Below are 72089 nucleotides of genomic sequence, written 5' to 3' on the forward strand. Positions count from 1 at the left end.
CAGAGGAGCAAACAAGGACACCGGGAGATTAGCATTCAGCTGGGCTTTTGGACTCCAAACCACAGATGCCTGCGTTTTCACATCTGCAGTCTCAATACACAGTCAGTCCAGAAACCAAGGGAGTACAAACTGAGCTCCCTCAAACTCACACCAGATACATAAGAGACTTTCCCAAATGCTTCCTAGTGACAGTCACCGTCTCCCACATTTACCTGGCACTCTTCCACATGTCATCATCCTGCTTTATCTTCCCAACAGCTTCTCAAGGAAGGTGAGATTTTTCCCCCCATTTTACGTTAGAGAAAACTGAGGTTTGGAGAGGCTGAATGACTTGTCCAAGATCATACAGCTGGAATGCAGGCACCTTAACACTCAAAGCCAAGTCCCTTGAAAATCCTATCTCCTTCCTCTTCATCATACTGCTGCTCATGGACTTACTGTGACTTTAAGCCAGGGCTCTTCAAGAGTGGTACTATTGACATTTGGGGCCTCATAATTCCTTGTTGTGGGCACATTGTAGGATGTTTAGCAGCATCCCTGGCTTCAACCCAGCAGATACCAGTAGCATCTCCTCCCCTAGCTGTGACACAAAAATGTCTCCAGACATTGCCAGATGTCCCCAGGGTGGCAATATCACCTCTAGTTGAGAATTGCTGCTTTGTGCCTTTCCATTCTATGGCACTCTTTAAATATTGTCTACCTGAGGCAAGGGGCTGTTTTCTGTGCACGGGCCAGAGATTCCTCACTATATGAGGAGAAGTCAAGGAATATAGTAAGGTCAGACACCTCTGGAAGACTGTGCTTGGCAATGATAATGAAGAATGAGAAGGGCGCATATCCAAGAGACATATATTGGGAGGCATTAAATTGGAAAGTTGGTCCAACCCTCCATCTTTTCTTCTGTCCATCAGTCTCCCCTTCTTCCCATCCATCGTCTCTCTACCCATTCTGCAACTGTTCCCTGTTATAAGGCCTGTGCAAGTCACCATGTGGGAGAAAAAAGTCACCCGTGGATCCTTCCCACGGTGCTTTGGAGGTTGTCGGAGTCTCAGCCCTGACACTAATAGTCCAAGAATCTTGAACAGATCTCTGAGCCTTAGTTTCCTAAAACTAAGGATAATAATACATTCCTGGTAAAATCACAGTGACGACATAACAAGCTAATGTATGTAAGAAGTGCTTTATATGCTATATGAATGTTAGCTGTCACTACGGGGAATGCTGGACAAATACAAAAAGAACTGTAATATCAGGCACTAGGTGTTAAAGGATACAATAAAAAAATGGGCAAAGGATTTGAACAAGGAATTCACAGAAAAAGAAATGCAAATGGCCCAGAAATACAAAAAGATGCTCAAACCCACTAGTATTTAGGGAAATGCAAGTTAAAACCATAAAATGCCATTTGTCACCCAGAAGATAGGCACAAATGTAGAATATTTACATTTAACATCTAAAAGCTGGTGAAGATGTGAGGACCAGGCTCTCCCATACTTCTCTGACAGGCCATAGCACTCCCTCCTAGCTGGTAGTAACTCCAAGAATTAAGCATGTCATACTCTTAGACCCGGAAATCACACCTTTGTGACCTTTTCCCACAGAAACAAAAGCATCAGTATAAAAAGATATGTGTACAAAGATTGCAAAACAAAAAACAACAAAGGTTGAATAAATATATGGGACATTATGAAGCCGTGAAAATGAATTACATCTATGTGAATTGCATGAAGGAATGTCCATAATATATTATTAAGTTTTTTTAAAAAGGTAATTGAATATATATAGTGTAAGCCCATTTAAAAATGAGAAGAAAACCCTTTGTGGTTGTGAATATGTGAATGAATATGCTAGTGTGAGCATTGGAAGATGCAAATAAAACATTGGTTACCCAAGAGGATGCAGGGGGGAGGGTGAAACAGGAAAGGACGGATGGAGAAAATATTAACTTTTTCCATGTTTCGTAAAAGTGAGCATTTTTATTTTGTAATGTGAAAGAAAAGATTAATGGTCATAATGAAGGAACAGGAGAAGGGATGTGCGAGTTCAGAGCACGAGATTTCTTCCTCTGTGGAGAAGGTGGCTGGGCTGGACTTGAAAGGATGAGTTGACCTAGGACCTTCTGAAATTGAGGGTGGGGAGAATCAGGCCTGAGCCACTGAATGAGCCCCAACCTTTGGGCCATGGATAAGCTTGTACAAGTACAAGGGAGCAGGGAGTACTGTCAGCCCCAGGCAGGCTGGGCTTAATTGCAGATGGAAAATGAATGGCTGCCCAACAACCAGCGCCGGGGGCTGCAGAGACAAGGCTAAGCTGTAGTCATCCCGAGCTTGATGGAGGCCACACAGGGAACGGCCAGCTGATTTCTCCACCCAACAGCCTTTCAGAGGGAGCTTTTTCTGCAGCTCCCACTGATGCTGGAGGAGAGGAGAGAAGAAAATTGCAAAGCCAGTTGGAAAACCTTCCTCCTTTGTCTTTAGTATTAAAAAAAATGCAAAGGTGATGAATTAGGCAAATTGGTTGATGTCAAGTTGTATCCATCAGAATGATTCAGAGCCTGGGATGAGTAATAGTAATGGGGAATAGCTGTTACTAAGAGTAACCAAATTAGCATTATCGAAAAAGACAAAGGAAAAGTGGGTGGCCAGGAGGCACCCCATCCCCGAGCCTGCCCCTCAGCCTGCACATCCCGGCTTCTGCACTGAGGCCCACCCTGAACTGGGGGGCTCCCACCTACAGGATTCCATAGGAGGTTGGGGCTTCAGTAAGATAAAGGAACGTTCACACCCATTTTCTTATTTGATGGCATTCTAAGCAGGTCAGTGGCATTGACTCCGTTTCACAGGAGGGATATTGAAGCACAGGGAAGTAGAAGGTCTGCCCAGCCACGGTCATGTAGCTGGTAAGTACCGGAATCTAGTTTCAACTCAGGACTCGGGAATCTGAATCCAGGACCCAAGTCTCTGTATTTTCCACAAAAACCTCGTGAAAAAAAATTATCTACTTTTCTCTCCAGCCATTAGCAGTGAAAAGTAGGAACCACATTGATGGATGGAAAGGGAAAAGGGAAGACTGAAAGAAGACCTCCAGGGGTGGTCACAGCTCCATAGAAACCCCCCTTTCAGCCCTGCCCGAGTTCAGAAGGGCTCTGTAGCCGGGTACTTGGGCACACAGGACATATTTAGGAGATTTGACCTCTCCTGCCGTTTCCACCTAAGGAGTTCTGCTCTCTTCCATGTGACCCCAACACATCCAGTTACAGCTGACTGGCCCAGGGTAGCCCCTGAACCCATCAAGGACTGCTGGTCCACAGGATAGCCACAAAAGATGACCACGCCAGGTTCCTTTTGTACTAGGAACTTGGGCAGGAAACGAAGAAAGAGGGTGCCTGTGGCCAGCAGGGCCATCGTGTGTAGCTGGGTGTATTCTTATCCAAGGGCCGCTGTAACAAAGCACCACATATTAGGTGGCTTAAAACAGCAGAAACTAATTCTCTCAGAGTTCTGGAGGCTAGAAGTCCAAAATCAAGATGCCAGCAGGGCCGTGCCCCCTCGGAAAGCTTGAGGGAAGAATCCTTCCACGCTCCTAGCTTCTGGTGATTGCTGGCAGGCCTCAGTATTCCTTGGCTTTTGGCTGCATCACTCAATTTCTGCCTCTATCTTCACATGGCTATCTTCCCTGTCTCTGTGACTCTTCTTTGAAGGACAACAGCAATTGCATTTAGGGGCCACCCAAATCCAGTGTGACCTCATTTTACCTTGATTACATCAGCAAAGACTATTTCCAAATAAGGGCACATTTACAGGTGCCAGGGGTTAGGACATCAACATATCTTTTGGGGGACAAGATTCAACCCACAACACTGGGCCACAATAGTGTAGACAAGGCCCATGGACAGTTGCCTCCAAGTCCCCCAGACACCACTTCAACTTACAACTCCTTCCAGCTCCAGCCGCGGGAGGCTGAGCCGTCAGCAGTGGGTCCCTGCCGGAACCCGGCTTTTGAGTCCGTATAGCCCACTGCCAGTTTCCTCCCAACACCCCCACCTGTGTTTCTGATGGCTTGAGAACGGTGTTTCCTTGCAATCGAAATGAGCCACAGATAAAACTGAGTTGAATGTTTATTTTTCTCCCATAAATTTGCTTAATTTTATAATTAAAACTCTAAAGAACGAAGATGCTTCAGAGATTCCTTTTGTTGGAAAGTAGAACATCTCTCCCATGTGCTGGCCCAGCCTGGTCACTGTGATAACTTTTTTTGCTGAAACAGCCACCTCCTGTCACCGGGATAAACCGAGTATGCCCAAGATGCCCGGAGGAAACCTGAATTAGAATCACTGGTGCATTCCTAAGAGGACTTAGGTTAGACCCTAAAGAAATCAGACCAGGAAACACAGCATTCTTTTAGCAAGCCGTGAAAAAGCTGCCTCCAGTGGGGCCGGCTGCCTGAGTCATTGCTGTGTGGGAAGGGCTGGAGCCAGCTGTCCCACTGGCCGGGGTTTGAATTTCTCTGCCAAGTTGCACTTCATGCAAGTCAAACAGACGTGAAGAAATGGCTGGGGTCAGAGTGGCAGCTCTGTTCTTCCTCCCTTCCCTCTCCTCCCCAGGCAGAGAGCTCTCATGGGCCAGCTCACACACTCCTCCGTGCTGAAAATTCTCCCAAGCAGCAGAGGCTCTTGGGGATGGTGCGAGGAGGAGGGACGGGAGGTTCTTGCACTCTGAAATGATCGGTTGCCACGACTGTGCTAATTATATAAATTCCATAGCTTGATGTGTGTCTGTTGAGAAGACTGAGGTAGGGCAGGGGAGGAGGGTGTCGGAATTACACAGCTTCAAGGCTCACAAAAACCCTCCATCTGGTCCCTCCCCAACTTCACGAGGCCCTCCCAGCCCAGCTGAGCACTCCAGAGTACCTTAACCTCCTGGAAAAATTCCAGATCCAATGCTTGCAGTGACCCCTGTATGAGCTCTGTGCTCCTGTGGACAAATACGTACAAATTATAGTGCTCACTCCTCTACACGTGAAGTACAAGCAAGGAACGGAGCAATAGGGAAATCTGAGAAGTAAATTGGGGGGGCTGGCCAGCTCCGCGCCTCCCGGGTGTTCCCATGGCCCTACTAATCCTCGCTTGTACCCTCAGCATCCCTGCCTCCCCTTAAGAGGACTAATCCTGAGCTCAGGCAGCAGGAACTTAAGAAACTCTAGCCAGTGCTTGGGACTTAGGCCAGCAGTGTTGTGTGGGTCAGACTTTGACCTCGTTGCCCAGTTGTCAGCTGGGCTTATGCCTTGCTCCCTGAGCCTGAGCTACTTATATAGTCCTGTCTACTACCACAAAACCTCTTGGACTGGGGTCCAGCTTGCCTTTTTTTTTTCCTTGCTGAGGAAGATTAGCCCTGAGCTAACAACTGTGCCAAACTTCCTCTACTTTGTATACGGGTCACAGCCACAACATGGCTTGACGAGTGGTGTGGGTCTGTGCCTGGGATCTGAACCCGTGAACCCAGGCTGCTGAAGCCGAGTGCGCTGAACTTAACCACTATGTCATGGGGCCGGCCCCCAGGTCCAGCTTGCTTTTAGTCTCTCTCCCAGGGACTGTGGTCCTAGTGAGACTCAGATCAGAGGCTGGGACGCTGCCGCCTGACAACAAACCTCCCTCCTGCCTGTAGAGTGGGTCAGGAGGGCTGGGGAGGAGGAGGCTACTCAAATTCTCAGTTCCAGCCCTCCTCGATCTGCCAGTCCCGCTGCAGTGTATGCCCTGCCGTACCCCAAGGCAAAACAGATTTCACAATATATGGCCAGCACAGAGGTGAACTGTTCCTGTGGTCCATTTCGGGCCTTTCCCTCAGAGGAATCCAGCGCTGAACACTCAACAGCTGGTTTGTCAGAACGTTTCACAGGGTGGAAATAAACAAAACCCCCATGCTGTTCCTCCAAGTTTTCTCAACCTAGAAGAGCCCTTAAAATCATTCAGCCCAACAAACCATTTTACAGATGAGAAAACTGAGGCCCCCAACTCTGAACTGGGCAGGGAAGTAAGATCAGAGGCAGAAACATAGTCAGCAAGTGCATATGCTGAGAGCTGGTCTAGACTAAGCATTGGAGATACAGCCTCTGCTCTTGGGGAGCACGATGTCTAGAGGTGAACAGACCAGACGCAAAAATGCAATCCCGCAGAGGAAGGGCCAGGATGGTGGACGGCACGTGAGGGACTGTGGGAGTGAGAACAGAGGCCTCTAACTCTGAGGAGCTGGGGAAGGTTGACTGGGCGCCCAGAAAATATGATTCGCACCTTTGAGAGAGTATTTGCCCAGCTTAAGGTGTGGATCCAGTGCGTTTCACCTTTCCATTGTCAATACTAAACCAAACTAAATATGGTTAGAGACTGAACCAGAGAATTAGTTATGAAAACTGCATATTAAACAGTCTGAAATTGATGGCATATAAATAGAATATGGCTTTATTTTTCTCCAACCACTGCCTTCCAACATGCTCTGTCTGATTTCTCCTCCTTGTCCACTGATGCCATCTCAGGCAGAACTCAGAGCTGTCCTCTCCCTTGCAGTCATGAGAACATTCTCTGTTTGGTAGTTAAGACTTATTCTCAGGTATTAAAAAGTGGTGGTTACCAGGGGCAAAGAGTTTGGGTGTGGGCACAAGGGATGAAGGGAGGCATTTATATGGTGACTGACAAACAATAATGTACAAGCAAAATTTCACAATGTTATAAACTATTAAGACATCAATTAAAAAAAGAAAAAAAAGTTGGGGCTGGCCCCATGGCATAGTGGTTAAGTGCGCACGCTCCGCTGCTGGCAGCCTGGTTTCGGATCCCAGGCACACACGGACGCACTGCTTGTCAGGCCATGCTGTGGTGGCATCCCACATAAAGTGGAGGAAGATTGGCACGGATGTTAGCTCAGGGCCAGTTTTCCTCAGCAAAAAGAGGAGGATTGGCATGGATGTTAGCTCAGGGCTGATCTTCGTCACACACACACACAAAAAAGTCCAAAGCTATCCAAATAAAAACCACCAAAATCGAAACTTCAATCTTGAATGTAACTCAAAGCCACTTCCCTTTGCCCAGCTAAGGACTCACTCCTGGGTCTGAGAAGGCGGTGTGGGCTACTGGCCATGGAGAAGGAGTATGGTCTACTGGCCCTAGAAAAGGGATGTGGTCTACTGGCCTTGGAGAAGGGGTGTGGTCTACTCTTTCACTGTTTGCTCTTCACATCTCATCTCATCTCATTCTCATCTCGCTGCTCTTGGCTACTCTAGATTCAGGGCAGAAGGAGTGAAGTTAGAAGGAAACAGCAGAAGTCTTATCTTTAACTTAGCTGGTCCTAGAATTCTCTCTTGACCAGTGCTGTTTGGCATTGATGCCCTTGTTGTGACAGGCCTTCAAATACTGACTCTTTCCTTGGGAGGTTCCTTTTGGGATCTCCATCCTGAACAGTCTCCTGACATGAGCAATGGGCCTTCCGGCTGACCTCTTGTAATCCTCCTCCTACCCCAAGACCTCTACTGAGTCCCCCCGCCTGGAAGGCAGAGTGTCTTCACCACCTAAGACTGCCTAAGCCCAGCTATGCTCTGCAGCATCCACATCTCTCATGAGATACCCATGTGTCCCTGCCACGTTCAACAGTGATATGCAGGCTGACCATCCGTTGTCCTACCTTTGGCCTCACAGATGACTCCAACCACCACTTGCCTTCAGAATTCTCCAGGCACCAGTTTCTATATTCGTATACATTCCAGGGGAAAGATGCCAAGCTCTCCAAGAGCTCTCCCACCATGCTCCACTCCCGGGCATCACCGGGTAGGCTTGGAAGTTTCTGTAGCTCTGCAGTTATCCAGCTGGAGAGTGAAATGCTCATTTGCACTTTTGTAGCACGTCAGACTCTGAGTAACTCTGTTGGAATTGCTGTCACTTGGCTTTGGGTATGGAACACCCTCTCCCGTTATCTTCACCATGGGGCAGAGAGGGGAGTGGCACAGCTCTTCTCACTAAGCCAACAGCTCCCTGCTCTTACACATCCCCTCCTTCAGTGAGCTCTACTTCTTCTGTCTGTAGGGGCTGAAGACGGATGACAGGGAACAAACTGGGCACCAGGTCAGCCCTCTTTCCGAAAGCCCTCAACAGGGTATCTGGCAGCTACTGTTTCCATCTTTGGTGCTTTTGTCAACATTTCAAGACAGTAGGAAGGTAAATTCAGCATCCTATTTCACTTACATTATTGCTTTCATAGACGAGGGTAATCAATTTAATCCCTAGATTTCGGAAATCATCTAGCCCATCTCCCTTATGTTGCAGGTGAGATCCTGAGGTCCAGAAAGGGGAAGAACTTGGCCAAGCTTGGGTCAAGGCAGACGGGGACTATCCCCAGAGGCCCTGACCTGTGATCTGTGCTCCATCCCTGCTTTTTCCTGGCTCATCTCCACCAGACCAGTGAATCACCTCCCTGTGGAAAGAGTGTCCAGCATGATCCTCTGTTTACTGAAATTCAAGACTTCTGGAAAAGCCCAAGGCCTGGAACTGTAGTGCTAGCTGGGGGCTGGAGCAGGGAGTGGATCTCTGGCTCCAGGAAAGAGAGCAAAAAGCTAATGCCAGGCAGGTCAAGAGCCCTGAAGGGGAAATGTGACAGTAATTAAGGAGGAAGCTGGCCTTCTCATCCTGGGTCATGACCATTCCCTATAGTCTCTGTTGAGGTCACTTGGAGCAGAAGGCTGTATCCGGCCAGATACTGGAGGCACAAGCCCAGTAAAGTGTTCAGGACAGTTTTATTTAATTCCCTGTCCATATGGAAATGCCCTCCGCTGAACGGGTTGGAAGCCACAATTGCATTAGCCGTCTGGAGCTCCCATAAGCTCAATCAAGCCATAATCAAGGATCTTCTGTGATTGTCCATTATCTGCCTCTCAGCCAGAGAGGCACGTTCTTGGGGGAAAGTGATCAGAGAGCTGCCGTTCCTAGCACTAATTACATGCTAGCCTGCATCTGTGTCCCTCCCCCAGCTGTCAGGAGTCATTGTGGATGGCCCCAGGACATCTCACCCGCTTTTGCACAGGTGACCCTGAGCAGGCTCGGAGCCCAGAATAGAGTCCACGCAGCTCCATCTGAATATGGCCTCCCAGGCAGACAAGGTCTCGCTGGTTTAAATGTGGCTGAATGTTTTACATTTGAAAGCACCCCGGGTGCTTGGGAAGGGGCTACTGCTGGGTCAGCAGATAATTCACGGTAGGAGCCCAGAGAACATCTGGAGATGCAGCAAAAACAGCCAGATGGACACCTCGGGAGAACGGCCAGGATGGAGAGGAGGCAAGCACCAGAGGCACCAGGCGGCCCCCACCAAACAAAAGGCCATCCTTTGCGGTGGGGAGTGGGGGGAATGGAGAGTAAGCCCCGCCACCATCTGACTTCAGCTGATTTCTAGCAACATTCTCTCTCACTCTGCACATCCTGTGTCCTGAGCTCCAACCAAATGGGCTCCTCTGGTCCTGCACTTTCCCACCTCTCTGCCTGTTTGCTCACTCACCCTCAACATTGCGTGTCCAAACTTTATTTGACCTCATTTCCAGGTCCAGCTTCTAATGCCACAGCTCCTACAAAGCCTTCCATGTTCACCCAAGCATGATGTTGCCTCTCCCTCTACTTAAGTCCCACAGTACTGTCTCAGCCTGTCTTCTACCACTTAGTCGGAGCTGCAGCCATGTGTCCAGTGGACTGAGAACTCCTTGAGAATGGGGGCTGTCTCCAGCTTTATTTTTCCTTTAAGAAATGTGAAAAATCACACAAAAGGACAGGGAATAATAAGACCATCACCTGTGTACCCCTCACCAGAACAAATGATTGTTACATTTTTATCATATTTGCTTCACTTTTTTAAGACAGAAAACGTTACAGATAAGGTTGATGTCACCTTAGCATTGCTATTAAGGGAATGTGAGGCTAATCAGTGGCTCTGAAGCCAGACTCTCTGGGTTCAAATCCCAGTTCTGTCACTTATTAGCGATTAGCTGAGTGACCATGAACAAATTGCTTAACCCTTCTGTGCCTCAGTTTTCACATCTGTAAAATGGATGTGGAATGTTGCCATGAAAATTCAATAAGTTAATATAAATAAAGGACTTAGAACAGTGCCCGCCTGGCACATAGTAAGTGGTCAGTGAATGCCAGCTGTTATTTCTCTTCTATCCCTGGACCTATTTTTCAATGCTCCTCCCCACTCTCCAACAGAGTCAACCATATCATGAATTGAGTACACATGCTTTCAGTCTCTGCTTTGTACTTGTACTTCCATATGTATATATCTATAAAAAATGTATAGTATTTTTTGTATGTGCTCTTTAATTTATGTAAATAGTCTATTGGTTAACATCCTTTGAGTTGCAAATACAGAAAGCCCAACTGACTTGAACTTTAAGGAGGATTTACTAGCTTCCATAACTGAAAAGTGTAGCGGCAAGGAGGATTTCAAGGTTGATTTGATTTATCAGCTCAACGATGTCATCAAGGACCCAACTTCTTTTGTCTCCTGGTTTTTCTTTTCATGGCTTTATCCTCTGATGAGGGTGGCTCCTTCTTGTGGTTGTAAGATGGCTACCGACCACTCTAGGATCGCATGGCTCCTTGTCCACATCCAGGGAGACAGGGAGTCAGTCGTGACATGCTGTAAGAAGAGAGAGGAAGCTTCTTCCCCAGAAGCCCCAACAAATTTATCCTCAGTTCTCATGGCCTAAAATGGTTCATGCAGCCATCCCTGAGCCAGACATTATGGCCATCGGGTGGGCTTATACTGGTCAGCCTTGGCCTGGGGTACAAGCCCCAAAGTAAGAGAGGAGAATCGGCCTCTTCCAAAGCACACAGGCTGCACTGGTTGCTGTGGATATCTGCACAAAATTATATCAAGAGAAGGGAATAGATGCTGTAGAGGCAACAAGGTCACCCACAATTGGTATCCGCCACTTACTAGCCAAGCATATATTGTTCTGCATCTTGCTTTGCTCACTCAGTGTTTTGTTTTTAAGATCTATCCATTTGGTAATAGAGATCGAGTTTATTCCTTTTAAGTGAGGAATACTATTCTATCATATGATAAACCACATTTACTTGGCCGTTTCCCTATTGATGGATTTTTAATTGTTCCCATTGCAAACAAGGCTGCAATGAACATCTGTGCACATGTCTTCTTATGGACCGTTTCAATCATCTTTATGTTTGCCTCTGGCTTCTTCTCCAGTGGTCAAGTCCATGAGAGAGCTCAGCAAGTACATATGGAATGAATGAATGAGTGAATGAGGGTGAGTGAATAAGTGAATGTTCGTTTTTTTTTTTTTCTAGCTATTAGGTATTTAAATGGTCATTACAGGATGCTGGTCATGGAACCCTACAATGCTAGAGTTCAAATGAGGCCTTTAATTTCACAGAGGAGCAAATGAAAGCTCAGAGAGAGAAATGCTATCTTGAAGACACTGTATACTATCTGGGGCAGAACTGGGACTTGAACTCAAGATCACTGACTCCAGACAGGGGTCTTCATTTCACTCCATTGTATCACCTACTGCTCTAGGCCCCTGAGTCATTCCTTTATTCAACTTCTTTTGCTCCTGTGATCTGTTCCACAAATTCACCTGTGAGTTACCTGCAGCCTTGCATGTGCTCGTCTCCATGACAAGTGTGTGAGCTTCCATGGGCAAGACTCAGGTCTGATCCTTCTATATTAGCCAAGAGCAAGGCAGAGTCCAAATATGCCCCAGGCTCTCCTCGACACAGCCCCTCCTGAAGGGACATGTCCCAGAGTCACAGAACCTCTGGCTGGAGGAGTTGCCAAAGATCTTCTAGCCCAATTCCCTGGCAAGTATCTCTGCACACACTCTCCAGCTCCTTCTTGGCCTCTCCAGCGGTAAGGCACTTACAACCTCTCTTGGTAGCCCCTAAGTTTTTGGACAGGTCTGTTCGAAAGCTCCACCTGCCTCTAACACCTACCGCTATCTCTCTGCTTCTGGAGCCACTGAGAATAAAGGCAAATCCATTTTCTATGTGTCAGTTTTTCAAATACCTGAGGGAGCCTGAGTCTGCTCTTCCTCAGGGGAAATAATCCCCAGTTCCCAAATCCAACTTGCATAGAATGGTTTCTACACACACACACACACACACACACACACACACACACACATCCTGGCTGCCTCCCCTCCCCACTTTGGTTTGACTGTGTTCCTGACAGAATGCAGGCACCAAGACAGGACCCCCTCCCAATGGCCTGAGTAGCTTGCCCTTATCCTTGGGTATCAGCCTAACCACCAATTCCTTTGGGAAGTCTTCCTTGAACCCCCACATCTGGGTTAGCTTCTCTTCTAGGTGCTCCCCCCAGCACCCTGCAGTTCCCTACCCCAGCAATCATCACTCTAGATTGCACAGCCTGTATTCATGAGTGTACCCCACAACACTGGGAGCTCCACGAGGGTGAGGATAATGTCTATTGTTTCCATTACTTTATCCCCAGAACCCAGCGCACTGCCTGGCATCTTGAAGGCACTCAATGCACATTTATTAGACAAATTAATGAATGAGATAATTTTAAAATGGAAGAGAATGTGAAAGAATGAAAAAACAAACAGGGAAATAATTTTTAAAGGCAGATGGGGAAAAAGAAGAAAGAAAAAAGAAAAGAAAAAAGTTTGGTTTGGTTTGTGGAAAAAAAAAAAAGGAATCTTCCCTTCCCTGCCTCCAGCCTCAGTTTGCCTATCCATGAAGCCTGAAATGCCCTTGGCTTCACGGCATTTCACAGTCTCTCATACTGTTAGCTGCTGCCGGACTTGCGGGCATCTCCCATCCAGGGGCCTTTCCCTGGGACAGCTGGTCTCTTCATCTGCTGTTGGGAAAGCAAAAACAAGGGCAAGACAAAGAGCAGGGTGAGTGGTGTGACAGTATACCAGGTGAACAGGAGGCCATAGGATGAAAGGGAGCGTGGACCCGAAGCATCAATTTCACTTGAAGATTTGGTGGCGAGTAAGGGGACCACATACAACATCTTTTAGTATTAAAATAAAACTGGATACATTATAGATTAGAATGCAAAATCTGGATTCCTTTTGAAGATAAAAGAAAGCCTCAAGGAAATTTCATTATCGTATAAGATGAAACCACAATTCATTCGTTCGTTCATTCATTCATTTGTTCGTTCATTGCCTCTTTCAGCAAAATTCCTCTATGCCAGGCACTGAAGGTACAACAGTGAACAAAACAAGTTAAAATCATTGCCTTCATGGAGCTTCCATTTTAGCAAAGGGAGATAGACAATGAATGAAATAAATAAGAAAATATATGGTATGTTAGATGGCGATAAGTGGTATGAATACAGATAAACCAGGGAAGGAAAGGGACCAGGAATGTTGGCAGGAACGTGTGAATGAATGTGCATGAGAAGATGACATTTAGGAAAGGCCCAAGGAAGGGTGGGAAGCACAGAAGGCATGGGAGTGGGCTACAAGGGAGAAGTAGGTATAGGTAGGAGTGAAGAGGAGGTCAGCTTAAACCTGTTAAGTTTGACAGGCTTGGGGGAAATGTAAGGGGGATCCAGAAAAAGTGGGAAAATATGGAGCTCAGGAAACAAGTCTAGGTTGAGTTTGAGGTAGAAATGTGTAGTTGTCAGCAGAGAGAAGCTAGTTTGACCACAAGAGTGAGTGAACCTTCTAAAAGAATCCAGGGCATGGGTTGAAAACTGTCAAACCGTGGACTGGGTCTGGCATGTGCATATGTCTTGTTAGGTCTAATAATTGGCTGAAACATAGAGGTGAAGAGCTTAGGTTTTAGAATCAGACTACCCGGATTCCAGATCCTGCTCAACATTTACTAACTATGTGCTTTTGAGCAAGTTACTTAACTCCTCTGTGCCTCAATTTATCTATCTATAATAATAGTACATGTCACATAGGGTAGTTGTAAAGATTTAATTAGTAAATTCATATAGAGTGATTAGGAAAGTGCCTAGCTCTACAAATGTGAGCTGCTGCTGTTGTGATTATGATTGTGATTGTGATTATTAGGTAGGTACATTGGAGCAAATGCTTTCCAGGTTACCCAGTCCCTGTGGGACTATTTTGTTTATTTAGATGACTCGCCTGGTCCTTGTCAGCATCTGAGTTTGTGACCACTGGTGTGGAAAGAGGACAAGGACAGAAATTGAGGGTTGACTATAATTTATGGGGCCAAATATGGAAGCCTATTTTTGACATTTAGGTCTTTACTGCATTTAGAAACATATTGGTATATGGTATGAGGCAGGGATCCAACTTAATGTTGTTCCCAAAGAGCAAGCCAGTTATCCTAATATCATGTATTGAACTATCCATGTTTCTCCACTGTTTTTAAATGTCACTTTTATAATATCTGCATATTTTTCATATACTTGAGCCTGTAGCTGGATTTTCTATTCAGTTCCATTGATCTGTTTGTGGGCTCCTGCAACAGTAGTACAACTCCATGAGGAAAAGGTTGTTATTTTATACCATCACTGTATTCATGGTGTTAGAACTGTACCTAGCATATAGCAAGTATTCACTGAAATAGTGAAGAAATAAATAAGTTATTGTACTTTTGTCATTTTAAAAAATATCTGGTTGGGAAATTTTTTTACACTACTTTTTACAAAACACTCAGGTCTAGACTCATGACTTTATTCCCCACAAAGGAACCCAGAGTGGGGAGAGGGCATCCCCCACTGGAGGCTGGAGAGGCAGCAGGGGACAAGCCATGAAGGGTCTTATAGCCAAGCCAAGGAGATTGGATTCCACTCTGTAAGCCATTGAAGGGTTGTAGGCTGGAGAGAAATGGTCAGATAGAGGATTTCAATAGATATCCCTCTGTGGGCCCTGGGGTTGGTAAATTTAAGGAGACAAGACTGAAGATGTAGACTAGAAAGTAGTTGCCATGAGAAAGAAATGGACTTGAGAGCTACTTAGCAGGTAGAATCAACAGGTTATGGAACCTAATCTGATTTGAGTGGTAGAGGGAAGGTTGAAAGAGATGAGGCTGATTTCCTGGCTTGAGTGACTGGGGAAAGAGTGGTGCCCTTTATGCAATAGGGACTAGAAAAGAAGGATTGGTTTGGAGGAAATGTGCAGTTCTGTTGTGGACTTGGTAAGTTTCAGGCATCCATGGGTCCTGTTTATAACGCAGTTGGGTCTGGAACACAGACGAGAGAACAACAGATGAAGATTTTCGGGCCATTAGAGGCTGAAATCCTAGATGACGTGAGGCAGCCAGATAATGTGTTGTCTGAAGATAGACTGTATAGAGACTATTTAAAAATGTTTGTTCAGTGCTTACTAGGATCAGGGCATTGAGCTAAGCACTTTATATTCCTTATCCCACTTAATTCTCACAGTAGATATTGTTACCCCTATTTTAGTGACGAAGAAACTGAAGTTGAGTGTACATAACTTTCCAAGAGTTGCACAGCTAATAGGAGGTAGGTCTATTTCAACATCAAGTTCGTGCTCTTCACCACTCACTAAGGCTATTCTTTCGCTGAAGACAGTCTCCCCAAAGACCTACTCTTATCCCACTCCTGGCCTCCAGCCGCTCTCTGACTCTATCGCAGCATTGGATTTATTTCATAGGTTCAGAGATAAACTCCCAGCCCAGGGTGGAGCTACTCTGCACTCTTCCCTTTTTAAAACAGTCAGAGACTTTAAGTCCTGAAGTCTCCCACAAGTTCCTGTATGATACAAACCGGGTCACCGGGCTCTGGGTACAAAGGGATTTCCTTACCGCTAGCTCTGCCTCATCACCCTTGAGCAGGGTGGGCCTCTGTGGGCTCTGTGGGCACAAAGTTGGTGAGAAGGGGGCAGACACCTCCCTTCTCTCCCAGTGACCCATAGCCGCCTGCCTCACAAATGTTGGAAAACCACCCCTGAGCATCCACCCTACTCGCTCTTGCATTTACTTAATAGATGCAAATGCATGATTAATATTTTCCTTCACTGATTCTGATTTCATTCTGCTAGTGATTATACTGATGGCAACAGTTGAGGGGATTAAAAATCCCATTTAATTCATGTTAGTTTTTTTTTTTTTTAACTTTGCTGATAAATTTTAAATGTCAAGTGCTTTGGCGTCTTCCACAAGACGCAGAGGCCAAACGAGGAGGCCGATGGTAGTAGCGGAGAGCTCGGAAACGGATCAGAGGGAGTAGGAACTCAACAGGATGACCCATATCCACAGAGTCCATGAAAACAGAGCACCGGGCTTGACCTAGGATGAGTGCTCGGAAACTGGTGGCTCCCGAAGTCCTAATATTCACTGTATATTTTCCACTTAATGACTCACAGTAATGAAGGCACTAGGGGACCTTGCGATTTAATGAAACTCCTTGGGGAACCCTTTTGTAAGGCAATAATTACCCTTTGGCTGATCTCTTTGTAAGTTCAGTATTTCTTTTAAAACTGAGTAAAGCAGTGCAGAGAGATAAAACCCATAATTTTCTCAATTATGAGAAGAACCCAGATCCTCTATGCACTCCCCAACTCCCCAGATCTGCGAGCTGTATTATTGAGGGTCAGTATAGCAAATGAATAACTGAGAAATGAGTTTGGGGTTTGTTTTTGTTTTTTAGCTTGCCTGTAAATCCAGAGCACTGCTCCTATTTTGTTGTGCTGATGACCGATCTGCCCAGAGAAAAGATGACTTAGCCGGAACACGTGCTCACTGATTCAGACTTGGTACGGGCGGGAGCCAGAAAGAGCGAGTCTGAATGAATGAAGTCCCACCACAAAGCTTCCCCTGCCTCTGCTCTTGGCCTCCTCCTTCAGCCTCTGGGATACCCCTGCTTGTTTCTTGAGGATTTCTCCTGCTCATTCTCTGTATCCACGGCTTTCGGGGGCTGAGGGCAGCCGGTCACTCACGACACAGCCAGTTGATGGGGTGAAGTGATTCTAATGATTGCCATTAACAAAGCTCTGGGGCTAAAATCCCTCGTCAGTATCAAGGATCTCCCCCTCCCCTGAACACCAGGAGCCGCTTGTCGAAAGCTCTCCTCCCACCAGCACCAGCCCTGGTTTCTTTATATTCAGTATCACAATTAAGTGTGTGCAGCATCTGGTCTCTTAGGGCAAAGGAGTGTGTGCTTCTCCCTTCCCTACTTTCTATACAACACGCCACCCATCATCACCTTTTGCTCTTTGGGACATTTTTCAGTGCACAACATAATCAACTGTGTTGATTAAACAAACAAATGAACAAATTAATATGATCAAACTTCACCCTAGACCACCTGGTGAGACTGGGCACTGTTCTTACAGACAGCTCCCCAGGTGATTCTGATGTAATCTCCAGGTTAAGAACCTCTGCCCTAGGGCACGTTGGGATCAGAAAGAGGGAGAGGAGGGAGACAGAGAGAAAGAAGATGCATCAAATAACTAGATTGGAATTGCTCTTAATCTCCTCGTACTCGCGACTTTATTTCATGTAGCTGTCCTTGATCAGGCACAAGATCTGCTGGTCTCTTGCCCCTCAACCACTCCCTCTCTACAAAGCTCTGAGAATATCTTTTTAAGACACAAATTGGAGCATGTCATTGCCCTGCTTAAACCCACTCAACGGTTTCCAATGCCTTTAGAATGAAATATTCCTTACCACAGCCTGACAACTCAGCTGGCCCCTGCCCACGTCTTCAACTTCACCAGGCACAGCTCTCCCCCTTTCTTACTATGCTCCAGCCATGTCAGTCTTGCTGGTACTTGAACCTGCTGTTCCCTGTGATGTGCTTTGCTCTTCCTTATGCCACCCTAGAGCATTTGCCCCTAGTTATTCACACCATTGGTTCCTTCTCGTATTTCCAGTGTGAGCTCAAATGTCACCTTCTCAAATAGACCCTCCTTGACCTACTAAAGTAGCAAGCCCCCAACTCACACTGTCACGTGACCCTGTTTTACTGCCTCTATAACATATCTCCCTATCGGAAATTATTTCATTCGTTGAGCTGCTATTTGTCTGTAACTGTCTGTCTCCCATATTCACTGAGACGTAAGCTGTAGGAGAGCAGGGATCTTATCTGTCATGTCCATTGTTATATTCCATTTGGTGTCTTGCACAATGCCTGGCACATGGTAGGTGCTCCATCAAATGTTGGATGAATGATTTACATCGTTCTTATTGGTAGATATTATCTACTTTACAATAATTCATTCAATAATACTTCCAGGAACTTGGAGCAAAAAATGGAAATTTTTCATATTTAAATTGCAAAGGAAAAGAAATGTAATTTTGCTAATTTCTAGTACATACTCTATTAACCAATATTTCTAAGTAGAAGTTCTAACAATGTTATTTTAATTAGTAGACAAACTTATATATAATCAGTATATCAATTATATGCAAATTAAACTGCCAATATCCTTGAATACATTTTGTCCCCTTAAGCAGTTGAAACATCCTGCCCCCATCATGTAATTTTGTTTATGGGACTATTTTGTTTGGCAGTTTCTTAATTTATAAACAGTATAAAAATAAATATCAGTCTTACACCAGCTGAATTATCACACATCCCAAATTACTGAAAACCCAGTTATTAAGTGGTGGAATCATCTCTGAATAAATGACAAGCGTGCAATAGATTAGTCACAAGTCTTAATCACTCTTGGGAAACATAAAGCTGTTTTGAGGTCATTATTTTATTCTTGAAAACGTCTAGCACCTTCTTCAGATACTGGTGGTAGGACTGAGAATGACTTCTTAAAGAATGACATTATAAACAAGCAATCATCAGGAAGGAGATAACCTTCTGACATTGAAGTTAAAGATCAGCTCTCACCAACTGGAACAGGGCTCTCAGCTCTTGAGGGCCAAGGATTAACTAAAGATAATCCTTAGAGTTTGCAGACTTCCAGAGGAAGTGAGGTGTGAGCGGTAGGCAAATGGAGAAATGTGATTTCCCAAAGAGGGTCCAAATCAGGGGGGCATCATAATATAACTTTATGTTGAAGAGATATTTGCACATCCATGTTTATAGCGGCATTATTCACTATAGTCTAGGGGTGGAAGCGACCCAAATATCCATTGATGGATGAATAGATAAACAAAATGCAGTATATATATAACAGAATATTATTCAGCTTTAAAAAGGTAGGAGATTCTGTCACATGCTACAACATGGATGAAGCTTGAGGACATTATGCTAAGTGAAATAAACCAGTCAAAAAATACTGTATGATTCCACTTATATGAGGTATCTAAAGTGGTCAAATTCATAGAAACGGAAAGTAGAATGACAGCTGACAGAGCTTATGGGATGGGGAAATGAGGAGCCATTGTTTGATGGGGACAGAGTTTCAGTTTTGCAAGATGAAAAAGTTCTGGAGATTAGTTGCACAAGAGCGTGAATGCACTTAACACCAGTGAACTGTACACTTAAAAATGGTATAGATAGTAAATTTTGTATTACATATTTTTACCACAATTAAAAATTAAAAATAACTCTATATAAGGAATAACTTCAAGTATAAGGAAAACCAACTGTAATCAAGAATCCATAGGATCAGTATCACTGTGCGCTATCATAAAACTATTTAGACTTTTCAACCTCCAGAAGAAATGTTTGCGTATTTGATTTGTACAATATTCTAGTTATGACAATTTTTCTCAGCCTAACGGTTTGGTCACATAATTGTCAGGGACTGTTCCCATTAGGAGTCCCAAAATCCTATTGGTTAAGCCTAGAGATGTTGTGTTTGCATTTATTCTTTTGTCTCCAAGAAAATTCTTAATTAAAAAGCCCAATATTTAAAAAAAATAAAAATAAAATGTAATAACATTAAAACTATGAAAAGAAAATCTTACCCTTCATCTCTCCCCCTACATAACAACTATTCTCCATTTACATACTTACCCTTCCAGTACTTATCAAAATGCAAGCATATTTTTATGCCATTGTAGTCATGGCGTACATATCATTTTGCACGTATTTTTTTTTTGCTGAGAAAGATTCGCCCTGCGCTAACATCTATGCCAATCTTCCTCTATTTTGTACTTGGGTTGCCGCCACAGAATGGCCACCAATGAGTGGTATAGGTCCACGCCTGAGAACTGAACCCGGGCTGCCAAAGCGGAGCTTGCCAAACTTAACCACTAGGCCACAGGGCCAGCCCACATGTGTTTCTTTTTTCATTTGCTATTATGCTGTAAACATTTTTCCAAGTTTTACATTTTTGTTAAAATTATCATTTTTGTTGCTGTAAAATATCCCTTTGAATGGAAGACCATAATGAGCTTAGCCATTGCTCTATTTTTGAACAGTTGTTTCTGTTCTGCTAATATGGATAAAACAGCTTCGGATACTTAAACCACTTTTGATGTACTCAGTGTTTTACATGATTACTATTAGACACACAAACTATCACACACAGAGCTAGAAGGGCCAAGGGGCAACCAGCCCTGTCCCTCGTGGAGGAAGACTGAACCTATACACTGAGCACCACTCACCACCCCTGTCAGATCTTCCTGATAGCAAGTTCATGACCCCACATAATGCTAAGTAGGCTGTGGAGCTACAGACAGTTTTGACTAAACTTTTCTGTGGCATTCATCCAAATGGTAGCAACAACATCTTTTCTGTTTAAATTACACATATAACAAAATTTGAGTGCTTCAGTTAGTGAATTCCTCAACTTTCCCGGGTTCTGGGTAACTTTTGCAACCAGAGGATCCATTTGTAGGACTACGCTTACTTGGCTATTGATTTCTTTTGATACTGAGAGCAGATTTTGTTCATCTGTTATGAGGTTTTCGCACATGATGTTCCCCTCTGCCTGGAAAGCTTTCCTCCAGCGTTCTTCATCGGGTCTACTCCTACTCAGCTTTCACATCTCAGCACAAAATGTCACTCCCTTAGGAAAGCCTTCTCTGACACTCCCTCCCCAACCAGGCCTTTTCCCCCAGTATATGTTCTTATCATTTCCTGAACTTTCCCTTCATTTTGGCGATCAGCTTGTAACTACGTATACTCATGTAAGTATTTGCCATCTCTCTCCCCTTCTAGACGTAAGTTTCATGAGGCCAGGGGCTGGGTCTGTTTTTCTTGCTGTATCCCAGTGTCCAGCACATAGCAGGTATTCAATGATATGTGTTGAAGAAATTAAATGTCATCAGGGACAGCCATGAGCCATTAGGTTAAGAAAGAAGGAGAAAGGAGGAGCCAAGAGCCAAGGCTTGGCTATCTTAGCATGGTCCACTTCTCCACATTCAGGAAAAACATTGTGATGATTTTAACAACCAAGAAATCAAAGATTTCACCACAACTTTTCTTTCTAAAAGTAGTCTGGGGCATTCTCCTTCAGTTTTTCCTCCCTTCTCTGCTCTTTCATAATACATACATGCTTAGGGCACCTGTCCACTTCTGTTTCGTATTTATTTGTTACATCTTACCTTTTTTACAAGACTGTACTCTCTTAGAGGACAAGGTTTACTTCTTCCCTATCTTCTATTCACGTTACCAACAATGTTTAAGAGATAATACATACTCAATAAATATTAGTTCCTTTATCCTAAAATTCATATGGACTCTCAAAGGACCCCAAATAACCAAAATAATCTTGAAAAAGAAGAACAAAGCTGGAGGATACACACTTCCTGCTTTCAAAACTTACTACCAACCCACAGTAACCGAACCAGTCTGGTATTGGCATAAAGACAGATACAGATCAATGGAATAGAATAGAGACCCCAGAAGTAAACCCTCAACATATGCGGTCAAATGATTTTCTACGAGGGTGTCAAGACTATTCAATGGAGAAAGGACAGTCTTTTCAATAAACAGTGTTGAGAAGTTTGGATACCCACATGCAAAAGATGAAGTTGGGTCCTTACCTTATACCATTTTACACAAAAATTAACTCAAAATGGATCAAAGACCTATACATTAGTTAAAACTATAAAACTCAGAAGAAAACATAGAAGAAAAGCTTCATGACATTGGATTTGGCAATGATTTCTTGAATATGACACCAAAAGCATAGGCAAGAAAAGAAAAAATAAATAAATTAGACTTCACCAAAATTAAAAACTCCTGTACATCAAAGGGTACAACAAACAGAGGGAAAAGGCAACCCAAGGAATAGGAAAAAATATTTACAAATCATATATCTGATAAGGGGTTAATATCCATAATAGATAAAGAACTCCTATAACTCAACAACAACAACAAAATAAGCAACCTGATTTTAAAATGGGCAAAGGACTTGAATAGACATTTTTCCAAAAAAGATATACAAATGGCCAATAAGCACATGAAAAGATGCTCAATATAATTAATAATTAGGTAAATGCAAATCAAAACCACAACAAAATACCACCTTAAACCCATCAGGATGACTATTATTAAAAAAAAAAGAGAAAATAACAAGTGTTGGAAACGATGTGGAGAAATTGGAACCCTTGTGCACTGTTGGTGGGAATGTAAAATGGTGCAGCCGCTATGGAAAACAATATGGCGGTTCCTCAAAACTTTAAACATACAGTTACTATATGATCTATCAATTCCACTTCTGGATATATACCTAAAAGAATTGAAAGCAGGGGCTCAAACAGATGTTTGTACACCCATGTTCAGAGCAACATTATTCACAATAACCAAAAGGTGGAAGCAACACAAGTGTCCAGCAACAGGTGAATGGATAAGCAAAGTTTATCCATATACGTACAATGGAATATTTTTCAGTCTTAAAGAGGAAAGAAAATCTGACACATTCTACAACATGAATGAACCTTGAGGACATTATGCTAAGTGAAATAATCCAGTCACAAAGGGAGAAATAATCTATGATTTCACTTATGTGAGCTACCTAAAATAGTCAAATTTATAGAGACAAAAGGTAGAATGGTGGTTGCCAGGGAATGAAGGGAGGAGGGAAATGGGAAATTTTTGTTTAATAGATATAGAGTTTGGGTTTTGCAAGATGAAAGGAGTTCTGTAGATGGATGCTGGTGATGGTTGCACAACAATGTGAATGTACTTAATGCCATTGAACTATATACTGAAACTGGTTATGATGGTAAATTTTATGTTATGTGTATTTTGCCACAATTAAAAAAAAAATTGTTCCTTTTCCCACTATTCATATCAAGTGAGAATCCCCTCAGAGCCTAGAATGGCACCTTGCATCTGGCATGCCTCACTAAATGTGTAAGTGAATGAGTGACCAGAATCCCGGAGTCAGAACGCACCTTAGAAGCCATCTGTGGTGCCCTCTACTCAGTGGATGAGCACCTTCTACAATTCCCACCTTTGCTGAGACACCTCCAGGTTGTAGGACACTCACTACCTTTTGAAGCACCTCACTCCATCGTTGTCCACTTCTTTTTCATTAGAAAATTCTTGTTAATGCCAAGCTGAAATATGACTTTCTGGTAATATCTCCCCATTCCCAGTGGTCCTAGCTCTGCTTTCTGGGCCCAGAGAGAATGAGTCAAAGTTCGAGCTCACCTGACCACCCTTATACAATAAAATACAGAGCTCCATGCACTAAGCTAGTTAAAGCCTCACCCCAAATGAATCTTTTCCAGCCAGGAGACACTCCTTTTGTATTTAGACACACACTTAAAAGTCTCAAAAGGAATCTCTGACCCTGGTTACTCCCAGAGACTCAGCAAATGGCAAGAACGTGGAGGCAACAAATGGACCCAATGGAGTCTGCTTGGGGACAAGGGGACAAATGGACCCAATGGAGTCTGCTTGGGGATGAGGGGACTCTGACAATTGAAGAAGGGGAAGTGTTTAGCCTGGAGAAGTCTCAGAGGGAGATGCTACCTGTCTTGAGGACTGTTCTATGGAAGAAGAAGCCTTGTTTTGGGTGTAAGTCCATGGGCATAGGTTAGGGGAAGGTGGATTCAGCTCAATTACAAGAAAAGCCTCTAGAACTGTTCAAGCACATAAAAACTCATAGAACAGCAAGTGACATATAGTAGGTGCTCCATAAATTGTAGCGATCATTATTATTACCAGACCCCAACTTGAACTTGATCACCCTTTTGAATTCACATCATAAACAGACATACATACACATACACCACATGCCACACTGGGCTTTCCGGTACCATCCGTGCCTGACACAGAACATTCTAGAAGTATTTCTGTTTTTAATACAGATGCACATAGCATAGCTAGTTAAAAATCAAACAACAACAAAAACTGTCACTATTGACGAGGGGCTATTCAAAGACCTTTGGTCTCAGACCTCTGCTCACTGGGGAATACCTCCAGACCTGTTTCTTCCTGTGGAGCTGCAGCCACAGTTCTAACCTAGTGCCTCCCATGGCTGGGATCCTCTGACCTTTTATGTCCTGGCAATGACTTCTATGCATTTTGGCAGTGACTGTCTGAACTTCTGTTTCAACCCTGATCTCAGCCTCTCGGGCTTCCTCTCTCCTTTAATTCCTTCCATGGATGGCCAAGGCTTCTGCCATCCCTTCACTTCCTGGAGCAACCTGTGCTTTTGAAAAATGACCATGCCGAAGGGGAACTAACACTCCTAGCCTATAGTGGGTCTTGTCAATCTGATTTTTAAGTGATGGAGGAGGTTTGAGCACGAGGCTCATGGTGGCATTTCCACTCTCTGGGATGATGCAAAGATCAAGTGAAAAGGAGGAAAGAATCTTCTGAATGTGAGCACATTCACAGACCCAGAGGACAGAGAGGTATTTAAAGTGAACTGGAACAAACCTGCAACATCAGGTGCGTTCTGCCTTCAAAAATAGCTGCCAGTTAGAAAGGGTTATTTACATATTGATTTCATGCTAACTTTGTAATGGAATGTGCTGCCTGCCTGCCTGAGACCTAACAACTGTCATCGTAATTTTTTCTAAAAATACAGTCAGAGAAAAACACTCAGTGAACCCTCCACTGGAAGGTGGAAAGTGGTTGTGAAAGACCCCAGATCCCAAACCTGCTTGACAGACCACGGCGGAGGGCAGGAATCTCAACAACCATAACCAAGGGAACGTTTCACAGCTACAGCTGGCCCTCTCTTCTTCCAAACAGATTGCACTGCAATTTTTTTTTTTTTTTTTTGGTCATTCTAGAAAACCTGTCTTGTTCTAAGGTGAGGGAGAGGCTTCCCCCTTGCAGAGCAGCCTTTATGGAAACTCCAGCTGGCCCCTTATCAGAAATAATGGATGAGAAAGGGACCCAAGTCAGCCCACCAGCTGCAGTGCTCCATCCTGGGTGCATTCATCCCCTGGATTCTCCTGGTGTCTGTCTACCAAGGATCCCCACTTCTCCCACCTCCTAACAGCCAGCTTCCAGTGTTTGTCACTTCAGCTCCTTCCGAACCCCCCAGGTTTGTCTCTGTGGGTCCTATAGAGCTGATCTTCGTCAGGGCTGTCATCGCTCCCCAGTATAATATTAGCAATTTAAATGCCTCTTTCCCAGACCTGATGGTGCTGATTCGGTTGTGATCCTGGGCATATGGATGGCATATTTGCTGCGAGCTAGGTGAGACGAGTCGCAGAAGGACCACCGGCAGCCCCCGCGCCACCTTCCCCAGCCGCGGCCGGGCAGGCGGCCGTGTGAGCAGTTAAATCGGCCGGAGCCAGTCATAACTGCTGCCCACTTTTTTTCCAGCTGGGACCCCAGTGCTGGGGACAAATCTTTCATTCATGAAGAGTGGCTTGTTAGGCCAACTCCGGACTCTAAAACCACTTAATTAAATTGTGGAAAGTCTCTGGCCCTGGTGGGAAATTTGCACACAAAGACGCGGAGTCTGGAGCTCCCTCTGCCAAACGCTCCACAACAAGACCGCGACCGGCCCCCTCCCGGCCCCCCAGCTTTTCCCCTCTGCTCTCAGCGCCCCCTCATTAGAGGGGGTTTGTTAGGGAATGTTTTCCCAGCGATTCATTGACAGGCCTTTCATTCCCGCCTCGGCAATCAAGGGCGGCAAGTACAGGCTGAGAGCCCTCCACGGCCTGATTGCTGAAAGAATTTCCAAAAGTAAAGAGTGTAAACAGGTACATTGAAAAAGCCTCTTTTGAACAATTATGTAAACATTCCAAACACTATTTGAAAACTTTCACAGTGGAACTGTCAGATCGGAGCATTCTTGTTTAATTGCGCGGCCTCAATGGCTGCTCCCCCGCTCTCCCAGCTCCCTGCAGGCCCAGCTCAGAGACAGCGTTTTGTGGGGTCCTGGGGCCTTCAGATAAAGAAGTCAAAGGAACAAGGCCATACACAAATGAGTTTCACTGTCAGCCAACAGCGTCTTTCAGTGTGTGTTCTCGCTCCCTAGGCTTCCAGAAGAATCTCCTGGGAACAGGGTAGGTATATTCTTTCTTCTGGCTGGATTTCTCCAGGACCTGGTCCAGTGCTCTGCACACACACAGAGTCAGTTCATAATCCTGGTTGCAAGATAATCGTAGATTCACTTCCACGTCATTTAAGGTTTTCTTCAAAGCACCAAATGATCATTCTGAGACACCCAGGAGAGTTGCTGGCAATGCTCCCTCCCCGTGGGAGTGGCTCCTTGCTTGCCTTTCTTCTCTTCTTCCTCTAATTTGCTATCTTTCTCTTTTTCCGCACAGCTCAGATTCTCGTGATTCACTAACTTAACCAACAATGCCCCTGATTACCTTACCAGGAGTTGGAAGAGTTTAGGCTACATGAGCAAACTGCTTGATCTCATGTTTCATGGAGACACTGAGGTTTCAGCTGGCTTTTCATACATATCCTTCCTTGAATCAGCTTAGCCAGTCTCCAGTCATCTGGGGTCCATTCAGCCTGTGACCACCAAGCCGTTCCGGGTTTATCTGGATAGGAACTGTGGTCCTGAAGAGCAGGGCATGGCTTGTTTATATATTTCTTTTCTAAAATCTGTTTCTTAAAACCCAGAGAGAAAGCCTAAATGTTCACAAGAGGGGATTGGTGTATTGACACAATGAAGTCTTACAAATGTGTAATATGAGGGCTAGGTGGAGAGATGGGAAATAGTATGAAAACAAAGTAAAAAGTCAGTCCACAAAATCGAATTTGTACTGTACTGGCAAATACAAAAAAAACACGTCTGCATGTGGCAAAGGACTGGAAAGGGCCACAGCAGAATGAAAACACTTGTTCTGGGGAATGTTTTACTTTGCACATCTATCTTTAATGTCATCATATTGTATTGTCAAGGCAGGGTTTGAGAATGCTGGAAAGCACCCATGTACATAAAAGATTGAACATAAAAGGCCACCCCAGTAACCTGCAGAGAGATGTACACACCAGCCTGCAGCATTATGCATCCTTACCAAGGATGTGGATCAGAACCTCAGAGTAAATTCCTCAGGTCTAAAGAAGGAGCTAAGGCTTGCCTGCTTGCTGGGTCCCCAGGAGGCAGACACAGAATCACAACTACAAGATAAATCAGAAATGTGGTTGGTAGAAAAGGTGATGCTCAACAGGTCAGTTGCAGAGCAGGAGCCAGAGAGAAAAATCACCTCTCTCCATCTCGTGGAGCTCCCTGGATACAGAAGAGCTCAAAGAGTGTCTGAATATACCTCTCTCACAGGCTTATTCAATTTGACTAAAGTCAACATTTGTTATGCATCTACTCTGTGCCAGGGCCTGTGCTATATGCTGGACATACAAAGTCAGGATAATTTTGATCCCCAAAAGTTAATTCACAATTAAGTGAGCAACTAACACTTTAAAAATGCATGTGGATCAATGGCATTTGGACAAGGGTGTCAAAACAATTCAATGAGGAAAGAACAGTCTTTTCAACAAATGATGCTGGGACAACTGGATATCCACATGCAAAAGAATGAATTTGGACCCCTACCTCACACCATATACAAAAATTACCTCAAAATAGATCAGACATAAATGTAAGAGCTAAAATTATAAAGTTCTTAAAAGGAAATATAGAGGTAAATCTTCATGACCTTAAATTAGGCAATGTTTTCTTAGATATGACATGAAAAAGCACAAGCAACAAAAGAAAAAATAGATAAGTTGGACTTGATCAAAATTAAAAACTTTTGTGCTTCAAAGGACACTATCAAGAAAGTAAAAAGACTACCCACAGAGTGGGTGAAAATATTTGCAAATCTTGTATCTGATAAGGGTCTAGTATCCAGAATATATAAAGAACACTTATACCTCAGCAATAAAAAGACAAATAACCCAATTAAAAAATGAGCAAAGAATTTGAATAGACATTTCTCCAAAGAAGATATACAAATGACCAATAAGTGAATGAAAAGATGTTCAACATCATTAGTCATTAAGGAAATTCAAATCAAAACCACAGTGAGATACCAGTCCACACCCAGCAGGATGGCTATAATCAAAAAGACAATGAAAAGTGTTGTTGAGGATATGGAGAAATTGGAACCCTCATGCATTGCTGGTAGAAATGTAAAATGGTGCAGCCATTATGGAGAACAGTTCGGTGGTTCCTCCCAAAGCTAAAGATAGAGTTAACCATATGATCTAGCAATTGCACCCAAAAGAATTGAAAACATATGTCCACATAAAAACTTGTACAGGAATGTTCACAGCAGCATTATTTATAATAGTCCAAAAGTATAAACAACCCAAATGTCCATCAACTGATGAATGTGGTATATCCATACAATAGAACACCATTCAGCCGTAAAAAGGAATGAAGTACTGATACACGTGTCAAGCAAGACACAAAAGGCTACATATTGCATGCTTCTATTTATATGAAATGCCCATAATAGGCAAATCCATAGAAACATAAAGTAGATTAGCAGTTGCCCAGAGCTGGAGGGAAGGGGGAATGAATAATGACTGCTAAAGGGTACAGGGTTTCATTTTGGGGTGATGAAAATATTCTGTAATTAGACAGTAGTGATGGTTGCACAACCTTGTGACTATACTAAAATCACTGAATTGTACACTTTGAAAGGATGAATTTTGTGGTATGTGAATTATGTATCAGGTGTTTTTTTTAAAAAATACATTTGAAACATTCTGTAAACTGTAAAGCACCACACACAATACAATGTCTGTAGCAGGCGCAGGGGGCCCTGGGTATTTCATGTAACTCCCGAATGCTCATCAGCCAAATTCTTGAGGCCCCTTTCAGGCTTCATGCCAGCAGTTCACCAGGATGAGCTGGCCACAGTAGCCAGCTCTAGACCTCAGGAGTCTAACTGGGACATCTGTGTGTCTCTGGTCCTCCAGAAGGAGCTGGGCACATGAATTCTAGATCTGCTGAGTTCCTCCAGGATGGGATAATGGGAAAGTACAAATAAGCCCACCTGGAAAGCCAGTACAGACCGGGAGGCAAAAGATATTGAGTCAGAAACATCGGGCTTAGGCCAGAATTCCAGGAGCAGGGCAATCCTAAGCAGGGACACCCCCCACCCGCCCCCCACACACCATCAATTTCTTTCCTCAAATTGGGCCAGACTGTGCCTTGAGATTCTAAGGAGAAGTTCTTCCACTCACTCTGTGGTTCTGCAATAGCAGCCAAAGTGGGCAGGCACCCTAGACCCCAGGCACAGCCCTGCTAGAGAAGGGCTATTTGTTTCCCAGGACAGGCCTGCTGCAAAGACTGGCTTGGGGCCACAGGAGCTGGACCTGGTTTCAGAATACTTCCAAGCCATGGGTCCGCTCATGCACCACTGCATTCCTGAGCCACGTCCCTGAACTCTACCTCAGGCTTGGGACTGGACCCTTGTTCTCCATATGAACTAGTTGCTGTGGCTGCATCTAGGACCCAACCTACGTTTCAAATCACCCCAAGGGTCCCATCTATCTTTGGCCATACAGTAGTCTTCTGAACTCCAGCCAGGGCTGATCAGAGTGTCTGGTACCCAGTATTCAGAGGGTGGCTTGGGCTTCAGATCATCCCTACATTAAGATAATCTCCTGAGCTATATGAGTTTGTCTGATCAGGCCTCAGGCTAACTGGCTGATCTCATCCCCTACCATTCCCACCTCCCTTCATTCCAGACCATGTCGGCCTCCTGGGGGTCTTTAAACCTAAGCATGGTCCCACTTCAGGGCCTCTGCATTGCTCTCCTCTTGCTGGAACACTTCTCTCCCAGTCACATGGCTGGTTCCCTCACTTCATTTAGTTCTTTGCTCAAATGTAACCTCCTCACAGAAGTCTTCTCCGACCACCCTTTATAAAATAGCATCCCTGTTATGTTATATCCCCATATGCTGCTTTATTTTTCCTTCTCCATGTGCTTTTCTTCTGTAGCCCCCTCCAGAATGGACTTTGTTTTGTTCAATGATGTATCCTCAATACCTAAGGGTGCCTGGCACCTAGCTGGCACTTAACACATATCTGTTGAACGAATGAATGAGCAAATGAATGTACATGTGAATATTTTATCCCATTTGAACCTCCTGACAGCCCTGTGAGCAAGGCAGGTGATGGTTTTTGTCTTAGCTCTGAGAAATTTAAAGCACAAGGACAATAAATTACTTGTCCGTGTTCACAGACAGTTGGGGGTGAAAGAGGAATTCAGGGGGATCTCTCCATGACTCCATGACATCCCTCCTGCTCCGTGTGAAGTCCCTGGATTGGAGGGAAGAGAAGCAGAGCCCGTGAGGCCAGGCCAGGGCAACAGGGCATCAAGAGCAGCAGGTCTCAAGAAGTGGGATGATGACCCGACCGAAAAATGGGCAGAGGATTTGAACAGGCATTTGTCTGAAGAAGACATACAGACAGCCAACAGGCACACGAAAAGATGTTCAACACCACTAATCATCAGGGAAACACAAATCAAAACTACAATGAGATATCACTTCACGCCCGTCAGAATGGCTATTATTAAGACAAGAAACAAGTGCTGGAGAGGATGTGGAGAAAAAGGAACCCTCATACATTGCTGGTGGAAAGGTGAATTGGTGCAGCCACTATGGAAAACAGTATGGAGATTCCTCAAAAAATAAAAACCAGAACTACCATATGATCCAACTATTCCACTTCTGTGTATTTATCCAAAGAACACAAAAACACTAATTTGAAAAGATGTATGCACCCCTATGTTCATCACAGAATTATTCACAATAGCCAAGATTTGGAAGCAAGCTAAGTGCTCATCAATGGATGAATGGATAAAGAAGATGTGGTACATATATATAACGAAATACTACTCAGCCATGAAAAAGATGAAATCTTACCATTTGCAACAATATGGATGGACCTTGAGGGTATTATGCTAAGTGAGATAAGTCAGACGGAGAAAGAAAAATACCGTATGATTTCACTCATATGTGGAAGATAGACAAACACACAGATACAGAGAACAGGTTGGTGGTTCCTGGGTGGGGGAGGGTGAAAGAGGTAAAGGGGCACATGTGTACAGTGACAGATGGAAACTAGACTTCTGATGGTGAACACAATGCAGTCTATACAGAACTCGAAAGGTAATGAGATACACCTGAAATTTATATAATGTTATAAACCAAAATGACCTCAATAAAAAAAATAAAAAAATAATTGGGATGATGGAGCACTCAAATGGAGGAGCTCAGAAATCTCCCCGCATACTACACCCGTCCAGGAGGCCCTGAGTGTGCCTTCCATCACAGCAAAGCCCTTGCTCAAGACTGCTCTGGAAACACCTAGGGTCATGCTCTACCTTGCTGGTCCTGGAGTAGGTCAAAGAGTCTTCAGAAATTCCTGGGCATAAAGCTAGACGAAAGCCTGCATCCTGGGCCCAGCCTCTTCCCCTCCTTACACTCATGACAATAGGACAAGGGTGCCTGTCCTACTACCTTAGAAAGGGAATGAAAGAACAGGTGCAAAGTACGTTGTAAGTGATCCTGTCACAGGTGGGAGCCTGCTTTCATTTGGAGAGGTGTGGTGATGTCATGGGAAGAGTACTAGGTTGGGAGTTGTGAAATTCTTGCTGGAGTTCCAGCTCTCATAGCTCAGAAGCTCTGTGATGGACCAACCTCATTCCTCTGGGTCTTGATTTTCTCATCTGTTAACTGGAACTCATAAGCCCTGCCTCACAGGAATGCTGTGAGGATTTCAGGGACTTGATCATTGTCGATCGAAGGTCAATGCGATCTATTAGATTGTGATACATTTTGTGCACATGACAAGCCTAGGAATTGACCTAAATAATGGAAGGAAAAGGAAACTAAGCAATCAAGATGGAGAATACTCACTCTCTGTGCCTCGACATTCTCGTCTACAAAGTGGGAATTATAATAGGACCTATCAGACAGGATTGTTATAAAATGTAATATATATAAAATGCTCAGAACCCCGCCTGGCTCATGGAAGGCTCTTAGTGGAGGTTAACTATTATTGTTGTTTCTATTGTTATAAATGTTACCTATCAGTATTATTTTCTATAAATAATGAGATATCAGCTATGAGCTGTTGACATATCTGCCTCTAGTTGGGCAATACCGATTATCCATTCCACATCTACTCTCCATCCCAGGGTCCTCGTCAAGAGGGAATGACTCACTTGTCACTTCAACTCCCTCCCTGAATGTGCCTCTCAGCCAAAAACTGGCTTTAGTTCTCATACGTAAAAAGCATTTAAGGTGTAAAATATCATATTGCCTTTCCATGACAAGAGAAGTTTGCTGATTTACATCTCTGTGTGAATCAGTAAGGAAGTAGGAAGCTGTGAAATAATTGGTTTAATAAAAATTAACTACTTATGGGGTGTCCAACCTAGAGATTCCAGTGGTCCCTGGAGGAAGACACAAATGTCTGTACCCACAGGTTGCTTTTAACTGTAGAAGAGGGACAGACACATTCTCTGTGCATCAAAAGGTAGGGCGAGGGCCAGGGCTACAGGTCTAAGGAGGCAGATTGCAGTTTGATATTAAAAAACACTTTCCACCGAAGGAGCTGCCTGGAGATGAAATAGCCCGACTCAGGAGGAAGGGTGTTCCCTGTCGCTGGATGTGATCAAGTGGAGGCCCCTGCTGCAGAGGAGATTAATTCATTGGGTAAAGGTATGAGTTACAATACTTTTAAGGTCTCTTCCAATTCTAAGATTCCATGACTCTCTGAGTGTAAATTGCCTGGACAGGAGAGAAGGAAGCCGCACTGGCCTGCATCTCAGATCACGATTATATGCACAGAAAACCAAAAGCGCTCAACAGTTGCCTTTGGCTACCTCTATTACACCAGCCAGGGGAATATAAAGACCTCTCTCTTTCCCCCTCCAATCTTGGGGTCACAGCCTCCTCTCTCTCCAACAGCAGGCCAGCTTAACCAACACACTGTACCAGCCATCTCGCTATAGGTGAAGATGACTTGCAGGACCATGATTATGCTGCTCTGCTCAGCTTGTCACAATTTCATTCATTCAGCAAATGCTTATTGAACAACTATTTTCTGCCAGACACTGTGCTGGTGCTGGTGATACTGAGACAAATAAGGAAGTATGTTCCTTGTCCTCAGGAAACCTACAGGATGGTGGAGCATTCATAGAAGTCAATGAGTATTGTAGTACACTATAACAGAGGTAGAAAGAGTGCACTGAGGAGGGGTGTTTAACATAGACCGGAAAGGATCTCTGGAGGAGATGACATGGACTGAATTTCAGAGGTCCCATAGGAGTTAGCTAGACCAGTGCTATCCATTAGAATTTTCTGCAATGATGGCAATACTCTGTAATCTACCAATATGGTAGCCACTAGCCACATGTGGCTATTGAGCACTTGAAATGTAGTAAGTTCAACTAAGGAACTGAATTTTTAATTTTATTAATATTGAAATGTTGCTGGATTGGAACAGGACAGATAGGCAAAAGGTGAGGGAAGGATGTTCTGGGCGAAGGAAAGAGAACCAAGGTGTGAAAGAATGTGGCAAATCGAGAGCACTACCAGGCAGCCAGTGAGTGGCCAGTGGAAGGAGCCTGTGGACTGATGGTGGGAGATGAGCGAGAGACTGGTCCTGAAAGGCTTTGTGTGCTAAGCTAAAGAATTTGAACCTCATTATCCTGGAAATTCTAAGAAACTGCTGAAGGGTTTTAAGTAGAAAATGATGAAGTTCAGTCTGTGTTTTAGAAATATCACTCTGGCAATAGTGTGAAGAATGAATGGCTGGGGAGGGAGCGGAGGCCAGGGGACCAGTTAGAGGGAGACTGCTGAGAACTTGAATTGCTGAGAGCCTGAGCTAGACGGTGGCAAGAGGGAAAGAAAAGAAGGACTAGGGGTGATTTGAGAGATTCGGGACTTTTAGTACTGATTGGACTTGCTGGTACGGGGAGCCATGAGAGGACTCAACTGAGATGAGCTCTCCCCCGCCCCGACTTCCCCCAAGATTTCTAGCCTAGATGATGTGGATGCCATGATATAGAATTTCAAGGGAATGGGATGTGGGACAAGGCCACTTAGAGCATGTGTATAGGATCCACAGAAGAGCAGAGAAAGGAGCCCTGGACAAGGCTGGCATTTAAAGGGGGAACTGAGAAAATCAGAGAAGGAAAAAGAAATCTACCAGATTAGCGTCAGCAAAACAGGGAAGAGAGAGTTTCCAGGGAGGAGGAGTCAAGAGTGTCAAATGCCGTAAACACTAAAGAGGTGACAGTGAATCTGGCAATTGGGAGCCTGGGGGCATGAGAGGGGAGTAGATTTGATGGAGCATTAGGGGCTTCACATCCATCGGGACTTGGTAACTCAGACCTCTTCCTCCCCAGCGAGTCTGCTCCCTGGAGACCCTGAGGCCCTGTGGTTTTTAAACATTTTGAAGTTTTTAAACATTTTGGAGTCACAAATGCCTTTGACAATCTAATGAAAACTATGCCTCCTTTCTCAAGAAAAATTCACCCACAAATAAAATGTTGCATTTCATTTCAGGGAACTTCTATACCTCATCCATGGACTCCCCAGTTTTAAAAGGTCTAAATTACTTAGTTCTTACTTGCTGAATTCTCGCTGCAGAGTCTGAATAGTAACCAGGAATGTAAGCCTAGATAGAAACCTACAATTCCGCCATCCCTGGGGCCCTCCAGCCTCAGCTCAAGCCTGGTGCATTCACATCCAGTCTTATTGTCCTGCTGCCTGTCAATCAACTCCAAACCATTACACAAATTAGCATCTCTAAAGCCCACCTCAGCAGCCTCTGCTTTGAGACGTGTAACTAGTGTTTCCCAGGGCCCTCAGCTTTGGACACAAAGGGGTCACAAAAGCAGTTACAAAACCAGGGGAACTGCTTGTCACTCCCCCACAACGCCAGTGGGGCCAACAGTAGGCCTTGCTCCTGGCATGTGTGGGTTTGTGGCCCAGCGCCAGTGTGTCACTTTCCCTTCCCATCAAAAATCTTGGCGCATGAAACCCTTATGGCCCACTCTTCTAGTTCTTGAACATACCTAGGAATAGTTGAATTAGTGGAAGGTCTACAGCCTCATCCCAGTATAGAACCCAGATATGATTTGGGCCATTGAACCTGTTGGGGGAAGAGGGAGAATTTCCCTCTGCCCTTTCCCTTAAGGTTCTTATGGCTGGCCAAATAATCAACAAGACAGGTTAGCAGGAGAAAATAATACCAAGTTTAATAACATGTATACATGGGAGAAACTCAGAAATGAGCAACTCGCCCCTCTGTCTAAGCTGCTTGCTTAAGTATTGCAGCTAAAGGCAAGGAACGTGTTGGGGGTGGGTAGTGGCCTGGGACTTCAGAGGGCAGGAGGACAATTCTTCTCAGGGTCATCTATAGATAATGTGGTCAGGGAGAGACAGAGTTTTTGATAAAAGAAGCTTGGTGCCTTTGCTATTGTAACCTCTAGCCTACATTGTCTTTATAGCCATCATGATAGAAGATCTGTTCCAGGAAGGAGCCACCATGTCAAATTCTTTAGGCAGTTAGTGGGGGAGGTCAAATGTCCCTCAGAGAAAACAATCAAGGTAAAGAGATATATTTCAGGGTGGCCAAATCTTGATCTCCCACAAACCCAAGGAAGGAATGTGATATCAACATATTTTTTCAGGAGAAAAGAGAGAGACCGAATGGAGACACGGAATGGAGAGAACGAAGAAAGGAAGAACCACCTTGTCTCTTTACTTTGAATTCTTAAATCAGTCTTGGTTGTAAAACCTTTACAGAGTAAGATAAAACAGTTGCCAAAACCCCACTTAACAATACTACCCCTACTACAATTAACAATAACAATAATAGTAATAAAACAATGGCCTCAGATGTTACTGTTCTTAAAGCAATTTCTCAAACAGCGCCTACTGGCTAAGATGACTGTCCCCTGGCAGAGCTACAGTGAACGGCAGCGATTCCAGCAAGCTTATGCTTGGCTACTATTTCTGAAAGCTCGGGAAAGCCAGCAAAGTTCCCCACTAACCACCCCAAACAAATTCAAACGTTAATTCCAGAATGCGATCTGTTACAATTTACAGTGCATCAACACAGGATGGGGCACCCCGGATGGTGCTGGCTGTTCTGAGCTGCGACGAGTGCGATATGGCCCTTTAGATTTCACAGACACCCACTCCAAGTACAAACACACACTCACACACACACAGGCACACATGCACACCCACTCCATCAGCAGGCTGCTTGGTGTGTGCAGTCAGAAGCCGTGTGGGAAATGTGCAATCACACCTCGCTTTTGGAGGCAGTGAAATCTTTCTTGGTTTGGGAACTGCAACAGTTTGCATGTTGAGAGGGTACGGGAGGTTTCTGAGCATCCTGTGTGCAGCTTGGTGCTCTGGCACAGTTTGCCTAGCTCTCACTTTGCCAGATTCTTTCTGGAGGCCCCCACATAGCCTGGGGAAGGCCCTCAACAGAGCATAACATTAATCTGTGGTTCTTGTTAGTTTTCTCGAAGATAATACAAAGGTTTGTTCAATAGTTGACAGTTTACACAGATTATTTATATTTCTTACCCCATTTGCTTCACCCAGAGGCAGTGGGAGGAAGCCCAAACAGGAATTATTGACCCTATTTCACAGGGGAGGAAAGGGAACTGCAAAGAGATCAAATGATTTGCTCAAGGTCAATGTGGTAGTAAGTGTTAAAGGAAAAATTATTCTGACACTTGTTAGAAATCAGTAAGGAAGACTTCATTCAAGACTATTGCAATAGGAGAGAGAGGTTGGGCTCAACTGCAAATACAGCCAAGACAGCTGGGGATCTATAGCCAAGGAGCAGAGTGAGGGGGTCAGTGGATGGAAAATCACCAAGAGGAGACATCAAGGGTAGGGGGATTCTTGCTAAACACAGCCAAGGAGTTCGACATCGAAGGTGGAGGATAAAGAACTTGATCAGATATCCAATGTGGGGGATTCTCTCTAAACCGACTTAGCGAGATTCTTGACAAAATTTAGCCATGCCGGGACAGACCAGAAAGCCAAGGTTAAAACCCAGTCAAAAGAGGAGCCTGATCAAAGTCTGGTCAAGGAGAGAGTCTTTGTCATAAGTGGCAGGGCTGAGACCAAAACTTTGGCTCCCAGGTTGGGGGCCTCTCCCCTGAGTTGCCCATAAAATAATCATCATCTCAATTTATCTCTACATTTGTCAGTAACTTTATAGCACATAAAGTTACACAGAATTCCACATAGCATTTCCTTCTGCTCGTTGAATTAATACTAAGACTACGTAACGTTTTCTATTTATTGATTACAAATCTTTATCGTTCTTCCAACCCTAAGAACTAAGGAACTATTAGTTAGAAATAAATTTTTCTTTTAAGTCAATACTAATTGATAAAATCCCTTTGGGGAGCAAATGATGGTGTCATATTTTGGCCTCAGGTTTCACTTCTACCGTTTGATTTGCGTGACCTTGAGCGATTCTCTTCATATGGCACAGCCTAGCCGGCTCTGGAGTCACGGTGCGTAGTGCAGAGACCCAGCTCCTCCACTTACAAGCTGTGTGACCTTAGACAAGATCCTTGACCACAATTAGCCTCAGTTTCTTCATTTGTAAAATGGGGATAATAGTAGTCCTCTGTCACGAGGGTTGTGAGGATTGAAATATTCTATTTAAGGCACACAGCACAGTGCCTTTCAAATAGTTAGCGCTCCAGAGCCAGCAGCTGTTATGGCCTCAGTGTCTTTAGTGTAAAATGGAGGTAATAACTCCTCTCTCATGAGATTGTTGTGACAATCGATGCAGATGTCCCTTGTAGCCTTTGTACAATTTAAGTATGATATTGTCAATACTAAGTGCTGCGGGGGCAGATTGAACTGGTCCTTTGATCTGGGGATACTAGCATATTCCATGGGCCTCAAGGGTATCCATCACTGCTGCTCTCCAAGTCACCAGTGAGGAGACTACTGGGCAAGGGGAGAGCCTCTTGATTCTTTTTTTTTTTTTTTTTTTTTGTGAGGAAGATCAGCCCTGAGCTAACATCTGCCAATCCTCCTCTTTTTTTTTTTTTTGCTGAGGAAGACGGCCCTGGGCTAACATCTGTGCCTATCTTCCTCCACTTTATATGGGACGCCGCCACAGCATGGCTTACCAAGCAGTGCGTCGGTGCGCGCCCGGGATCCGAACCAGCGAACCCCGGGCCGCCGCAGCGGAGCGCGCGCACCTAACCGCTTGCGCCACCGGGCCAGCCCCATCCTCTTGATTCTTAATGGTAGGAAATGAGACGATGCTCTCCATGCAAAGATCTAGAACAGAGAGAAGTACTCCAGGCGGGGGCCTGCACCTCCCTAGTCAGTCAACTGCTGGAAGTAGGTTATTTTATAGTGAGACCACTGGGACCTCAGAAAGGATCTTCACTGCTCCCATGGAACTGGAGAATTAACAGGTTCAGCCACATGAAATTGCCAATATTCAACTGGTTTTGACCTGCAAAAACACAATTTCATATGATTCAACCTGATATTAACCTCTTCTTTGTGAATTCATTTGTCAGTGATTCACTGGTTCGGTCTTTCATTCCACAAACATTGACTGTCGTCCAATGTGTGGGCTGTTGTGCACGGAGTTAAGGGACTAACCAGTCTGTCTCTCCTTCCTGCCTCAGTTCTGGACCAATTGAGAGAGATACGGAGTCAGGCAGGTGGGAATTGAAATGTTGGCATTATTACTGATAAGTTTGATTCTAGAGGGTGTGGCTTGGCCACAGGGTGACAATGGGCTTTGTAATGTTGAACCCCAGGATTGGTCAGATGACCCACTCAGTCACAAGGACAACTAGAAAACTGCCACCCACACCTTTACTGCTGGGGCTACCCATGCACACGTTCTCTGCTGAGACAGTGCCCAAAAAGAAGTGAGGCAGGAGAATGAACAACAAACCGGGTTCCTCCCCAAGCTCACCACTCAGTTCATCACCCTCCATCCGGGGGGCAAAGTGAGTAACGTCAATTCAGGGCGAGTACGACTTGCCATCCTTCCCCGTGGAAACTAAGCCAGGGAAAGGAGGTTCCCCCAACAAATAGTAACAGTAGAAAACAAACAAACAAACAAACAAAACCCTCCACTTTCTAAAAGCCTACACGTGTGCAGGAGACTTTATTAAAGGTGTTGAGGTAACCGAAATGGGTTTACATCCCAGCAAAGCTAACAAATTATAATTCGTTGCTGGAAATCATTTTCTTAACAGACCACTACTTAGTTCCGTTGTCCATTTCCCCCTCCTTCCTCTTCCTCTGTCCCCTCCCTTTCTTCTCTGCCCTTTATCTCTCAGGAGCCCCACTCCCTTCCTCCCATTTATTATGTAGAGCATTTTGGTTCTTTTCAACCTCTACCCTCCAATTTCAGTTGAGATATTTCTTTGCATATTTCTTCTATCTCCAGAGAATGTACCTCTTTCTGTAATACAGAAGAAGCTAACTTAAGAGTACATAAATAATTCTTCTAAGTCCTGAAAACCCCAAACCTCTTTTTTACCCCCTATCCTTCCTGCCATAAAATAAAAACCTAAAAAGTATTCTCAATTATTTCTACTTTTGACAGGTGTGGAATTTCCCCCCAAAATGTTTTTTCCTAAATACAATTATTCTAAACACTAACTCCAGCAAAGCTTACTGTTCAAAAACACAACACTACAACCTCTGCTCTCCAACATTAGAGTTAGTACATTAAACTTTGTAATATAGGCATAAATTAGTCTCAACCTGAATCATCGATTTCCATTCCCCCTTTTTCCCTTAAATTAAGAAAAAAATGAGGAAAAGCTAAGAAATTAAGAGAAGTCTTCAATGACTTTTTCTCCTTAAAGAAAGAGATCCTTTCTAGTAATCAGCTTTCAGGAATTATGGCTTCTTTTCTAATGATTAATCATACTCATGACAAATCTGGGGAGAAATGTAAATTTAAGGAAAAGTACATTTTGATACAATTCTAAAAACATATTTCAAACATGGGATCGATAACACAATTCTACTAGATGATCACCTCTAATTCTGAGTATCAGGATAATAAAATATGGAACTGGGGGATATTTTAGAAACCATCAGACTCCTCCTCCTTGTTAAGACCTAGTTCAATGCCTCGCCCAAGCCCACCCAGGGAGCGAGGGGCAGAGCAGGGACTAGAACCCAGTTCCCAGCTCCCAGCCCTGTGCCTTCCCCTTTTCTTGTCTGCTGTCAGGTTCTACTTTAAAAACCACCAGAACATCAGAGCAGAAACTGGAGTTTTCATCTTCCCTCATGGCCTATGGATAATGCAATTCTAATTAGTATAATTAAAGGACACCTAGAAATGAAACTCTATGAAGTATTTGGAGAAGGTGGACTTGGAATCTTTACAACACTCCTCCCATTTATCCAAGAAGCCACATACTCTCCCTGCTGCTGATGCACAAAGCACCCCTATGCTAAGACCTCCTGCCTCCTTAGTTGTGCATCCTTCCAGCAGGACCACCAGTCCACCCCTCTCAGTGCATCACCCTATTTACACCTGCTCTAGGGGAGCATGGTTTACACTTCTCTAGTGAAATGTTCACACTTGCTTAATGAAGAGGAGGACCACCAGCCTCATTATAGCTGCTCCTGGGTAAGATTGGGGCTATTTCTGACCCTTGCACTGGAGATAATACACTTACTTAGTTCTTTATTGGACCACACAAAAGAAAAGCACAGTAGAGCATGCATGACACAAGCTTCTTGAGTTGTTTTAATGATGTTCAGTTCCAATGTCCTTAACATCAACTTTAACTTATTCTATGAGCTCATTTGTATACTTTCTCTCAGAAATACAACATGGATGGGGCAGAAATGAGACCCAATGACTGCATTACATGTATATCCTGCCAATAGTCTAAGTTATCCAAATGCCAGCAGATGCATCCCATTCAACTTTGGAATCAGGATCAGGGGTTATTCTTTTCAAAGGCACAGTGAGGAGGGGCATTTTGCCTGGGTGACTCCCACAGAGGGGAAGCAGAAAAGCCTGTATTGGAAGCCCAGAGTTCTGTTGCCAACCCGGTACTGTTGAGCAAAGAGAATTCTCATCCCTACCTGGTGTCCCCAGACAATGGCTCTGCTGTAATCATGACTTGGGGAGGAGGGGTAAGGGGATGAAGGAGGATGTCACAGATGGTTGTCAAAGGGATAAGGAGTTATACTATGGGAACAAACACCTTGACTTTGCTGAGGCATAAACTTCACAGTGGGAAAGCATTATTTCAGTGACAAAGCTTTGTGCAGTTGACATTATCTCTTAATTATCTGCCTAAGAATGCATTTGTCAAGTTTCATGAGATGGGATTGATAACAATAAACCTGCATTTCTGCGCAATATTTTAATTCTGAAGGCAGAAGCAGCATAACACACAAGGAAAGCACTGAAGGAGGCTCATCTTGGCTGCTGCTGGCTGTGCGCAGATTCCAACCCCATAACTATAGCAAAGCCTATGGCCCGTTCTGCCAAACTGGACCGTCAGACTGTATCAGGGTTCTGGAGCCACTAGGCTAAGACAAGATTTCTGGAATGTCTGGCCCAAAGATTCCACATCTTGGGAAGATACCCTTCATTGCCACCTCCAAAAACACAGAGCTGGTCTCGGCTCTCCTGGCCATGCTCCTTTCATTCCATCCTTTCCCCCAAGTATGAATGGCTCCAGCTCCTCCCTAAACAGCCACACTGATTTTTCTCTTCATGACCTTGAGGCTGCCTTTCCTGCAGTGTATTCACCAGGGCAAGATCCAGTTGCTGTCAGAAATAGGGTAGAGCTTCCGGGCTTGGCTGACCTGACCTCTACATAAACACAGCTCCTTCTAGAACTCCATCCTTTCATTCTCCCAGGGAATTTAGAAGACATCCCCCAAGAGGCTGAACCACATAATGTTTCAGTGTCTCCACTCAAAGGATATTGAGGCTCACATGCGCACTATACTCCAGTAATCTGCTCTGATATTCCAGAGTTTCTGGGCTGGATGTGTGGGTTAGTGTCCCAACATGACCCTCATTACTGGGAGCCAAGGACAGAACCCTAGAGATTATCAGCATTTAAAGGATAGGCTTGGGGATGAGGAATCCACAAAAGAGACTGGGAAGGAAAAACCAGGCAGAATATGCACGTCCACCCACACCTGCCCATCCATACCTGGGTCAGAGAGAGCATCCTAGAGGACCAGGAAACTGACTGTGACAGATGGTTGCAGAATGGCCTCCAACTTGGTTACACCTCCCTGTATCTACACTCTTCAGTAGCTCCCTCCCACACTAACTCAAGGCTTGCCCATGGGACTTGCATTGGCCAAAGGGACAGGAACCAACATGATGGTAGCAGGGACTTGAAAAGCACTTGCACTTGGAGCCCTGTGACCACGCCGTGGAAAGATGCCCTGGCTAGCCTGCTGGATGATGAGAGGCACACGGCCCATTCTCCCCAGCTGACAGTCTTCCAACCCCCAGACACATGAATGAGGCCATCCTGGATCATTCAGCCATAGCCAGCCCACCTGCTGACTGCAGCTGCATGAGTGAGCTCAGCAGAGATCAGCCTAACAGCCCAGACTAGAAGAACCACATTGTGTGGTTTATTTTGCACCCAGAGGTAATAATTGATACACTGACCAAGACAAATTCATATTAGGGATCCCAAGTATGAGGGTTAATTTCATGTGTCAACTTAACTGGGTGCCCAGACATTTGGTCAGACATTATTCTGGGTATGCCTGTGAGGGTGTTTCTGGATGATATTAATATTCAAATCAGTAGACTGAGAAAAGCAGATTGCCCTTCCTGATGTGGGTTGGCCTTATCCAATCACTTGAAGACCTGAATAGAACAAAAAGGCTGAGTAAGAGGCAACTTTGCCTGCCTGACTGCTGAGTTGGGACATCGGTCTTCTGCCCTCAGACTTGAACTTAAACCATTGGCTTTCCTGGTTCTTAGTCCTTCAGACTTGGATCGTAACTTACACCACTGGCTCTCCAGTGTCTCCAGTTTGTTGACTGCAAACCTCAGGACTTCTCAGCCCCCTTAATCATATGAGCCAATTCCTAATAATAAATCTCTCTCTATATATATAGACAGACAGAAATACAAATAAATATTATTATATATTATAAATATTTATATAATAATAAATATATACATAATGTAAACATCATATGTATACATAAAGTATATATCTTACTGGTTCTGTGTCTCTGGAGAGCCCTGACTAACACACCATGAGAATACAGTGGTGTTCTCCACTCAAGGCTGCTCCTCTGGCTCTCCCTAGCACGCACAGTACTTCCCCTTCCCCGGAGGGGGCTGAGACAGTCTGCAGGTGGAAGTGGAGCCTTCAGACTCCTTTGTTCTAATTGCAATCAGCAGTGACTTTCCATCCGCTGGTGCCACCCATGAGCTCCTCTGCTCCTTCTTCTCCGCTGGGGGAGTGGAGCCGTCACCCTGGAAATGCAGTCTCTGGGCTGTGGAGGGAAGAAGGATGAAGGGAGGAAGGTTAGGGCTGATTGATGTTGCACAGGGGCCATTCTTTTTCCTCTTTTTCTTCCCCCACAGAACTGAACCCGAAATAAATGAACAGACTCACTCATTCCTGAGTTTTAATGGAACGAATTATCTGATTGCAGAGTCCCAACTCTGTGACTGCTTTCATTCTGGCTAGCGTTAGATTGCATTACTATTTTCATTTGTTTTCATTATTATTAGCTTTTAGCAATGAAATGGAGTTAAAATTATTACAGTTTGTAACATGCTTTTTGTACTAATAATTCAAGTACTTTTGAGTAGGAGCTGAGAGCATTAATTTGTCAATCACTCCTGCTTTGTATCTAGTCCTACTTTAAACAGACTAAACAAAAGAAATGAACACTATATATTTCCCCAAGGGATAGAACTTGTAAACATTCAGATATGTGAGGCTTTCATGAAATTATAAACCGTAATTCCAAGGTATATTGCACAAATAATAGGGTATTTCGAAATCAGTGCAGCTGACACACAAAAGCTTCAACTCCGGTTCAGATAATAACACAGGGCAGCCATCTGTGCTCAGTCTACCACTGTAGTCAGGAACCAAGGTGAAGGTGAATAAATGCAAACATTTTTGGAGGTTGAGCAGAAGGTCTTCAAGAAGCTCTGAGTCAGGGACCTATGCATTAAGGAAAATGAGATCCTTTCCCAGCCTCTACGCCCACTCAATCAGAAGCAGCATTTCAAAAACAACAACAAAACGCGGATAGCCCGAACTACCACCAAGAAATGCCACATTAATTCTCCCAGGAGTGTTTACAACAAAGAGAAAGGGAAACAAGATTCAGAACTAGAAATAAATGTGGTGTTGTAACTGCATGTAAATGCGAAACAACCCCTCTATTAAACGTGATAAGAAAAGATCAGCTTGTATCCGTGCAATGCCTAGATTACAGGCTTTTTAAAATAAAGAAATGCTGTCTTATTACCTTAAAATACATATAGCACTCAATCAGATTAGGACAATATTAGTCCTCTAGAACCTACTTTAATGAATGAATAGGAATGATTTGTAATTATCAAATCAATTGTCTTGTGTAACTAGGTCTTTGAGTAGTCTTGAAAACAATTTATTCTCTTAACTAGGTTAAGTACTCTCTCTCTGAAAATCTTGTGTATCTTTGTTTCTTAAAGCTTTTTTTTTTTTCTAAAGCAAGGGAAATCTATAACTCAGCTCCATGGTCGATGGTACAGGTCCTGGATTGGAAGCACTCCCCCCAGAATAGAGGGCCTCAGGTGGGCCTGTTCTGGTCCCAGTACTGTCTGGGAAGAAAGAACAAGTGGGACAGAATGTCAAACTTGGCCCCTAAAATTAAACACTGCCAAGGAAACCCAGGAATTGGTATGTTCCTGGGTTTCACTCCCACTGCGTAAGGCTGTAATTTGGATAAACTCATATTTCTGACTAGAATATATTTTGCCGTTAGTAAGAGGTTGTGCTGCCCCTGCTCTCTAAACCAGGGAGGTTTTTCAAGTTTGGATTTTCTTTCGCAGAAGAGACCTTGGCAATTGACCAACTGGTTAATCCTGTTGACTCTCCGAGTCCCCTCTACATGCCCTGCCTCCCACCCCCGCCTCCCAGGCTGCTCAAAAAATAGCTTTTGACTGTGGCCTTTAACAATATGATAATTTATTTAAAACAGATACAGTCCTGAAAGTGACCCACTTAAAATTATTAAAGAGATACTGTGTTTATTTTTGCTGTCCATAAAACAGAAAATGGTTTATGAATATGCAAACCGATCTGATGTAATTAGCATGATTGGCTCCCACCGCACTCCGTTTTATGTGGTTAGGAGAGTAGATGCAGAAACTAATGAGGTCATGTTAATGTGCCTGTGAAGAGAGCTTCAGCTGTCAGAACAACGAAGGCGAACGTCTGGGAGAATCTTTTCTTTTCCACAAAATCACAGAAAGTGGGCACGCATGGGGCGAGCGCCTGCCTGTGCGCTGGAGTACCACAAGGTCCGGGAGCCACTTTGCCTCCCGCATGTGAGGAGTCCAGATGAGAAATAAAATTCTGTGTCCATTCGGAGCAATGATTAATGTGGTATTTAATTATCTAGAAAGTCCTCAACAAGTGCTAATAACCGAAACTCCTCTGGCAGTCGGCACATGCCACACGGTCCCATTAGACATGCTAACACCCTATCGCTGGCCCTTCTTAATTAAAATAAGAGGCAAAAATGTTAATTGTGCACCGACCAGCTCTTGGGATTAATCTGCCCTGATCGTTGGGCCCTGCTAACCCGAGAAAGCAGGTTTCTCATGGGGGCATGAGGCTTGCACAAAAGGCTCCTCCTCACCCAGTGCTGCCACCCACCTGGGAAATTCAGGCCCCCGCCAGGGGAGGGGAAGAGGAAGGGAGGCTGGCGATGAATGGGCAGGGAGGCTCTTTAATCAGAATGCTGGAAGGCATGTCGCAGAAAGCTTCTTAGATATTGAACAGGACACACAGACTGCCACTGAGATTTTCCTTCCACATCTCTTCTAAAGCATAAACATATGAACTTGAAAACCTTATTTTCAATTTCTGCCAGCGTCTCTATAGCTCTAAAAATACACCTTGCCTCTTTGTAACCCCTCCCTCCAACACACACACACACACACATTTTGCAACAGAAACAAAGAACATCCTGAGAGCTCCCATATTAAGGGAGGGGACCAGTTGAAAGTGAAAAATGACGTTTTGGTGCCAATCAAAGACTCAGACAAGCTTAATGTAAAGGGATCTCACTGGAAAGACATTGAATTGGCTCATTGTAAGGATGCTTAAGCAAAAAGAAAAGGAAATTGGTGTTCTTCAGCCTGCACCTGGCGGTAGCCATGACTCCCGCCTTTGGAGAAGCAGCTGGTCCATTTCTCGGGGCCTCTCCAGATACAGGATCTCAAGGAGGAAGATTTCTTTGAGTGCCTACTATGTGCCTGGCACTTTTCTGGGTCTTGTGAAATAGGGGTTTTTATCCCCATTATACAGATGAGGAAACTGAGGCTTAGAGAAGATAAATAACTTGCCATAACCAAAGAGCTAGTAAACGGCAGAGGCAGCTTCCAAATCCAGGTCTGTTTCACTTAACGGTCTGTGTTTTTTTACTATGTTGTCTTAGGCTGGGGGACAAAAGGAGAGAAGTGTGGGTCCCACCCTGTGATGCCTTAAGTTTGGCTTGTTTAAGCAGCATTTAGCCAAAAATAATTCTACAACCTTGAAAACTGGCTCAAATTTGACATGTCTCACCCAAGTAACTCCCGGGGAAAGGGACTAACAGGAAAAATGGAAACTAGGTCTTCTTCAGCCTGGCCTCCCAACCCTCTCAGCCCTTGCACTCTACATCCTGGTCACATGGAATTCACTTGCCACTTCCCAGACGTGTTGTGAACCTTCACATCCCCATGTTTTTGCATGCTGATCCCTCTGGCTGGCTTTCCCTCCTTGTGCAGCACTCCATTCCACTTCTTTACGTGGCAATCAGCCTCATCCTTCAAGGCTGAGCCTGAACTTCCCTTTTTCTATAGGATTACATTTCTACAGAGGCAAGCATGTTGAACCTACCTGTGCTTTATATCAGTATCACACAGATGATAGCTGCTTGTTCACATGTCTACCTTCTTGCTAGACTGTGTGTCCTTTGAGAGAAGAAACATGAATGTGTGTCTATAGCACTTAGCCAATGCTAGGTCCATCAAAGGTACTCTGTAAATGTTGGTTGAATGCATGCATAAGTGAAGGAATAAAGGAATAAGTAAATTTTTAAGAAGTGTGTTGTCCTTTTCTTTGGCATTTCCACAACTTTGGGGGAATATATTTATGAGATAATTTCTTTCCTTGGCACACAGAGAGCCCTACACATGGGCAGAATGCAATTCCCATCCACGAAAGCAGAGATGCGACTGTGGAGGTGTCAAAAGCTCCCACCCCAATCCAAAATCTCTCGCCCACAAAACTGTCCGTTGTCTCAGTTTTCATCCTGATTTCGTGGCACCATTACCTCTCTCTCATAAATATTTATCACAGTTGTAATTTTACATCTAGTTAAGTGATTCTTTGAATAATAGCTCGTACCCACCTCCCCCACTGGACTATAAGATCCTGGAGGGCAGGTTTGTGTGTCTTTTTCTCTCTAATCACCACTGTACATCCCACATCTAGCCCAGTGCCTGACACAGACTTGGTGTTCCGTAAATACCCACTGAGCCTCGGTTTTTCCATCTGTGCAGCAGGTGCTCTCCCAGCTCGGCCATTCTGTGATGCTGTGACAACCCCACATTTAGAGTCACTCCTGGGAGTGAACACTTTAAGTCTTCAGATGGCCCAGGTTAAAACTCAAATCTATTACCCAAACAAGAGTACACTAATACAAGAGCAAATGATGGCCTAGCAGATTGGCCAACTATCATTAACGGGACCTTGACAAAAGGCAAAGAGATGGGTGTGGTGGTGGTGGCGGCAAGTACAGGTGAGTTAGGGAGGGACCCAGTTGGAGGGACCAGGCCTAGGTGTGGCTATCAAGGCCCAGAAAGCCAGAGAGTAGTACTGTGGTACAACAGGGAAAGAAGAGGGGCAGACAAGTAAGGGCATTGTCTGAGTTTCTGGGACTGCCATAACAGAGTACCACAAACTAGGGGGCTTAACCAACAGAAATTTATTGTCTCATAGTTCTGGAGGCCAGAAGTCTGAAATCAAGGTGTTGGCAGGACCGTGCTCCCTACAAAGCCTTTAGAGCAAGATCCTTCCTTGCCTCTTCCAGCTTCTGGTAGCCCAGTTGTTCCTTGGCTTGTGGCTGCATAACTCCAATTCTGCCTCTGTCTTCACATGGCTGGCTTTCCTCTGTGTCTTCATGTCATCTTCCCTCTGTTATCTCTGTTTCTTCTCCTCTTCTTATAAGGACACCAGTCCTATTGGAGTAGGGCCCTGCTTACTCCACTAGGACCTCATCTTAACTTGATTACATATGCAAAGACTCTTTTTCCAAATAAGTGACATTCATAAGTACCAGTGCAGGAGGTTAGGATTTGCACATATCTTTTTTTGTGTGTGGGTTGTGGGGGGGGGGGGTGGACATAATTCAACCCTTAACAGGCATTAAAAGCAGAATCTTAGTTCAGCAAACTTTTGACTGCCACTGTGTGCCAGGCTCTATACAGGTCTCTATGGAGAAAAAATGAACCAGACGTAAATACAAAGTACAGACAGGAGACGCATTCAAGGGGCACTTGATGCTGTGAGAGTTTGAAGAAGGCAAGAGCACCTTTTGTTGGAGGGACCTGAAAAAACTTCACAGAAGTGGTTAGGTTGAAGATAATTGTCGAAGGATGGATCAGAGTTCAACAGGTGACTCTGGGGAAAGCAAAAGTGGTCGGGAAAAAGGGAAGACAGTAAGCAGACCACGCAGTACAGAATGTGTGCTCTGCCCTGCAGCAATTTAAGGTTTACAGGCATGGAATAAAGTGACTAGATTTTGGTTTTAGCTAAGGTTGCTGCCTAGATACTAGTCCAGCATGAAGTCTGCCCTCTCCATGGTCCCAGAGGCACCAGACACGCCAGGTCAGTACTCTCAGGCAGTTGCTGCCTAAAATCTCCTTCCTACCTTATTATCAGGCAAACATCTACTTGCCTTCTATAGCTCAGCTCCAATGTCACCAGTTTGATTTGTTGTATCTTGCTTTATTCTTCCAAAGCAGCATCAGCTCACTGTTGTTACGGCACTAAAGACACCTCGTTGTCACCATCTGTCACAGTCTATCTCCTCTACCAGACCATGGGTTTCTGGGGCTCAGGGTCTGGTTCTCGTTCATTTCTGTATCACCAGTAACCAACCCAGTGCCTGACCTGGGGTTGGCATTCAACAAATGTCACTGACCACAGTGCTGAGGAAGGATTGGAGGAGATGAAACCAGAATCAGGAAGACCCATTTCGGTGGCTCTCACAATGGTACTGGCAAGAAATGATAAGGCTTGAAGTACTGCTGAGGCAGTGTTGGGGGAGGAAGAAGAAAGACAGACTCCCCCAAGCCTAGAAAGGCAGACTTCATAACTTGGTCTCCTACAACCTGAACATCTCTTTCTAAAGCCCCAAGGACCTGAGCTTGTCTGCCCTGCTTCTGAAGGAAGGACAGACGTTGCCTTCCCTTAGCTGGGGAAGTGCTGGGGTCTGGCACAGCCCTGGCCAAGGCCCCAGGGTAGCTCTCTGCTGCTAGCCAACTGCCTCTCCTTAAAGTCTCCTCTAGAGCCCGAGAAGGGCCCCGCTACAGCCATTTGGTGGGCCAAGAGCGACCCCAGTGCCCAGGAACTAGCCCCGTGGGGCTCCCTTCTGCGGGTTCTACTTAAGGGGGAAGTCAGACCTGTGCTCAAGCCTCTTGATAATTAGCCCTGTGAAGACAGCAAAGAGCCCAGTAAGCGCCTGGACAGCAAGCCTTCCCAGCTCAATAAGACCTCAGCTAGAGCAGCTGGCACAGGGGCTGGTGTCTCCCACCTCCTCCCTCTCTCAGCATCTATGACATCTTTTAGGCTGGCCCAGCCCCTCACGTCTTTTGGTGAATAGGAGCCTCCCACCAAATACCACCATTTTACCTTCCAAAAAATAAGCCAGCTCTGTTGCATGCAGGATGTGGTGGGCCTGGGTGTGGAAGGCTAGTGTTGCAGAGGCTGCTGTGGAGCCATTCTGGCACAGTTCCTACAGAGCTCCAGGGAGGGGTCTACAACAACCTCACCAGCCTGGAGTAGGGGAAGTCTGTGCTTACACATACATCACAGACATGGCACTGCAACTACCCAAGGAAACAAAAGGGAGGGAAGGAGGTTACTGGGTATCCTGTCATTTCAATCTGCATTCACCCCATCTGAACACAGTCACTCAACTAGGGAAGGGAGTCATGGAATAAAATCAGATGATTAGCCCTGCAACTCCATGCATACCTGCTCTTTCTCTCCTCCTCGCTCCTTTTCTTCTTCCCTCTGACTCAGTCATCCTCATATTCTGTTGCCAATACCTTCAATTGTGGACTCCCCATTTTCACCATTGGCAAGGATATTTTGGTATCGATGGAAGGCAGGGCTTCAGACAAGAAGCCAAAAAAATTGGAATGGACCTTTCCATTCTGACAAGGCCATTGAGTTTGACCTTTGTTCTGGCTGTTTTAGGGTGGGAGAGGAAAGACAATTAGAAGACAAAGCAAGGGGTGGAGAGTGTCCTGCTCTCCATGCCCTCAAAAGCCAAGGAGAACTCTCCCTTTGGCTCCGCAGATATGGATACAAAACCATCAACAGACACAGGACACATCCCTTCAGCAGACATTAACTGAGTAATTATTACTTGCTGGTCTCCTTCACACCTATACACCTTCCAGTTTATAGAGCACTTTCACATCTCTTATTTCCTCTGATTTTCACACGACCTATGAGGCACATATGGTTATCCTAACTCACTCGTTAAGAGACTGAACCCCAGAGAGGCCACAAAGAAGAATCAAGTTAGAATGCACGTCTTCTGACTCCTAGTCCAGGACTCTTTCCTGCACCAGCCACAGAGCATCGGTCTTGAAGCTGCCAAGTACAATAGTTCTCGAAGCCCTTCCTATCCAACAAAGCTCTGCAATCCTGAACAAAGTCACTGCCCTCCAAGGAGGCCAGAAAGAACCTAAAGGACAGTGACAATGACTTTGTGTTGGGCAAAGGAAGATCAGGAGACAGATTGAAATAACCCCCACTCAGCATGATCAGAAGGTCCAGAAGGGGCAGGATCCAAATCCACAGTCACTAAGGGGACTTAGTAAAAGGCCACACTCAACCAACCTTAGGCACTTGAATTAGGGGATCCCTTTGACACTAGGAGGAGTCAATTTAGAAACAACATAGAAATTGCTACCTTATGCAGTGGGAAGTCAACTTTTGCAATTCATTACTCCAAGTGGTCATATTAAAAATATAGTCACAAAGAATAGAGGAACTGAAGACATCAAATAATACTATCTCCTTCAATGTTAAAATTTGTCCAATGATTTAGATAAAGTTGTGGGTAGTAACTTGCAAAATGATCTAGAATATTCTGAGAACATCCTTAACCTTTGAGTTGACAACTGGGCAGATAGTTACGTCCTTTAATATAATATTCCTCAATGTCCTAATCAATGACATAACTCTGAGACTAATGATCCAGGAAGGCATCTCTGGCATTCTTAACTCATTCATTTCACAAATACTTATTGAACGTCTGTCCAGGGCCAGGCCCTGGGCTGGATGCCAGGGATACAACGGTGACCTGAGCAGACACGGTTTCTGCCCTCAACCTGCAGCAAAGTGAGGGATACAAACAATACAATTATAATGCAAAGTGATAGGTTTGGTCATAGGGAGATAAAGGATCATATGAGGGCCCCGAGAGGGGTACCCGACCAAGCTGAGATGATCCAGGAAGCTTCTTGGAGTGGTTGGACCTCTAAGCTGGAACTTAGAAAATGAATAGGAATTAACTAAGCAAAATAGTCAAAGGATAGAGATGGGGTGACAGTGAAGGGGGCAGAGAGGAGGTTGAATTCCAAGCAGAGGAAATAGCTTGTGCAAAGAACTGGAGTCCAGTGAAAGGATGAGACACATAAGAAACTGAAAGCAGCTCAGAACAGCTGGTAAGTTGACTGCAAGCAGGGGAAAGAAGGGTTTTAAGGGAGATTGGGTTGGAGAGGCAGGTAGGGGCCAGACCATGTAAAGCCTTAAATATAATATTCAGGTATGTGAACTGTAGCGTGGAGGCAGAGCCCTAACCAAACCAGAAAGCACATTTTGGAGGGTGCAGCCGAGATTGGAATCTGTCCTCAGATGCCTGCTAGAAGCATCGCAGGAGGCGCTACAGAAAGAAAATATGCAATAGGAATGAACTGCTCAAGCTGAATGGCCTCAAATGCAAAAAATACTCGTGTTCTTTTGAGAGTCAGTGCCCAGAGCAGGCGCAGATGTATGTCCCTGCACTGGGTTGCATTTCTAAGAACAAATTGGTGGCAAAGTGCTTGAGGGAATGGGCTGTGGAGTCAAAGACACCCGGGTTCAAATGCCGGTTCTGCAAACTATTGGCTTCCTGACTTTGGGAGTATTTCCTAACGTCACTGGGCCTCAGTTTCCTCATCTGTAAAATCGGGATAATGACAACTACATGTCTCTAGGACTTCTGCAAGGATAAATGAACTAATGAACGTAATATTCTTAACACAGTGCCTGGCACATATGTGCTCCATATATGGTGCTATTATTTTTAAAACATATATTGTCCTGGTCTATGGGTGATAATCTGGTCAGGAGCCAATGAGATCTGATAAAAAGGCAAAGTCCAAAATGGTAGCTACAGAAGCCTCTCCCATCCTGCCTCATATGCAGACCCTTATTTCTAGTTCTAAATTGTATGTCAAAGTGACCTGACCGAAATTCTCCATGCTCAATGCTTGGTCTCTGAGTTCTTGGGAAGGAGAACCTTCCTGGGAAGAATCACTTGGAACTCGGATGCAGCACAGTACAGGATTCTGACAAGCCTGGACGTGCTCTAGTTCTTCCTGAACTATTGCTGGACCTCCAGCAATAGTTCCAGTTGCAGAGCTAGAGAATGTTATCATAAACTCAACATGTGAGCCAATGAAACTCCCTGGGAGGTTGTGGGAAGAGATAGGACACAGTGTGTATATTAGTTCCCAGGGCTATTGTAACAAATTACCACAAACTTCATGGCTTAAAACAACAGAACTTTATTCTCACAGTTCTAGAGTCCAGAGGTCAGAAATCAAGGTGTGGGAAGGGCCACAGTCCCTCTGAAGGCTCTAGAGGAGAATCTCTCCTTGCCTCTTCCAGCTTCTACGGCTCCAGGCATGCCTTGGCTTATGGCCGCATAGTTGCAGTGTCTGCCTCCATCTTCACATGGCCAACTCTTCTTTTCTTCTTTGTGTCTCTCCTCCCTCTGTCTCTTATAAGGACACTTGTCACTGGATTTAGGGCCACCTGGATGATACAAGATGATAACTTGATTACATCTGCAAAGACTCTTTTTACAAATAAGGTCATATTCAAGGTTCGCTACATGAGGACATGGACATCCATCTTTTTGTTTCTCCTCTTGCAAGAAGAGTGTAGCGATGGGCTGCAGAGATGTCCATTTCCGCAGGGCCCCTGGTTGTTCCACCTGAAATTGCATACACTACTTGGCTCTGGACAACCGTGCATCATTTCAAGAAGCCAACACAGGTAGGTAGCTTTACTTTTCCAGAGCCATTCTCACCTAGAAGGGCAGACGAGAATCTCATTACTTATGAGGATGAGAAAGATACATACAAGGAAATATTAATTCAAGCAAAAGGTTCATTCTTTCTTTTTTATGTACAAATTATGCAACATAATTGTTTCACAATGATTAATATTATTTCAGGGGCCTAACAAACACCATTTACAATGCAAATCTCCAGGCTGCAGAAATGTACCAGTAATCAGGAAGGGAGTGATGGCTGTTGGGATGGAGTGAGGCTGAGACGGAGCGACTGGGAGAGTCACACGGCTTGCCTTTGAACACAGCGTCCAAAAGCACGTGTGCCGCTCCCAGCAAAGGTTTCAGGAAGACTTTCTGGATCTGCCCAGCATGCCCTCTGAGCAATATGGCAACGTCTCCACTTCTACCTTTCCTTCCTGAGGCTTCCGTTTAGAAAGTCACATGCTTTCACTCCTAACCAAGAGAAAGGCACATGACTAGGTGGTGGGAAGATGGGAAATTGGAAAATAACAACATGGGGAAATGTGTCAAAAGTACCCATCTGTTCTAATCCACCCCATCATTAATAACCTCTCCTCCCCCCATCAAGAAAGAAAAAGTAGGAGGCCTCCCACTGTGCTGTCTCCCCATCTCCTGGTGCCATCTCCGTTGTTCATGTGATCTCGTGCTCTGATGTCGTTTGATTCCTCAAACGTGTGATTAGCACACACTTTGCACCACACACCCAGTTTTAGTCCTCCCTCAGCGCCAGTTAGAGCCCCCTGCGCCTCAACACCAAGTGTCCTCGTGAGATGGCTGCTCTCTCTAACTCAGCTTCCCTGCACAGAGGGGCCTCTAACACAGGATGAAAAATCACCTTGTTCTGCCTATGCTCAAACAGCACAAAACATCCCAGGGAAATATCCTCTGTCACTCTGGGATACTATTCCTCCTTATAGCTTTACTCCTGTTGCTTCCAATGTCCTGTGTTATAAATTCAATAAGTGTGAAATTTTCTAGAGAGAGAGGGAAAAAAACATTATAGTATGCAGGTATACGTTGCTAGATCGTTAATTTGCTACAACAACAATATCACAGCAATGTTGCAAGTGGTTTCCTTAGTAACACGTTAAAGTCTACAGGAAAACATTTTGGGGTAATAAAATGTTCCCATTTGAATTTTGAATAAACCTGCACATGAGGTGAGGAAGTGATATTCTAAAAATAACAGATTAAGCAATCAATTAATTTATTCAGTCATTCCATGAAACTTCAAAGTATGAAAATATTGTACTTACTGGAAATATGATGGGCTATCAGAATTGTGTCTGATGGTACTGGTCAGGTAAATTTTGAAGAATCACTTGGAAATTTTTTCACGTTTAACACTCAGCAGTGTATAAAAACAGCTCACTTGGGCATTCTGAAGTGAAGAGGGTTTATTCTTAAGGGTCCAATAATCAAGTATAGATTGCTTCCCTGGTGCTGGAATTCAGCCATCTAGATTTCCTAATTGTAATTTTCTAGGACAATGGTTTTCAAACTATACTGTACATCAGAATCCCCTAGAGGGCTTGTTAAAACATGGATTGCTGGTCCTTACCCCCAGACCTTCCAATTCAGTAGGGCTGGGGTGGAACCTGAGAATCTGCATTTCTAACAAGTTCCCAAGTGGTGCCAATGCCTCCGGCTCAGGGACCACACTTTGAGAACCACGTTCTAGGGGAAGTCTTGAAATGATTACTCTGATCTCATATACCTGAGCAATGTAAAGGTGATTTTTATATCACCCTAAAACAATCTGAATCCTAAAGCAATGTCACACTCAGAGCTCCTCTTCCTTATTCATCATTTATAAAAAATCATAAGGAGATAGGTCCATTCTCCTGGAAGATGGAGCAGTGTAGATGGGCACAGAGGCTTTATACTTTGGAAGAGGATAGTCAGGAGGTTGGGCCCCTCCTGGGATCAGGCCAACACAGTGTGGAGCAGGGACCCTATTCGTAATCACCTCCATCCCCAGGGCTTAGCAGGCGCCAGATATGGAGCAGGAGCTCCGTAAAGGTTGGCCAGATGTGCTTCAGTTCTTGAGTTAAGGCTATGGTGAGTGAGTATCTTGGTTTGTTATGGGGTTTACTAAATGTATTCACAAAGTCATTGGTGACAGGAAAATGCTTAAATCACAATCCTTGCCCTTTTGCTCCTGATAGGATAATCCAGGTCTCCAGGCAGACAGTCAGCTTATAAAATGGAAAGTGCCCTGGGCTGGAGTCAGGACATCTTGCTTCTAGTCCTGAATTTGCCCCCACTTGCCATTGACCTTGGGTTCTCCTCCATCTCCTAGAGGGTGAGACCAGCGTGCTCTCTGAGAACGCCTTCCAGCTCTAGTAATGCAGGAGTCAGCCTTGACCCTGCACTTGTTCTTTGTTTTGGTTTGGTTGTTTTCTCTTTCTGTACCAAATCAATTTCAGTTTGAGGTAAAGGAAATTCCCAAATTACTGTTTTGTATCTTGCGGAGGATCGCTTCCCACAGCTAATTTCTCAACTTCCCTTTCCTTACTCCAGAAGCTCGCTGTGTCCACATTTCAATTAATTGCCTTTTGGCACACGCCCGACTCCAAATATTTGTGCAGTTCCTGAGAAAGCCTCATTCAGCTAAGTACCTGATCGCGTCAACCTGCTCTCCGGTTCCAACATCTCAGAATATCCAAGCGAGGAAATATGCAAATGACAAAGTCACCCGGAGAGAATTCATCAGGGGAGGCAGTCACTGGAGGCAGAGAGAGAGGCTCAGATGAAAGATATTATCGCTGGCTGGAGACGAGGGAAATTGGGGTGGGGGAAGGGAGGAGGTGGAGAAGCTGAGAACTGGAAATACTCACGCCTTACAGCACAGGATGCTTTTTCTTCAGAGAAGGGCTGAGCTGATCGGCTAAGTTGCAAATATGCTACAGAGGCACCTGCAGGGAGACAGGGCTTGTCTTAGAAGCCGGCAGAAAACGGAGTATGATTAGAAAGGCTACCCCAAGTCCCTGTGCCATAAATTCAGCACTCCTACTTACAGACAAACTCCTACCATTAGAATCACTCCTCAGTGTGTTTTCTAACATTGCAAAGTGGTTGGGATGTAATGCTCATAACAAAAGTGGTATGCAAAATTATATAAACACAAGATCTCAAATGCATAGAAAATAAGACAGGAAAACATGCCAATGCTTGCTCGCCTCTGGGTAGCAAGATCATTGACAAGCTTGTCCCCTAATTTATATTTTTCTTCATTTTCCAACTTTTCTACAGGTAACAAGTACTGCTCTATTGCTCCTAAGATAGAAAAAAAAAGATTTTTAAAGTTTTTTTTTTTTTTTAACAAAAAACATGCTTTGAAGGTAAGTCACTGTCTTCAAAAAGCTCCAGGTAAAATGCCAACCTATTGCCTGAAAGGGACGGTCCGTGAACAGTTCTGCATAGCTTAGTTTGTCATCATTGTGACCCTCCTGCTAGACAGCTAGACCAGGGGCCAAGAGTTGTGTTTCATTCATCTTTGCACCCTGTGGGCTTAGCACTGATCCGACATGAGATGGGCATCAAACGTGTATTGAATTGCACCAAAAACAGGAGACAATAGATCTCAGAGGAAATGGAACCCAGGATGATCTTTGAAAGAGCAAGGGTGATTTGGACAGGTTCAGGGCAGAGTAAGCCCCAGGAGACAATGTACTATGGGAGTCCCAATGGAGAAGACAACAGCATGAGGGTCTTAAGCACTGGCCTGGGGAGGGAACTGGAGTCAAAACAGGCTCAGGGTGGGGGACCACCAAGGACTAAGCCCCTCATTGCACAGATTCACCACTAGCCAGCCCTGTCTTACAGCATGAGTAGTTCAATGGCTTTGGACATTCTTCCGTTGAGCTCTGGTTTCAAAGTTACTCCATCCATGGAGACACCAAAAGCAAAACGGAAGTTACATGAAGGAGAACTTGCAAAGCTTCTTCAAAGTTGGCTGGGTCTGCCCCACCTGGACTAATAACATGGTGCTGAGTGCTAGTGAAATCTCCAGGGAAATGTGAGTAGTTTTAAAGTTTGAGCAGGATCCCACAATAAGACTCAGGAATATAAGGAAGAAACTGGAAGCACATCCAGGAAATCGAAGGCACAGAATGGTAGAAGGACTTTGACAAAACACAGTGACATGATGTAGTTGGGTTCGTTGCCACCATGTGTGTACCTGAGGGAACTCATTTACGTCAGGTAAATGGAAAACATATTTCCTTGATTTTCTCATTTGGGAAACGCTACTTACACATATAATTATACCTACTCATTTAATAAATATTTATGGAGTGCCTACCATGTGTTAGGAGCTGGAAATTGGCAATGAATAAAGCAATACTCCCTGCTCTTGAGGAATATGTGAGGTGGAAGGAACGTCTACTATCTAGTTCCACAGATGCGGTTTACAGATCAAGAGATCACAGCCCACCACAAGGAAGCAATGTGACCAAGAGTTAGTGTGCTTTCACTGTTTTTTTTATACCAGGAGGTTTTCCACCTCGTGACTTCTCAGGGTTTTCTCTGGCCACCTGCAATGCTCTTGCCCTACTCCATTGATGAAAATTCTACTCACCCTCTAAGGCTTGTTTAAATGTCATCTAGGCTCTCTGAAGCTTTCTCTATGCCTTCCTTTGGGTTCCCATTGCCCTCTCTACCTCTATTACGGCATTTGTCACAGTCTGCCTTGAACTTTAGCGAGTATACATCTGTCCCTTCCGCTCTATTCTGAGCCCCCGGAGGGCAGAGACCACCTCTCATTCATCACTAGCTTAGCACCTGGCACAGCTGAGGGGAATAACATTTATGGAGGAGCCACCAAAACATGGACACTGTGCTAAACACTTTATAAGCACTGTCACATTTAATCCTCACAAACTCTCTAAGGTGGATATTATGATACTTGATTTCAAGATGAGGAAACAGAGACCCCGAGACGTTAAATAACTTGCTCAAAGTCACAAAACCAAGCGGAGAAGGCGAGATTCGGCAAGTTCCAAGGTCCATGCTCTCCTCATTACATATTGCAAGCTTTGTAAGTTCCATGAGGTCAAAGACCATGTTTGTCCTGTCCATAGCACCTGGCACATTGTCCAATACTTGTGGTATTCTACTGGCACACAGACTAACCCTGAGTCAGTGTGGGAGGGGATGACAAAAGAGCATGAATACCAGGAGGCAGGGGCCATTGGGGGGTGATCATGGAGGCTGCCTACCAACAGAGGGCATGATGCAGAGATACTCTGTGGTACCACCTGAACAGTTCTGCCATTAGAACGACCTTATGTTCAAGGGCAAAAATCAAAATGAACACACAGAACCTTAAAACAAAAAACAGAGCCAGCCCTGATGGTCTAGTGGTTCAAGTTCAGTGTGCTCCGCTTCGGCAGCCTGGGTTCAGTTCCCTGTCACGGAACCACACCACCCATCTGTCAGTAGCCATGTTGTGGCAGTGGCTCACATAGAAGAACTAGAAGGACTTACTACTAGAATATACAACTATGTGCTGGGGCTTTGGGGAGGGGCAAAAAAAAGAGAGAGGAAGATTGGCAACAGATGTTAGCTCAGGGTGAATCTTTCCCAGCAAAAAAAAAAAAGGAAACATGAACCTTGTGCTCATGGATATAAAATCTTAAAAAAACAAACCAAAACAAAAACAGACAAAGGGAGCCTTAAGATGCCAATGACATAATTCCCTAGAGATAAAGTATAAAGCAGAACCATATTGGACAAGCAGTAAAGCCAGGTAGCGGCTGGGAAAACGGTGATGTGACCGAGATCCAGGGATGGGCAATGATAGGGATGCTGGGACTATTTCTGTCACAGAGTATGTAGAGGCACCCTGAGGAGGAGGCTGCACATGGCACAGGGCTGAGCGGGCCTGCTAAGAGACTAACTGGTTTAGACATCCATCTCATTTCCTAATTCCTGAGCCAAATCTCCTAGGGGACTGCGTTTTTTTCCAGGTCACCACCAGCTCCCATTCCCCACCTCCCCCAGCCCTCACTGGCTGGCTTTGCCTCGGCCTCAAACACCAGATCCAGGTTTTCAGAAGCTCCGGGGTAAACCATGGAAGGCTCCGTGGATCCACATTTTCATCTCCTTCGTCCAACTCCAGCCGAGAAATAGCCACATCTCTGGGAAAGGGATAAAAGCCTGAGATTTTTTTCTCACTGGGTCCCTTCAATATTTTTTGAGTATTTAGAAAAAAGGGAAAAAAAATCTCCCTCTCCATGGACCTGCTTCCTTTTACTGCATGCTGAGAGCTAGATAAGCCATGTGATTCTTCTGTGCATCACCTTCTAGGAAGCACAGAACTAAACTCAGTGTTTGTGTCTTACCCTAGGTTATAAGTTCCTTACGGGCAACAAGAGGGGTGTGTTTCTCCCTTTGCTCCTACAGGGCCTGGCACAGTGTTTAGCAAAGCGATTCACGGAAGATGGTGGAAGTTAAATGCTCCCCAGCACAGTGCCCCCACCTCCACCCCAAGATTTCCAACCTTCTTTTTCATTTTTTAAAAAACTGCCTTGTGATATACGTATTTTATGGTGACCTACCTCAAATCCTTTTTGTAGGCAGGCAGGGAATAAATGAATAAATAAACAAATAAATAAATAACGGACTCCCTCCTGCCTGGGGGTACTTCAGCAGGGCTTTGTCAGCTCTGCTTCCAGAAAATCCACCTGAACGGGGACTGAGCTAAGACGCAGCAGTTTGGGAGCTCAGCGAGTTCTTTTTTTTTTTTTAAACCTAGATAAGCTTGGGTGCCTCAAGTAAATTCCCCTTTGATTGGTATGTTTCATCAGTTGAACTCTAATTGGTGCAAACAGGTAATTTGGAGATTACAAGATTTATTCTTCTATAACAGTGATTACTGATTGCTAATGATAGTGCTGATTTTTAGGTGTTTAAAACCTTGACAGTTACAATACTCGTGTGATTTACTACAGTGTCTTAGAGACAGCCTTCTGCGGATCCCTGAGGACAGAGGCTGTGTCCTCCAGGAGCTCTGCCCAGTGCCCATGGGCGTGGTGTGTGTGAATAAATGCTTATTAATATTAATAATAATAACAACAACCACAGATTATAAAGCATTCACCCAGGATACTGAGTCACTCAATCTGCTTGTAATTTCATGGATTTTAAAATGTATACCTTCTCTTACCAATGCCTAATTCAATGAGGTATTAAGATTATTGGCCCTAGAAATAATTGGCCTTAAAGGCACATCATAAAAGTCCATCATAAACTCTCCTCCCTGACATTTGGAGAGATTCTGGAAGCACTCAGAAGAGCTGGAACTACTAAGTAGCTGCCTTCCCGCCACCCCAGGGAAAAGAGCTAAGCAAGGCTGCCCTGGCCTGGTGCCAGCTCAGGAGCCGGGCACCGCCTTTGGGTGTTATCCCATGTTAACAGGCCAGGCACTAACATGTCAAAACACCAGCGTGTGACGGGAATGGAAAGCGGCAGTGCCCAGACAGGGGAATTGCCTCCACCCAGGGAGCCGTGCACGCAGGGTGTGGGCACCCAGTCCTACCAGGATCAAGTTTGGCACACAAGCACACTTGCCGATAAGGAGAGCAGAAATGATCGACTCAGGCCAACTAATTCGGAAATGTGCCCCAATTACCACTGGGGCAGGCATGGTACCCAGCATATAAAAGCAACTCCCTCAACCTCAGTACCTACCTAATATTCGTTTTTATTAAGATTTCAAGTGAATAACGGGAGATGCCACCTCCCATTTCCTGCCTCTAGGCCTTTGCACAAGCTGCTCACTATGTACTTTGTGCTGCACCTGCAAGACATTCTTATCAGGCAAGGGCCAGCTCAACGTCTCTTCCTTCCCTACTTCTCCCTCCCCTCCTTGCCATGCTGGGCAACGCCTCCCTTCTCTGCACTCCGGTGAAACTCCGTCGGCACTCTGAAACAGTGGCTGCACTTTCTCCGGGCAGCCCATCTATCCAGACACGGTGTCCTCACTAGTTTGTGAGCTCGAGCCCTAGAAAACCAAAGACCTTGGTGTCCTCCTGCCACACTCAGCAAGCTTCCTCGTGTGTAACTTGTGTTCCATAACGCTGTTTTGACTCAATCAAAAGCTTTCCTCCAGGTTTGTAGAATCACACGTCTTTAGAGCAGAAATGGACCATTGAGGAAATCGATTCTTCTCCTTCATTTCAGGGGTGAAGAAACTAAGGTTCAAATGGGTGGACAGAGACACCTGAGGACTATCAGTCAATGGAAACATAAGACAGAGACTTTTTAGCCAGAAGGGTCTGAGAAAAAGTATCCCCAGTCACCTACAAGTAAAAAACACTCCCAGACCTTCTGCTTTCAGAAAAGAGCAGATCTTATGATCAAACCCAATTCTCGTGGCCACCCAGGTTTCTTGGCTGTTTGTGACATGAACACAATCACTGCCCTTTTGCATCTCATATGCAGGGCCACAATGGGAATCACCACCCCCAGTCCTTGCACAGCACTTTACAATACTCCAAGTGCTTTCAAATATATCATACGATCCTTATATAACAATTTTTAGTGGAGTTCTTACTTTCATTTTACTAAAGAGGAAACTTTGGTGAAATGACTTGCCCAAGGTCACACAGCTAGTAGTATGTAGGTGAGCTGCACCTTGAACCCAGGACTTTTGATTTCAAGCCCAATATTTGAGTTCTTCGTCCCAAAGCTGCTCCTCCCAGTTCTACTCCACGGAAACTAAGTTCCATGCTTTTAAACATGCTTTTAAACAGGTTTTACCTTTTACCTCCTTCATAGAACACTGAAATATGTCCATCAGATTTCTCTCATCCCGCTTTTAAAAGTCTCTAAAAGGCTGGATGTGTGAGGCTTTCCAGGCAGTCAGCTAGAAATAGAGGGCTATGATTTGGCCTGGGTGGCATCAACACCTTGCTCACTTAGACTGAATTCTAATCTGCCACAATATATTTTTTCCTGAAAAATTGGAAAAGTTCACTCTTGCCAGGGGGCCCTCCTGTCACCATCAACATGAAGTTACAACATAATTAATCTCCATTTGAGATAGAAGAGAAACATGGAACCATTTGGCCTGCTTCCCACATCTGACCCATTCCTTTCCCCCAAAGGAGAAAGGGACGAGGTTATAGACTAAAATGTTTGGCTCTGGTTGGCTCCCTTGGCTATTGCTACAAAGGGCATCATGATTTCAAAGCAAAAAGAAGTAAATTCAGCTTTCATCAGCTGGAGTGGCTCTCAGTACAAAATAACGCTGGTGGTGTCCTGAAACTCTTCTAACAGATCAACTACGTGGTCATCCTCTGGAGTTTTCCAACTGGGATCAAATAGGCATTTGACAATGCGCCAACCCCCACTGAGCAGGGGAAGAGGCAGGAACCAGGCCGGATCGGTGCCTTTTCTTCCGCTTTTGAGAGGAGCCCTGCTCCTAACTGTTCCATGCTGACTTGGGTGACTTTATTATGCTATATTTGATCATTGCATAAGGCTAAGGTAAGTCTATCTTACTTTCTCTCCTTAAAGAACTTTGAAAACAGCAAACAAAGTGTTTTCCAGAGGATATGAAGGCAAAATCAACCATGACCACAAATCATCATTCTCTGGAAAGTTTCTTAGGTTAATGCTTTTTTTCATATGAAAATTTCCAATTACAGTTTGTATCCTCCCGCCCTCCCCACACAGACAGGCTTTGATGTAATCAGAAACATCCAAACATGATTTTGTGTAATCCCCATTACACACACCCAGAGTCTTGCTTAAATATGACATGAGTCATCATTCATTATCAGCCATCTTCAATGATCTCAAAAGAAGCTTGGTCTGATAGTCCTTAAGGTGAGGAGTCTGGGTTTGCTGATTACAAGTGAGAACCCAGTAGAACTTCTCAGATGAGGAGCTGGGCATCAGCCCAATGAGCTTGTCAGCGACTTTGCCACTGTGTGGCCTTGGGGGTTCAAGAGCTCAGCTGCCAGGAACGTGTGCAAACCTCTGCCATCCTGGTGGTATGGAAGATTGAAGAGGGCAATGGGCCAGATGACTTCATGAATCTCTCCCACCCCTGCTGCGGCTGCTCCTCTCTGTGACATCATGATAATGGGAGTGGGCGGGCCCCTGACGCTTATTCCAATTTGAAGGAAAGACTCTTAGCTGCGTGTCCTCACTTCTCCTTCATCTCCTCCCCTCCTCCTCTCTAACACCCACAAGCCAGGGATAGGGCAGTAACACCCACCCAGATCCATTTCCCCAGAGAAAACAGAGCGGGGGCCAGTGGCACACAAGGGCACCTTGAGGTATGCAGCGTGTCTTTCCTGCATCAGGGAAGAGCAGTCCTCATGAGGACATGCCTTGGCAGAGAAGAGGAGGCACTCAGATCACAGATGCAGTATCTCCTTCAGCATCAAACAGAACCGGAAGGCACAGGCCCCAACTCCAGTCTCCGCTAATAACCGAGCCAACCCCTTGAGGCCATGACAAATCCTCCCAGTGCTCAGTGAGCTCACAAGCTAAAGTTGCCAATGGAATTATCCAGAGAACCCATCCTGAGGATGTCGAGGCCCAAGGTGGAGAGCTCGGGCTCTGTACACCATTAACCCAAGCATTTCCCCTGAGAGTATGGAAGAAACATGGAGCACACTCCTGGCAACCAGAGACCAGAGACCCTCCTGCTCTGTTTCCTGAGCAAACCCAGACCCTCCCACAGGACTATAATCTGCACAGGAGTTTAGAGAGGCTCAGGAGGGCACTGAATGCCCTCAGCAACCTAGTTCCACCCCTTCCCAACTTCTCCACTCATCTAGTGGTTCAATTCCAGCAGGAAGGTTCTGCCAACAGGTGTCATGAAGGTGGTGAGGAGAGAATCACTGTATTTGTTTCCTAGGGCTGTCATAACAAATTCCACAAACTGAGTGGCTTAAAATAACAGAAATGTATTCTTTTGCCTCTCTGGAGGCTAGAAGTCCAAAGTCAAGGTGTCAGCAGGCCGTTCTCCCTCTGAGGGCTCTAGGAAAGAGCCTTCCTTGCCTGTTCCTAGCTTCTGGTGGTTGCTGTCAGTCCTTGATATTCCGCGGCTTGTAGCCGCATCAGTCCAATCTCTGCTTCCGTCATCACATGGTCTTCATCCCTGCGTGTGTTCACATGGTCTTCTTTTAAGGGCAGCAGCAATTAGATTGAGGGCCTACCCTAATCCACTATGACTTCATCTTTAAATGACATCTGCAAAGACCCTACTTCCAAATAAGGTCACATTCTGAGGTTCGAGGTGGACGTGAATTTTGGAGCAATACTACTCAACCCATTACAGTTAACCCAGCTTGAGAAGCCTATACTAACTGCTGGCCTCCGTGCTTCATGCACCAAACCCAGCACTTGCAGCATCTCAGAAGACAGAGCAAGATCTTCAAGGCGTATCTGGGGAACAGCAACCCAGTGATCCTAACAGACCAGAAACTAAGAACATTCCTAGTGGGCAGACCACCATATTGCCTCTGGAATAACATCACCATTTCAAAAGATTTTTACACTCATCTTCTCATCTGATCTTCCCAACACCCCAACGAGGTAGGAAGAGCAGGTAATATTAACCTCAAAAACCAGAAGAAACTGAACTTCACAAAGATGAAATAACTTGCCCCAGGCCACCTTGCTGGTTAAAAACAGAATTGGGATTAGGATCAGGGTCTCCTCATGCTCAGTGCAATGTATACTCCAGCATCCCAGCCAGCTTACTGTCATACCTGTGCCTAAATAAGATCAGGGGAGAAGAAGACTCTACCAAACAGAAAAGTGTCACCAGGAACCTAGGGTTTCAGTGTCCAAGCTATACTTAAACACTCGATACTGAATTCATTTAGATAACAGACATTGGAGAGACAAGGATTAATAAAATATGGCCTCTATTCTCAAGGAATTTCCAGTCTGGAGAGGAAGACCAAAACACCTAAACCAGCACAAAAGCTAGATGTTATGCACATTATCACTGAAGACTGAAGCGGTAAAGAGGAGCAAAGAAGGGAGTGGTCAGCGCTACCAGGCGAAAGGGCAACTAGGAAAGGAGCAGACAGCATCTGGAGATAGTTTTGACAAAGAAATTGATGGTCCTGGATCAGAAAAAATATTTACTATAAATAACAGCATTCAGACAATTGAAAATATGAATATGAACTCTATGAATTAATGAATTGTTATCAATGCTAAATGTCCAGAATTTGACGGTTATAGCATGGATATGTAAAAAAATGTTCCAAGAGATCTTTTGCTGACCTCTTTAGGAGTAAAGGGTACTGCTTTCTACACTTTACCTTCAAATGGCTAAGCAAATAATAATGATAAGAGTGTGTGTGCATATAAAAATGCATACACATACAGGGGCTGGCCCAGTGGCGCAGCGGTTAAGTGTGCGCGCTCCACTTCTGCGGTCAGGGGTTCGTGGGTTCGGATCCCAGGTGCGCACAGATGCACCACCTGTCAAGCCATGCTGTGGCGGCATCCCATATATAATAGAGGAAGATAGGCACAGATAACCCAGAGCCAGTCTTCCTCAGCAAAAAGGGGAGGATTGGCATCGAATGTTAGCTCAGGGCTACTCTTCCTCACCAAAAAAAAAGGAAAAAAGCATACACATACATATATGTGAAGAGAAAAGAAGAAAGAGACAGAAGCAGATGTGGCAAAATGCCAACAATTTGTGAAGCCAGGTGAAGAATATACGAAGGTATACTGTTATTGCAGCCTTCCCGCGCATTTAAAATTTTTTTCAAAACAAACAGCTGAAAAAGATCAGGACTGAGTAAGGACAGGAAGGAGTCATTTAAGAAATAAATAGACCAAAAAATTATCGGATTAAGATGTGACTAAATATCCTTGCCACTCAGCAAGCAAGAAGAGGTTGGTAGAGCACACAGGTGTCAGTTACTGGGAGAAATGAAACTATTTCTCTAAAAAAAAATTCACTTGGAGTTCAGCATGCAGGCTGAAGGGAGAGGAGAGGAGGAGGCGCAGTGAGGGCAGGAGGGACCATCTGAGCAAACGCCCAGAAGCCCAGCCAGCCTGGGTGTGTGCTGGGGGGATGGCTGGTGCACGGAGAATTGGAGCGAGTAGATGGAGCATTGGAGCAAATCGATGAGGCATTGGAGCAAGAGCTGAAGCTGGAAAGGTTAGCAAGGACCAGATCACAGCCGAACTTGCCAGCCACACTAAGGAGCTTAAAATTCATTTGAGAGCCAATTGGGAGTCACTGAAGGGTGTCAAGTAAGACAGGGACTGCGATTTCCCTCATAGGGAGAGTGGCAGCAGTGTGGAGAGTGGGTTAGAGCAGAGTGGAGATCGTATGTGAGATGTGTTGCAAGTCATTTATCACAGATACTACGTAAAGACCAAAGAGGATTGACTTATTTTAATAAATTACAGTGGATTCAAGGTTATGCTTATAATAGCGCCACACGCACTGGCTTGCGTTCTAATTGCTTATTGTACATCAGGTGTTTATACCTAACAACAGGAAGTGTGCCCAACACGCGGACATCCCTCCTGTGCATCACAGCCAAGAAAATGTTAAGAACCACTGGACTAGATGGGTGAAAGAACAGAGAGCAGGATCCTGCAAAAATCAGTCCTGCAAAAATCCAGGCAAGAAATGATAAGGATTTAAGACTAATGGTTTTCAAATGTTTTGCCATTGAATGCTCTTCAGACACTATGTGAAACAGAAAAACATGCAATTGCTCTGTTTAAATCAGGGATGAGAAGCCCTGATCCTGCTCAATAATCCTTCCATTCAGACTTTGGAAGCCCCTGAAAAGACTCAAGTAAAACCGTTTGAAAGCCACTGGCCTAGACTAAGGGGGAGAGGGTAGCAATAAGAATCCTGAGAGGAGGTGAGATATGCGGAAAGTTAGGAATCAACTTCTCAATTAATTAGGCAGGTGGGCAGAAGGAGTGTAAGGGATGGAAAATTATTAGACGATTTGCTAGAATTCTAGCTTTCTGGTTTGAGGGACTGGGGGGAAGATGATTGAGATAGGAGAAGCAGGTTTTGGAGAAAGATGGAGACTTCCAGATGCTGAATTGCAAGTGCCTGTGGACACATACCCAGTAGGCAGGAGGATGTACGGCAGATGGAGCTCAGGGGAGAGGTCCCACCTGGAGAAATACGTTGAGAATTCATCAGTAACTGGTGGTAACTGAGGTCCAGGGAAAAGAAAAAACCACCCAGGAAAAAGAGAAAAAACAACATATGGTATGATAGGAAAAGAGAAGGGAAGAGAACCTAGGATAGGATTCTGATTAATACCAACATTTAATAGTTGGTCAGAGAGGCAGGAAGATGAACAGGTTCATGATGTCTTAGGAATGAAGGAAAAGAAAGAGAGAAAAGATATAATCACCACACATTCTCTATGTTCCCAAGACACTGAGATTGTACACACAGTCTAAGAACCATCACAAGGAATTATGTGTAAAGAGCTGGAAGCCTAATTATTTCTTCACTTCGACTGAATTTGGGGATAGGGATTTTCTCATTCATAAATATATCCTGTGCTTAACAGAGGCCCTGGAATGTAAGTGCTTTATAAATATTTGTTGAACGAGCGAATTAATTAACGAATCTTTAAGAACTATTTGGGAAAAGCATTACAATAGCTTTAAGAGCTGAGCAGAACTGTTGAGAGGATCAGGGTAAGTTTGATGACCATCTGGAATGTTCCCCAGAAGAAGAAACATACCAAACTGTGTGTTGGCTCCCAGAAGACACAACAGCCTTGCATTAGCCCACACAGGGCAAGATTCAAGGAAGAGCAGTGGAAATAAAAGGAAGTCAGACCGAGTGGGACCCATGGCCCAGGAGCACAGGTAGACAAAACTGTGGAATGGAGCCAAGAGACAAGAAGGAATGGAAATTATTGAATGTGCCTAAGAAAACCTAAAGTAATAAAAATAGAAACTCTGGATTTGGGCTCTCACTACATTATTGAAGCTATATTTGAGAAGTGAGACAGACAGCCCTGGAGGGAATAATGCCAAATCAGCAGCATAACTGCCTTGCCCCTAGAAAGCAGGCTCTCTCTCACTCCTTCTCCTGACCCTATAAGCAAAATCTAAGCTCCGGTAATGTTTCCTTTTTCTGAACAACCAAATGGAGCAGGAGAGTCTAGGACCATGGAGGGCAAATCTCCCTGAAAGAGAAGTGGGTCCAGAGCCTACCTACCTTAGCAGACCCTCTGATGCTCGACAGGAAGGGCACCCCCTACTGAGCAGGAACTCATTTGCTCCTTAAAAAGGAGGTTGATTTACCTTTTATATTACGGTAAATAAAGAATAACAGAAATTCACACTCTGCAATCAGCTGAAGAGAACTCTATGGATAATTCTAAAGGTAAAGATAGCATGCAGTATGCTCCTGCTTGGGAAGAAAAGGGACTTTAATTTCTGCAAATAAATAATATGTTGACCAAGAACAAAACTAAGCAGTTTTTGTCCCTGCCCTACAACCCAATAAAGAGGCTAGAATGGAGGACAAGTAGAGCTACAAAAAAATTATTTTCTTCTGTGGTATGGACTACATCGAACATTGCAGATCATTCCATTGGCCGCACGTCTTCAGAGACTTCTGGGCATAGTGTGTTGGAAGTTGCCCTTTCCAATGCAACTTCCAAATGGTCTCAGCATGAATTGGAGCATTCTGATCACACATTTCTTGGCTTCTTTTCAGTGTTTTATCACTTCGCTTGGTTTTAGAAAGTGTTTTCCCACCCATTGGATGGGTAAGACCAAACTCTGATATGGATGAGAACTCACAAAGGAAAGTGACCCCAAAGTTCCTAAGGAATGGAAGGGTGCAGAACTGCATCAAAAGGGAAATAAAAAAGGAAACTGAGACCGAGAGAGCTGGTCTGGAAGGACACTAACGTTTTAAATGTGGCTGTCCCTAGGATAAAGAATGGTTTAATTTTCCCCTTTGGGTTTAGGTTTATCTGCATTTTCTACTTTTTCCTCAAGGAGCTGTTGTTATTATTATTTTTTGTGTGTGTGAGGAAGATCAGCCCTGAACTAACATCCATGCCAATCCTCCTCTTTTTGCTGAGGAAGACTGGCCCTGAGCTAACATCTGTGCCCATCTTCCTCCACTTTATGTGGGACGCCACCGCAGCATAGCCTGACAAGCGGTGTGTCAGTGCGCGCCCGGGATCCGAACCCAGGCCGCCAGCAGCGGAGCATGCGCACTTAACCGCTACGCCACGGGGCCGACCCCTGTTATTATTTTTAAATAGTGAAAAATAAAAGTTATTTTGTGACAAAAAATTAAATTGACAAGATCAAATACCCTAAGGTAAGATTTCTTATATGCTTCTTAAAACAAGTTTTTAATGTGTTAAAATACATATAACATAAATTTTACCATTTTAATCATTGTTAAGTGTACAATTCAGTGGCATTAAGTACATTCACAATGTTGTGCAACCATCACCACTGTCTGTTTCCAGAAATTTTTCATCATCCCAAACAGAAACTCTGTACTCATTAGACAATAACTGCCCATCCCCCCCTCCTCTCAGCCCCTGGTAACCTCTATTCTATTTTCTGTCTCTATGAATTTGCCTATTCTAAGTACCTCATATTGGTGGACTCATACAACACTTGTCCTTTTGTATCTGACTTATTTCACTTAGCATAATGTTTTCAAGATTCACCCATGTTGTAGCGTGTATTGGAATGTCATTCCTTTTTAAAGCTGAATAATATTCCATTATATGTTTATACCACAAGTACCATCTGTTGACAGACATAGGGTTGTTTCCAGCTTTTGGCTATTGTGAATAATGCCACTATAAACATTGGTGTGCAAGCATCTGTTCGAGTCCTGGCTTTCAATTCTTTTGGTTATACACCTAGAAGTGGAATTGCTAGACCATATGATAATTCTGTATTTAACTTTTTGAGGAAGCTCTATACTGTTTTCCACAGCAGCTGCACCATTTTATATTCTACCAGCAATGCACTAGTTTCCAATTTCTCTACAACCTTGTCAACACATTATTTTCCTTTTTTGTAAATTATTGCCATCCTAGTTTGTGTGAAGTGGGATCTCATTGTGGTTTTGATTTGCATTTCCCTAATGATCGATGATATTGAACATCTTTTCATGTGTTTCTTGGCCATTTGTATATCTTGTTTGGAGAAATGTCTACTCAAGTCCTTTGCCCATTTTTTAATTGGATTTTTTGCTGTTGAGTTGTAGGAGTTCTTTACATATTCTGGATATTAATCCCTTATCAGATATGTGATTTGCAAATATTTTCTCCCATTCTGTGAGTTGTCTTTTAACTCTCTTGGCAGTGTCCTTTAATAAACAAAGTTTTTAATTTTGATAAGGTCCAGTTTATCTAATTTTTCTTTTGTTGCTATGTTTTTAGTGCTATATCCAAGAATTTATCGCCAAATCCAATGTTATGAAGGTTTTCCCCTATGTTTTCTTCAAAAATTTCTATAGTTTTTAGGTCTTACATTTAGGTCTTTAACCCATTTTGAGTTAATTTTGTATATGGCGTAAGGTAAGGGCATAACTTCATCTTTTGCAGGTGAATATCCAGTTTTCCGGGCACCATTTATTGAAAAGACTGTCCTTTCCCCATTGAATGGTCTTAGTAACCTTGCTGAAAGTCTTACACACTTTTTATATTGTGAAAGACAACAGATTTCAATTAACTCTGTGGATAAATGTGAAAATAAAATAGCAACACCTTACACTTGTATAAAGGGGGGTAATAATCTTAGATTTGTACAGTGCTTTATGGCGTGAGGTAGCTTTGTGTAGACTAGACAATTCATGGGTTTGGGAGTTAGAATGTCTGGGTTTGAATCCTAGCTCTATAACTTACTAGCTGTATAACCTCAGGCAAGTCACTTAATCTTTCTAGGCCTCAGCTTCCTCATCTGTAAAATGGGGATATTTCTGTCCATTTCACAAGATTGTTATGAGGATTAAATGAGATAATTCATGTAAAGCATTTAGTACAT

This window comes from Diceros bicornis, chromosome 13 (genome assembly GCF_020826845.1).
Source record: "Diceros bicornis minor isolate mBicDic1 chromosome 13, mDicBic1.mat.cur, whole genome shotgun sequence".
In the NCBI taxonomy this organism is placed as follows: Eukaryota; Metazoa; Chordata; class Mammalia; order Perissodactyla; family Rhinocerotidae; genus Diceros; species Diceros bicornis.